This window comes from Hirundo rustica, chromosome 2 (assembly GCF_015227805.2).
Source record: "Hirundo rustica isolate bHirRus1 chromosome 2, bHirRus1.pri.v3, whole genome shotgun sequence".
In the NCBI taxonomy this organism is placed as follows: Eukaryota; Metazoa; Chordata; class Aves; order Passeriformes; family Hirundinidae; genus Hirundo; species Hirundo rustica.
This window is the reverse complement of record NC_053451.1, coordinates 25,901,053-25,972,066: the sequence shown is the minus strand read 5'-3', so window position 1 is coordinate 25,972,066 and position 71,014 is coordinate 25,901,053. Positions and strand designations below refer to the sequence as shown.

Here is a 71,014-nt window from a genome sequence, read left to right as displayed (position 1 = left end):
CCTACCCCTGTCTTGTGGGCCTGATTAACGCTCCTTATTAAAAATCGAAGAGGAAGCGTTTCCGACGGCCCTGGCAAGAGATGGCCCTTTCCCAGGAAAGGAAGGGCTCTCCTCTCCCACTCGCCAGTCCTGGTTCCCTGCGCACCCCGGCCCCCGGCGGAGCCCCTCTGCCCCGCCACGCGTGCCCCGCGTCTCGCCCCGCCGGGAGAGGCTTGGCTTTAGCCCTGCCTGGGAAAAATTCCCCCTGCCCGTGTGGTTGTCATTATTGTTGTTAACAACAACAATAATAATAGTTTATTCTTCCCAGCCGGGTCTGAGGCCCGACTGGGACTTTCCCTGGAAACTTTACGTGGAAATACTTTGCAGTCTTAATTCGGGGGAAGGCAGGATGCGATGCTCCCTCCTTCATCAGGCTCGCTCCCCACCTCGCTCGACACCCCAGCTGCACACACACACACACACACACACACACATTTGTGTCCGAGGTTATTCACTAGTTGCCTGATGTATTGTTTTATTACATGCCGGCATGTCCACGGACGCGCTCGGATTTGTATTGCTGTCTACATGACAGATGGTGCTCTGTGAGGCCGCAAGAAGATACGATTCAATTTTCTTTTGAAAGGCACGTCCGCATTTATTTATTTATTTATTTAGCCTCCCCCTCTTTTCGCGCAGGGAGGGGAGAGGAGGGAAAATTTAAAGGGATGGAAAAGTTCGGCCTCTGCTTTGGGGTTTTGTTTCTTTTTGAATCCCACGCTTAGGAAACGGAAACTCTCCAAACATTCCCATTTGATCGCTAGCAAATCGCTATCTGCACGATTAGCAGCAGGAAAGGAAAGACAGAAAAAGAAAAAAAGAAGGAATACAGAGAAAAGAGCGGAGGGGAGAGAGCCTAGCAGATACATCGGATCCCGCAGGGATTGGGGAAATAAATCTCCCCACTGGCCTTGTTATATTTGTGGAGCCTTGAGCTGTGTATTTAAAAGTATCATGTCTGTAGCCTGGATCCCATTGAGCCTTGCCGAAAGAGAAATGGTTAAGCAGAGACTGGCAGGCCAGAAAGAACAATATTAAAATTGGGGCCCTGGAAGTGGGGAAGGGGGGGGGAGGGGTCGGAGGGAATCACCATAATATTGAAACACTGCATATTAGCTTGCTTGGAGAAAAAATACAAAACAAAACAAAAATCCTGTATTGCTCTCTGGGCCTGTTTCAACACCCAAGGAAGCGCAGCGAATAACAGCAGGAGTGTATATTCGGCTGAAGCCGAAGTCAAACGCCAGAGAAGGCATGGTTAAATGACGGGGTATCGTTTATCCCTGATATTGCCCTCATTAGTACTCCCTGAAGGAGCCGCGACTCGTCCGCCCGGCTCTCCCCCCGCCCCGGTCGGGCGGTACCGGCGCCGGGGGCAGGGCGCGGGGGCCGGGATGTCCCTCATGTCCCTGCCCGCGTCCCTGCTCCCCGCCTTGCCCCTGTATCCCGAGGCCGGGACCCTGACCCGCTCTCTCTGCTTCTCTGTCTCGGGAAGGCTCCTCCGCCCCCTCCAAGATGATGCTTAGCCCGGACCAAGCTGCCGACTCCGACCACCCCTCCTCGGCGCCCTCCGACCCGGAGTCCCTTGGCGGCGCGGACGCCCAGGCGCTCAGCTGCTGCGTCTCCGACCCGGAGCCCGCCGAGGGCGGCGGCGGCGAGGGCCGGGGCGGCGGCGGCGGGGAGGGCCGCGGCGGGGGCCGGCCCGGGCTGCACCCGCCGCCGCTGAGCCGGGAGGAGAAGCGCCGGCGGCGCCGCGCCACGGCCAAGTACCGCTCGGCCCACGCCACGCGTGAGCGGATCCGCGTGGAGGCCTTCAACCTGGCCTTCGCCGAGCTGCGCAAGCTGCTGCCCACCCTGCCCCCCGACAAGAAGCTCTCCAAGATCGAGATCCTGCGTCTCGCCATCTGCTACATCTCCTATCTCAACCACGTGCTGGACGTGTAGCGCCCGACAGACGCCCGGAGCCCCGGGACCCCCAGCCCCGCCGCCCCGGGTCCGGCCGCGGCGGGCAGCGCCTTCCCCGGGGCGGGCGGCGGGGCTGGGGGTCCCCGCTGCTTGTGCTCCCCCCCGGAGGGCTCCCGACTGACCGAGAGCCCGCATTTCGAAGAGAAGTGTAAAACCGGATTGTCTCTTCAGGCTGTCAAGTGCCCCTTTATATATATCCAAAAACATCTACTTGTGACCTTAAACGTGTGACCCATGGGTGCAGTTAAAAATAACTATTTTTTATTTATGGTAGAAGGAGTTGACAATTTATTTTTTTTCAAGATTTATTTATTTTTCAGAGTGGTGGCAATTTTACTTTGGATACTTCGTGCCAATTGGTTTCTATAGTCGGGTGTTTACACTTTCTCCTGTGGAATATTATGTTTGACTTTATGAGTGTTTGTTGGGATCAATACAGTGTTCATTTTCTTTTGTTTTTAATTTATTTTTTCCCTCCAATTATATTGCACTTGTGTACCACAAACCTCCCCTCCCTCCCTGTTTATAAGTATATTTTATATATATCAAGGCATTTGCTCTTGATCTTATTTCTTTCTTTCCTTGTGTGGGATCAACAACCACTAGCACTTAACTAGGAGAGGTTTTGTTTGGTTGTTTTGTTTTTTGTTTTTTTAAACTTGTTGTTATTCTGATCTATAGTTGCGTCTGAAAAGTACTTTGCAAATCGTTTATAAGGGAAGTAGTTTCTTTGTGGGTGTATATGTGTGTGTGCGTATACATGCATGTGTGTGGGAGTGAGCGTGGGTGTGTATGTGTGTGGTATATTTTTAGGAAAGGACATTTTTTTCCTAAAAAAAAAAAGAAAAAAAAAAGAAAGAAAAGTAAATCCAGGACTGCTTTCCTTTGTGACAACCAAAAAAATTCTATAACCTGAAAATGTTTCATGTTCTTTGCTGTGAATCTCTTAAAACAAGAAGCGCATTTTAGGGACAAAAGAGAAAAAGAAAAAAACCCCCACATCTGCTATCCAAAGATTTTAGTCTTTTTCAGGGTTTTTTTGTGTGTCTATGTTGCTTTATATAATGCAATATTTTGTAGTGAAAATAGATAAATCTGGTTTCTATCTGATGCGTTTTTCATATCTCTCATGAATGGTGAGCTGTTTTGCATATAAATAAAAGTATCAAATAAAAGCTGTTTTTTCCTAATTATTTTTCCCTGTTGGTCCTTCTGTAAGACAGTCATGAGATGTCTTTATGAATAAGGATTGCAAAGGCTTCTCGAGTCGTGCATAGGAAGCTTCAACAGGTTACCTGCCTCTTCCTAGGGAGACTTGGACTGCAGTCCCTCCACCACAGCTCCCCTGCTCCAGCCGCTCTCAGCTGGCTGCCCTGCCCAAATGCAAAGGAGACACAGGACCCTTGCTGTCACTTCCTCTCAGTCCCATCATGACTGGCATCTGGTCACGTGTTCCAAAGTTCAAGCTGTACAATCCAATCTGATGCTTGCAAGCACCTGTTTTGCTGCCTCACTCTGTGAAACGTCTGGCTTTGCCACTCAAATGCATGTGTTGCGTCCCACCTGAGTGCGCTGGGTTTTCTTTCTCTTGTTTAAATTTAGCTTTGATCCCTCTCTGGCCAGGTGTTATTCTACTGAAACGAAGGAAAAATCTTGTGCCCTTTCCCTTCTTCAGAAAACCTCAACCATAATCTTCTATACAAGGCTTCATTGGCAAAACTTGCCATTTGAAACATGGAACAGATACAGACTCACTGGCAGACAGGTTATTACCCGAGTAACGTGAGACCATCTCAATTATTGAATCCTTTTCTCGTTCACCACAAGGGGTTAATTTCACCTATAATTTGAATACTGCCATTGACTCTGGTGGCTGCATCATCCATTCTTACTTGCTGAAGAGATAAAATCCTCCCCTCCACCCCATTTTTATGGCTGACACTTTGCACAGTGATTTAATTAAGTGTGGTCTTGACCAGCTGAAAAGCTCCATGCAGAAAACCTGTCAGAGAGACTGTTAATTCCATTTCCTACAAATACACGCTTGCCATCTCCCAAGGGAGCGCATACTGGTTTGGTAGCTCAATGCACAGGTTTCAAATCCTGCATTTCAGGGCTGAAATAACTCCACCAACTTTGGAGCTGGCTTCCTTTGGGACAGTTTTGGTTTTTAGTGTTTCAATATCAGGGCGCTGTGTTGAGTTGGATGTAATTGCCTGAGTGATACTATAAATCCTGCCATTCAAAAAACCTTCATGCTACCAGCATTTGGGAGGACTTATTTAATAAAAAGATAAACATTATTTCCTTCTTGACCATTGGGAATGCATGTTTTAGGGGAAGAGAGTGCTCTGCAACACCTGACTGTAAAGTATGATGGCTGCAGTCACTGGCAGTTGTAGGTGTGAACCCCACATTCCCCCTGGCCTCACTTCCCCTTCTGGGGGTCTTGCACACATGTCAGAGGCACAGGTTGAGATAATGCTCGAGTCTCAGGTTCCCAGCCATGTGATCCTGTGCCCAGGTGATGAGCTAGAAAGGCTCCTGTGTTGCGAGCAAAGACGAGTACAGCTTGGACATGTGTGGGAACAGGCTCAGGAAGTCAGAAAATCTTGTGGGCTACTCCATTCTTACCATCCCTGAGATAACAGAGTGCCTGTCTGCACTCAGACACAGAGCAGCAAGGACTTTGCTTTCGGTGGTATCCAAAGGGTCAAATCTCAAGTTTAACCTGAAAAAGAGTCAGGGCACTTGACCTGAAGAGATGTCTTTTTCTTCCCAAGTTTTATCTTATGGAAGAAATTGCTTCTTCCTACAAGTCCTGTCTCAATTCCATACGCTCACCACCTTGTTTAAATCCTGTCCCCACCGTAACATCACCCCAACTACTTCTATTTTTTCTGCTGGTACCAAGAAGGAAACTCATTCTCATCTAGCAGCTGATGAGTGTTGAAAACAGAATTGCTCCCACATTCCACACCATTTTTTTTTTTTTCTTAAAGAGCTGAGTAGTATGCACAAGCAACAAGGCCTATTAAAAAAAAAAAAAAAAAAAAAAAAAAAAAGGCTACATGGGTAAGGGCTCTGAAGTCTGGATTTATGAAGAACGAGTAAACAAATTTAACTCCATCTCATTGCAAGTCTCGATTAGATAGCAATAAAATCTAATTATATAATCAAAGTTTGCCTATGTCTATATTCCCTCGGCAATAAAGGAATGAATGACCTTGAATGACAATACTATAGGAGGAATGGGGTTGGAAGTTCTGAATGGAAGTTTGTATCACACTCAGCCATTACAACAGTGGGCAGGGAAGAGACACAGTCAATATTTCCTGATATTTTAGCTACATTCAGATACCTTTGTCACAAGTGAAGAGAAGCTCACAAACCACAAAAGAAAGCTCACTCAAAGACTGAGAAAGCAGAGCACTACCTCTGGACCTTTAGCTGACACTAAAAGAGGGACTTCAGGCCTGAACTCAATACAATATATAAAACATTTAAAACATTATATAAATTACATGAAACATTGAATGAAAACCTCCATCATTCATAGAGAGCAAGTAGTTCTAAATGGATACACCTAGAATATCCCAGTACAAGGTATATCCAATGCATGCTAACATCAGGTTATAACACCTATTAAGACACATTTTCAGGCCTCTATGGACTCACAGGGACACAGTGCAATACACACTCATATGGGATCATTAGGAAGCAGGGCAGCTAATACATTCATCTGAACCCTGGAAACAGATCCTGACCCTGATACAGCAAACGAGGACAGACAGCAAGCCAAAAGTAACTCCTCCAAATAAACATAATGGTTTTGACAGGACTGTACAGCTAAGGGGGAACTGCAACTGAGTATCACACGGTTTCCTAAGAGATTAAAAGATCTCGAGCACAGAATATTCCAAAATATAGACTTGAATTTACGCTGCTATTACATATGCACATATGAAAAGAAGGATTTCTAGGCATAGACCATCACTGCCCAGCAAAGTGTGTGGTACTTTGCATTCAGGATCACATTACTCCCCAGACACAAAGTCGTGTCTTATTGTTTGTGTTAAAAAGTGTGCTAGCCAAGGTAGGATATGACCACTGATACTTACAGCAGATAATTTCTGAGGGTCTTGGATGTGATTTGATATCTCTGCTGTATTTCTAGCAAAGGCAGTGTATGTGTGTTTGAGAGAAAGATGGGGGTGGCAAGCTGAAGAGGATGTTGTATATGAAACTCAACAAAGAAATGGATCTTTTCAATTTATAATAGCTGTGAAGAAATAGCAGAGACATTCTATCTATCTCTTCACATATCTATCCATCTAGCCATCCTGTAACCCAATTAACCCAGTTCTTTTAGGGTGAATAAATGTGTTCTAATATCAGCCATTATTTTTCTGTACTCTCAGTTTATTCTCCAGGGTGGGACAGATCAATAACCACAATAGCAACAGACCCAAAAGGAAAAGGCAATCTCCTGGCGCTTCTTATTCATTTCTTCAGAGCCGATTTCGTTTTTCCTGCCTCTTCCCCTGGTGACGGATTTTGCCTTTCCTGCCCAGAATGGCCATGTTGTTTTATCCTGGGCTCTATTTGCATGTGAGCCTCAGATTCATCTTTGGCTCCTTGCACGGTTTGGGATGAGACCCTCCTGTCCCCAGAGAGGGGGGCAGGTGTTGCTCCAGTCGAGCGAATGGAACCAAATTACAGGACCGTCTGTCGCCTCCTCTGGGAGCCGGCAGAGGGAGGGGAGGAAGGGGAGGGGAGCAGGATGCCGTATGACAGAAAAGAAAAGCAGAACATCATACTGATGCCGATAAGAGCTTGAAAACACGAGTCACCCCAACCCACAGCCCCACCCAAAACCATGCAGCAGCCACCTGAAAGAGAAATGTCAGGAGCAGAGACAGAAATAAATTGAGTCACTGGGCTGGAATAACTCAGGCTCAAAATGAAAGAGAGCTCAGATCCTGTCCACTTTCAGACACAAGTGCAGGCACAAAGTTGCTGTTTTTCTCAGCTTATGTCTGTGCTCTTTGATGCCACCTCCTCTGTCCTTTCAGAGCAAGCTCCTCTGCCCACCACTGCTCTCCAAGTCCTCACAGCCCAGCTTTCACATCAGCTCCCGCGCCCCTCCCTCCAGCTGCTCCTTCTGCCCTTCCCACAACCACCCTGCCCTTCAAGGTCCCTGAGAGTGGAACAATTGTGCAGAGGTGGTTCTGCTCCTCTGCCACCCCACCAGCCCAGGCCCTACAGTGCAGCCAGTCCTTGCTCTCACAGGGAGCTGCTTGGTGCTCCAGCTCAGGGCTGGTGTCTCACTTCTCATCCGTACAGACTTCTACTCAACTGATCTGAGGTGATGTTACACAACTTACACTTCTCAAACCTACTTATTTGCTTAAGGCATTCTTAGCAAATTAATAGAAGACCCCCAACTACACCCCCCCCCTTTTTTTTTTTTTGCTGTGTTTTTTTTTCTCCCAAACTTTTCTAGATACAGGTGCAAACACACACTGATGTATGCAGTGATTGTTCTTGGAGTGGCTGGGCACAGAGTCACTTGGAAAGCAACAGGTAATGGTTGTTCTGCTGTTCCTCACTAAAACAAGAAGACGATCAGAGAAGAAATCTGTGGAGAATTCAGAGGAGATTCAGAAGAAGGCACGAAAAAAGGTGCCATTAGGAGTGCTTAAATCAAAACAAAAGCAGCATGGAGTGAATGAATGGCAGAAGAAGCCAGGTCACATAGGTGGAGGGGCCTCATCAATCATCGATTGGGCATAACATGAAGGATTTTCCATAAGGGTGGCGGGGTGTACATATGAACCTGGGGTCTACACAAGGGCATAATGAGGAACAAAAGGCATCTGAAAAGGCAGGCAGCAGACATAGGAAAAGATGGCAGCAGGAAGTGTGAGGAAGGAGAAGAATATGAGCAGCTGGGTAGAGCTGCTGGTATGGGTGGATGGGGAGAAGCTGCTCCAGCGAAGTCAGAAGGAGCAGCTTGCTCGGGGGTTAAAAGCGAGTTCAGTCCAGGAACAGACAGGAACCAGGCAGGAAGAGAACTGGAAGAAGTTGTTAACTAGGCATTCAAAACTACTCAGGAGAGATCACCACAACTTTAGTCATGGCCGGAGGGATGGACTGGCACAGTAACATTTTTTCAGGGACCAAAAGACAAGGGGTTTGTCATATAACATCTATCCTCCAGAGAAATTCTCTGCCTCCTTGCTCAAAATGATTCTGTGCATAGAAGTGGCAGAAAGATTTGCAAACCCTAGGGCTAGAGCTCAGCACAGGCTCACAGATAAGGTAAAAACAAAGAAAGAAAGAAAAGAAATGCAGAACAGAGCAGAGCAGGAGAAAGCAGAATTCCACTCTGTGCAGTCACAGCATTCAAAGACAATTCTTTCCCACATACCAGACCCAATATTGCCAAGGTTCTTCTGACCATTTAAACAATTTCAAGATTTAAGACAGGCTTCAAGACTATCCCAGAAATGATCCCTATAGGATAGAGCCACGAAGCTGTATTGGACTTTTGTTATTCAAGATAATAAAGACAAGGACTGACCATGAAAAATTGCAGGAGGACTGTGTGAGACTGATAAAATAGCACAAGAAATTCAATCTAAATAAAGTGATAAAGTGATGCATGCAGGGAAGAACATTTCTAACTTCACATATAACTGATCAGTTCTAAGCCAAGCACAGAAGCAAGATCTTGTAGTTATGATATATTACTTCATGATAACATCAGCTTGGGTCTTTGTGTCATGGAAGAAGAAAATGAAATGTAAGATATTACTGTCATCATTGAAAGAATAGAACAGAACAGGTACAGAGCAAGGCAGAGAGCATCATTATGCCATTGCATAAAACCAGAGTAAGTCTGTATCCTGAATTCCATGTGCAGCTCTGGCTCAGTCTCCGTAAGAACAAAGTAAAAGTCCAAAAGCATTTGAGAATGGCAGCAAGGGTAATACAAAGCTTGGAATAGCTTCCATACAGCAAATGACTATGTGAAAAGGACTGAACCAGCAATGATTTTACAGAAAGCCATCATATCCCTGTTAAAAAGGGGATGTGGAGAGGGATAAGGTGTTCCCTGTCTTATCCAATATAATTTGATACCAGGAGGCGTCAAATGAAACTGTTGAATGCTGAGCTCAAAACAAACAAAAGGAGGTGTCTTGTCACACCATGTGCAGTAAAACTGTGGAACTCCTTCCTCAGGATGTTGTGAAAGCAAAAATATTATACAAGTTATACAAGGACAGGAGCTTACTGAATATGCTGAGGATTTTTAAATGTGTAGAAGTTCCTCTCAAACCTGAGTTCCTCTCAGGCTCTCCTCAAACCACAAATGGCTGAAGGGCAGCAGACCTTTAGCAGGAAGCATCATGTATATACCTCTGCTATTGTGATATTCCCCAGGCATCTGCTTTGGCTCCCATTTGCACTGGATGCTGGGATAGATGGATTTTCAGCCTGGCTCAGTCTACATCTTCATGATCTGAAGGAAATAGATCTTTGACAGATGCCAACATCTTTCCAGCCTTGGTCTCTTTGGACCTGAACACAAAAGCTGTCCACAAAAGCTGTCTGTAAGGTGAGTCCTCGGTGGGTCAACGTGACAAGATAAATGTAATCTTTTGGATAGGGAAGGAGAAGGACTTGTTCCCTGGAGCTATAAGCATAACAAATGTTTTCCTGAAAGTCAAAGGGTTGGAGTTTGATGTCAAACACATAAAGGTAAGCTTACAGCAGTTCCATGATCTCAAAGGAGTTACCTATGATTGTCACCAGAGTAACCGTCCTAAGAAGGATCCTGAAGATAATCATGGTATGGTCAAATGTAGGATGGGGCCTACCTTGAATTTGGCCCCAGTCTCCTTGTCCTGATATATTTTTCAGACTTTACTTTGACAGGACTGCCTTCTGAAGAAGTAGGTCCTATTAGTCAGGGTCATAACTTCTTATCTTGCTTGAATTGCCCCAAAAAGATCTAAGCTCTGGAGACCTAAAATAATATTGACCTAGCAAAGCGTTTGAAAGAAGAAAGGACTGCTGAGAGACTTGAAGAGTTTAGATTCAGCCATTGTGGTCATCAAAACCTAGTAAATTTTGACGTACTTTAGATTAAAGCCTCAAAAATTAGGAAGAAACAAGGAAAATGAAGGGGAAATTAAAATGATAACAAAGAGAGGAGTGGAAATAGTGGTTTATGTGAACTGTAGGAGGAATGGACAATCATCTTCTAAGCTCATCCCACTGGGGTTTTTTTGGGTGACCAAAGGTGTCTCAGACAAACAACCAGTCTCAAACCCAAGATGTAGTCATTCAGAAAATCCCAATACAGACCAGCTTAAATCTTGGGGCCAGAGGCCACCACCAGCATGAGCCAGGTCTTGCTGACCAGCTAGGAATGAAGTCTTCAAAAGTGGTTTGGGGGCACTCACCCCATTTTCTTGATGGGGACACAGAACACAAAAAGGATCCAGAGATTCAGAAATTATCTTTAAATGCTAAAGTCACTTTGCTGCATATGACTGTTCTCAAAGGCTACACTCTCTAGTTCAGGCTCTATCAGAGAAAGCACTGCTTTCAAATAAAGTGTCTTTAAAAGCTGTAGAGCAGCCCCCTTGTCTCTCCCAGTTCAGTCTTCCCCACGCAAGGCTCATCGGTGTCATAGGATTTCTAAGAGAGACCTTACAGCTTTCTTGACCCATGAAGTATCTTCCAACAATGTGCAAAGTAAATTAGCACAAAACTTTCCATTTGCCTTGGAACAGTATCCGAGATTTTAACCAATTTGAACCTTACGCTGTAAAGGTGAATTTACCTCACTTGACCTTTGCTTGAATCATTCTTAAAGCACCTCTCAGTGGCGCATTTACAGTGCATGCTTGAACTACAGACACTCATAATACCTCCTCTGTATCATTTCAAGACATCCAGGACTCTTGCTACCACACAATTTGCTTCTCAGTAGCATCCAAAAGGTGAAAGTACAACATGAGATGGGATTCAGAGTACATATTTAACAAGCTCCCAGAATACAGAATGTTATGTGGGGCCAAGGCCAGGGTCAAATCCTGTCAGTTGCACAGGGATAAGGCTGCATTGTAGAGCCAAAGGGTAGAACTCTTGTATCCTTTTTTAAACATGCAGATATTGTCAGCAGTCTCTTAAATGCCCCTAACAGAAAGAGAGGTTCAGGTGAGAGCTGACACAGGATGAACTATTGAGGCAGATCGTAGTGGGACTAATATTTTGAAATCTCAGAATCTGAAACCCAAAGGAGCATCAATCAGCGAAGTCACTCCATGAACCAAATGCATGGTGAAGCTTGCACATGGCCTTTCACACAGACTCTCTAGGGTAGGGTTAAACCAGGCTGGTGGGATGGCGCAGAGAAACCTGCATTGCTTGCTAGCATAAACAAGCTGTAATAGCATTCACTGCCCGTCTAGTCAGACAAACCGCATTTAATTACCAAGCGTCCAATTTACAGTAATCTGGATGCAGAGAGATCTGAAATAAATTGAAAGGAAATGGATTTTACATTACAATGTAGAAAGGAAAAGCACATTTAGATAAAGATGATTAGGTAGATTGGAAGAACCTTTGAAAGATAATTGTGTTCAAAACAATGGCATCTTCAGCAGGGGAATTTCTGTCATGTGGAAGTTATACTACTGTCGCACTCAGTGAAGTGTCCACACCAGATTGGCTCCTTTTTCCTTTGCATGGTATCTCCTCGAGTTTCTCCAAGAGTTGCAGCTTCTGGCTTGACTGACACCAGCAAAGCCATTTCTCTACATCTCTGAATCTCACAGCCAGTCTGGTATTTCTCTGTGTCTCACATCCTCCTGGGAGACAACATATGCTTCCCTTTTCCACCCTTTACGTGTTTAGACTGCAAATGCTCTGTCAGCAGTATAAGGACCTGACCCACACAGCAGGAGAATTTGCAACCTGCCCAGTCTCACCCTGACTGTGAAGCTGACCAGTCCCATCTAGCTTCATCCCACCATGAGAAGTATCTAAATCCTTGGCTAACACAGGTGCTCTCTCAGTGCCATGACGTGACTGAGACACTCTGGTACATGCCTCTGGAGAAACAAGACCTGCTCTTACTGATTGAGAGTAGTCACATGGGGATTTAATCACTGTTCCTAGCAGTGACATCTGAAAGGGATAAAAAAGGGAGCTGAGCAGCTTGTGTATGCCCATCTGCAGTTAGCCAGTTTGTTAAGGCATTAGATTCATCCACCAAACTAGGAGTCAGCTTTCAAATAGATCAACATCCCGGGCTGTTTTGATCCAGAGCTGTGGGTTAGCCTTGCTTCATTGCTGGCTACTGCTTTATGAGAGCAGAAACTGTCTCTAATTATGGGAGTGTGAGTAAAAGGTTGCACCCTTCAGCAAGCACTCAGAAGCAAGGAGGTTACCATCATTTTCTCCTGCAGGGACTGGTACAGCATGACCTTAGTCTCCATATGTGCCACACCACAGCTGATTGTCACAAAAGCCAGTTACTGATGTGCTTCACCATATAATGGGATCCCTGCTTGACATCCCTGCAGCACAGAGCTTGGGGAAAAAAATACCTACAAAAAGCAGAAATATCCAGTGAGCCTCTATATTAGCTGATTCAACAATGCTGAGTCGATTGTGTCTTAATGTCTCATTTGGGAGGGCAATGGCATGGCTGGCAAGCAGCAGTAAGCCTGCTTGTAGTCATGTAACATCAACTGTCTCCTTGTGATCCCACTGTCTTTGTCTGAGGCCCTTCCAGAACAGAGAGCACATCATTCCAGCTTCATTTTCATTCGTGTTGTGAGAAGCTGCTCCTTATTTCTTTACTGGATGTATTTACATGTCTTCTATAGTAGCAAGGCTAAACCCACCATTTGCAACTTTACCTCTGATCATAAGGATGCATAATAGCAACTTCGGGGTCCACGAAACACATACTACTTTTTTTAATCTTGTTTTTTTCTATATTACAGTCACCGGGGACTCTGATTCCCAGTGCTCTTGTCAGGATTTTCCTTCTTCTTCAGTTTCATACTGACCACATGACAACCTACACTGTTGAGGTATTACTCTGAACTGTAGCAGTACTAATCATCTCTCTGAATCTGGGTCTGAGTCCATCCTCAGTAAGTACTCTAGCACCCAGTCCGTACCGCAGATTGTGGAGTACAGATATTTTGGTATCAAGTATATTGGATCCAGGAAAAATTGCTTCCATGCATTTGGAACCGTCTTGCTGGCTGACAATTACCTGGTTTTGGAATGGGTCCTTTATACTTTTTCAGAATCAGCAGAATCTATGGGAGCAGATTTTGCTTCACAGTCTTGTTCACTTCAGCCTCCATAAACCCTAGGCACTGCTGGCACACAACACTTCTAATTTTAGCATCTCATGGTTACTTGCCTGCCTTCCTTTTGGGATAAAGGGAAGAACAATGGCACATTCAATGTGCTGCAACCTTGCTGCCATCCTCCTGTTTATCAGAGTTGGTACCTGCTGGGGAATTGTCTGTGTAAACAGGGGCACTGTCTAGGCCTGACATAAGCAGCATCTTCCTTCCTCAGTGTCTACAGTTTGATTACTGAAGTCATGCCCTTGATGCTCAATACAGACAAGCCTAACAACCCTTGCTCTATTTTTTGCTTCTTGTGGTTTCACACAAACTAGTATTTTTGTTCATGTTTCATTTACAGTAATCTTACTATTTCACTCATGGTGACCCTACTATTTCTGTTACTTATCCCTAGATATTTGACAAGCTTCATCAGCTTCCTTGATGCCACTGACCTTCTGATGCCAGCATGAAACTTTTTGGCTCCTCTCTTTGATTTTTTCAGTTCTTGAACACCTTTGATGTAACTCTTTGAAGATATTTTTCTTGCCTACCTGGCTGTATTAACTTCTCTACAAGGCACACCATTTCCATCATAAGAAATGGACAGTTTTGCTAGTTCATCTGGAACCTCCATCTTTTTCCGAAGTTACTCCAAGTCACCAGTCATGCTATTCATATGATCTTTCCCATATCCAAATACCACCTCTGCAGACCTAAGTATCTTAATATTACCAATCTTGCTGTTATTTTCCTAGGAAGTAGGGTAAGATATGAAACACAACCTGAATGTCAGAAGGAAAGGATGTTTCCTAGAAAGGGTGTTGAACACATTGCCAACAAACACTCCATTTTTCTAAAGCCTTTTGCCGGAAGCCTGCTGATACATCACATCCAGGGAATATATCTGAGGATAACAAAAAATATCTCTGATGGCCTGCAGTGAAAAACATTCCCCTTAGTTTATTTGTTTCACATCAGGAACTAATGGAAGAATTCTATTTATTGCATCTGTGACAGCAAATAGCTACTTCATTGACTTTTCTCCTTACTCAGTGATTCCCGGTGCTCTAAGCCCATCTGGCTACACTTTTAGCCACTGTTGACATGCAAAGGAAACTTTTCTGTGTGCGCCTCTCAGCTGTATTCCCACAGTCTGCACTTGTGGTACCCATCACCAAAGCAGTCCCCACACGGTTAGGCACATTCCAAGGACAATGCAGCTCAGGGCTGTGCTCTGTGGGGATGGATCAGGCACTGCGGTCATACATGCCAAGGATGGACTGGCAGTTCAGCTGTTAAACTCTGACAAAACTCTGTTGCCAAGTGCCAATGAGACTTAATCTGGTTTTCTTTGGAGACTCACAATCTGGCCAAACTGGGACAGTTTTTCAGGGTATGACAGAAGTCATATCCCCTACAGTGGAGCTCCTTTCAAGCCAAATTTCTAATCTCTACTCCACAGAAACTTTCGATCTTCTCAAAGAAAGGCACTGCTAGTCAATTTTAAACTACAGATACATCTGTTTCTTTTTCCCTAACCTCTTTCCAAGATTAAACCCAGCTCCCTCAACCCAAACCACCAGAGACATCCACCATGGTGGATCTCAGCCTCCAGTTACATTCGGCTGGGTTGTAAGACTCTGGGAACACACTCTTACCCAGCCTTGAAGAAAGCATTGTCAAAAACTCCTTTTTATTGTTTTCTACCAAAAGCTGTAGCAGAAAGCAAACACAAGAGCTGAAAGCAACAACCTATTGATCTGTACCTATCTGCAATGCTAAGGACCTTATTTCTGCCACATTCATTTCTCTGTCTTTTCAGTAAGCCAGCTACTACCATGAACCTTTCCTCTTTCAACCTCTGCATGCACCCACCAGCACATTAATCCGCAGAAATCACTTCTTGCGGTTGCTTGATGGATGAATTCAGCAGAGGCCTGTCCTGCAATACATCAATGGTGCACAGTTAGGCCAGGCTCAGGGGTCTGTTTTCTAATGATAGACATGAGGGCAGCCACGGTGTGCAACCTATGTGTGAGATGGATGCCCTGTGAGAAGAGGTGTAGAGGTGAGAGGGGATGTGCTGCTCATGCAAATTTTGTACATTAGATTAGCTGCCAGCAGCAATGCGTAGAAGCAGGTTGCTCCCATTTGCTAGGATTCCAAAGAAAAAGGACACAAAGGAGCAGTGCTAGATGGTCCTATGATCCCTTCACCTTGCTTAATCCCTCCCTGGAGAAGAATAACTGATGACTGCTGAAGCCAAAAAGCTCCTGTCTGAAAGGAACATACACCTGCCTCACTTGGAGTGGGAGTTGTCAAACAGGGAGGATTTCATCCCTAAGGAAACAGCTCCACCTGTGTGATTGAAATAAGATATGAGACACTTAGAAAGATTTCTAAGGCTTGCATGAGCACAAGCACTGCTTGTGCTCATTGCTCTTCCAATTTATTTATTTGTTTGCATTTCTGTTAGTGTGAACAGATCAGATTCAGCTTGTTCACTGGTTTTGATACGTCTCATTTTTTCTGGCTCCCTCTCTTTGAGACAGTACACCCTGGAGTTAGGCACCCACATACACATCAATAAACTTGCTGGATGGGTAGGGGATAATGGACACATTCAGTGGTATTTGTTGTGTGCCCCTTCTGAAAATGAGGCAAAGACAGTAACACAGCACTAGAAATCTCACTAGAAATGAATCTTTCTGAAAATCTTGGCCAAGATCAGGTCCTGTGTTTTGCAAAGCTCTCCTCTGCCTCCAGACTGATTATGTTACTTTGGTGTATTTATTACAACCTGGGTGCAATCAGTTCTCATGATGAATATCCCTTTAGCCGTCCTATACCAATTACTCATGTGCTACCTGCCCAGTGGAAAAGAACCAGTGAATCTCATTTCTTCACTTGCCAAAGATTTCCCTGCCTCCTTTTCCATCGTTAAATTTCTGGAAGCACTTTTCCTCTTTTTTTTTATTTTAGTCCTGGGTGTCCCCTGAGCTTGGTGATTGCATTTAAAACAGACACAACGACATTATGAAGCATTAAACTAATGGCATTTGAGACCATTTTTCTCCCGTAAACCATTATGACGTCCCTGGAACGGCTGGCAGAAGGCTGAACACCAGCGCCGCCATCCAGGGCTGCATCCCTCTCTGCCACTCGGTACCCGCTCTGGGATTCGAGGTGCCATCTCCTGCACTGCTCTCGCTGTAACAGCCCCCAAGAAAGCTGTTTTGATCTTCAGATGAGTTGTTTGGCACGACCATAATGACAAATACGCGAATGGGGGGTTAACCATGAATTGCAAAGTACCTATCAAATCCCCAAGGTGGAGAGGAATATATCTTCCTTCACACCCTTTTGATGTATAGTTAATTACACGAATCTGGAACTGTTACCATGTGCAAACAGAGTGAAAATTGACTTTCTAAGCCATCCCTGGCCCCTCTGCATATGTCACTCGCTCTGTCCCAGTATCATGCTCTGTCTGTACACACACAAATATATAATCAGTAGGGGTTTAGACCCTTTTTTTGATAATCCAGCATTATAAAATGTTAGAGGGAAAGAACGGAATGTAGCATCCTTCAGGCCTGATGCAGCTTTTCTAAAAAAGAAGAAAAAAAATCCTTATTTTATATTGGTTGTTCTTTCTCTTGCCTGAATAAAAGCTTTAGCACAGCTTGAAAGGGTTGCATGTGCTGAAATGTAGCCCAAGGATATGTGTTATTATCCATCCCCTCTTGACCAGCAGGGTCTCAGCTCTCTCTCCCTTTCAGCCTTTTGTTTGAACAGATGGGATTGGGGAACGAAGGGAAAGAAAGGCAGTCTGTTCTCATTAACGCTCCCAGTACACAAACACAAACCTGAGCACAGGGGACCTACAGAACAGGACTGCTTCCACTCCACACATATCCACTGAGACCATATGTACCCGCACACAAAGGCAGACAGAAGACCCACGTCGAGCCAGCTACAAGGCATTTACCAAAGATGACTCCTCACCAACTATTTACAAATGATTTTTTTTTAATAGAAGTCCTTATAGGTCATTCTTTTTTTTTTTTTTTTTTTTCCCCAGCCACCCAATTTAAAAAATAACCTTCACTGATGTGGTGTTGAGGTTGTTTTAAAAGAAAGATTGTCATTAAATCAGCCTAACACCTGAGCTGGGAGCATTTGTTTTGTCTTGGTCTGATGTGAGCTAAGTAAAGAGGTTTCAGGCTGAACTTGCCAGACTAAGGACAAGGTTCGTGTAGCTCAACTCAGTCTCCTGGCACAGGCCAAGGCTGCCTCATCTGGAAAAGGTGTTCAAAAACCTGCTGTCCTCCGTGATGGACTACCTGTCCATTGAAAATATCTTATGAACACTGTGGCCAGGGTGGGCTGTAACACTTCAAAGCTGGGTTCTTCCATCTCCGTCATGGCTTTTGCATATTTTTGTATATTTACAGATAGATCACCTGGAAAGCCCACTTAAATAAATATTTGATGCTTTTTTTTGAATTGGGCATAGTCATTGGCCTCAGTGATCTCCTGTCACAGTGAATGCCTCCATGGGCAGTATGTGAGGAAATGTGTCCATCCAGCAAAGCTTGACTCCTCACTTTGGAAAAAGGCAAGCAGCTCCAAGCTCTGCAGCCTGGTGGCTCACCACCCCACGGCAGCCGAGCAGAGATCAATGCCCACAGCCCAAAACAAACCCAAAGCCACTTGAAACAGCAAATATGGGGAGGTGATGTAGCTTCGTCAGCACCCCAGTGCACGCCACACATCCATCACACACAGATGGCTACCGCAGTGTGGCTGACATGTGGCAACTCATTAAGCTGCTGCACTGCAGCCACACACTGGCCTCAGACCATGCTTGGAACGGCAGCAGAAGGGTCCCTTTCTGAGCATGGCAGGCTCCTCCAGATAAAGAGTTTCTTCTGCTCCTCTTTCTGGGTGGTGACCATCTCTGCAGTGTGGAAAGCATTTCTGGGCAACTCAGGTCTCCCTGCCTCTTCCTTCCTCTGCAGGTCAGCTCTGGCTCAGCTTGTGTTCACCTGTCCTCCCCAGCATTAAATGTGTCAGGCCTGAAAGGAAGATGTGCCGGACGTCTGCAGCTACTTAACAAGGGCCTCACAGATCAGGAGCATGACAGACACCGAGGTGGCCCTGAAACAAGCACTGGTGAAATGAGTAGTCAGGAGCCAATTCCCCGAATAGTGTCTTTGGTTAAAGGCCCCGACTGATCTTTGTAGTCGATCACGTTTCCCAAGGAGCCTCGCTACACCTTAAAGAGTAGCATATTATTACTTTAGGTGTCTGGTAGCAAAGTGAAGCTAGAGAATGGCTTTCCTCCAGCTGCAGTAGGCTGCAGTGAGATGTGGCAGGCTCTTTCCTCTAGTGTAAGAAGGAAACACTCGTGTATTATGTCCAGCATCAGGTAGATCTATATTTTATTACAGCCCCGGGCATTTGACATGTACTCTCAAGAAAAGAGAGCTGTCATTTTTTCCCCAGGTATTGTGAGCATAGGGAATGCAGAGCAGAAAATGAAGTGGTTTTCCCCGCAGGGCTGTTTGCAGAAGATCACAGGGGAGCCAAGGCAGAGGAGCATTAGTACCTCTGCTCGCAGGCTCTCACACAGTCTCTGGGCATGCAGAGGCAGGTTTCCATAGCCGCACACCTCCTTTGAACACCACGGCACATGCATGTGCTCTGCAGGTTACTGCCAGCAGAAGAGCGGTTGGCAAGGCACCCCCTGCTAGCTTTTTTCCATGAACAGGTGCCCAGTTTCCATAAATAACAGCAGCCGGAGGCAGAGCCCAAATGCAGCCCCCTGTTACCCAACCACAGACTGGCACAGAGCAAGCTAAAGGCTTGCAGGCAGTGGGTCCAGGTTGCACATGAGCTGCACCATGAAGGTGGAGGCCCTGCACCGAGCCCCATGGTGCAACTGCTCTCAGCTGTGCTGTGATGGCTTGTGTCCTGCAGCAGCATCACATCAGCATGGTGCAGAGCACAACTAATGAACCTGGAGGGGCCCACACCAGCAGCAAGCAGGTGTGACACAGCTCTGCTCAGTGATGACAGCAACAAATAGCATGGCAAAAGGAGCCATGGCCAGGACACATCACTTGGAGCAAAGCAATGTTCAGGAGAAACCCCTAGATCTCTGCAGCACCCCTCCCAGTGCTCCCAGCCCAGGACTGGACTTTGCATCAGCTTTAATTGCACTTTAGGCAAGCAATGGTTAGCAGGAGAGACCAAACCACCAAGCACCGTTTTCAGCAGACTGTAAGAACAATATTTTTATCTGGAGACTGACACATTGCCCATTAGCATGTCTACATGGCATCATTTATCGAAAATTGATTCTATTCCTAAAATCCCAGTTAACCAACTAAGGAACACAGGGCCCCAAACTCGTCAAAGCAAAACGCTTGAAGTTTGGGCTTGGCAAGCATGACACAGTTCAGCAGCTTGCACTCTTCTTAGCAAGGAGTGTCAATGCTTTCACCCAGACCACTACAACAACAAACCCACACCCCAAACTTAACAGAAGGGTCAGCTGAAGTCTAGGAGTATCGAGGTTCCATAGTTTTCCTCTGTCTCTTCAGCAGAGGCAATTTTAAAAATGCAACTCTTGTGTTCAGTCCATACCAGAGAAGCAGCCTGGAATTTGAAATTACACGTCTAGAAAAAACACTTTGCAAAGAAGTGAGTTTCAGATCCATGAAAACATTTTGCTTCACCTTAAATAACACCTAAGCAAGAAGCTGCTTGGAAATGAATTATTAATACAGAACATTTCAATAACTTGGGGGTGTTCCACCTTTAAATTACCTATGAGGGCACAAGTGCCTATGTACAATAAAAAGGGGCTCAGAGTGACACTATAAAATCAGCAAATGTCTCGGGCTGTGAATTATCCAGCTTCATCCAGGCTGTCACGGAAAGATTGATCAAACTCCTCTCTGTGGATATTTCCAAAATGTGCCAAAGCCAGAAAGATAGGCCTGACAGTGATCCTCCTCCTGGTAGCTATACCTTTTCCCTGCACAGCTGCTGCTAGTCCTGCTTGGAAACAGGATGCTGACAGACAGCTCTTTGCTCCAATAGAGTTGTCACAACATTGCACGTGATGTTTTGCTCCACCATGTACAAGAGAGTCTCTTTCAGACCATCTGTGCCTCAGAGCACAGGACAGCACTGCACTACCTGAGCCTGCAGTGCCTCAGGAGAGATCAGCAAGCCTTGTGCCACCAGGCAAACCACTGCTTGCGCTCTATCCTCTGATGCTTGCATCAGTTCTCAGCAGCTGCATGCACCCTGCTGTTCCCCAAGCTCTCATATTGTCCCAGATTCCTGGAATAGGACACAGAAAAAAGGCCAGGGTGCCACCACCAATGGGACTCAGGGGTTCAAATCCCAAATGCCACCAAGACCCATGACTAATGCTACCAGGAGCAGTCCTTGGGCCTGTATGATCTGTCAGTGAAGATGTGCCTGTTTATACCCTGCTGAAAAGGACCAGGGGATTACAAGTGGAGGCCAAGGAGGGTGTTATCATTGCAAATAATGCTATCCACATTCTAGACTGCATCAGGAGGAAGGGGGCCAGCAGATTGACAGAAATTATCCTAATCTGCTCCTAAGTGTTGGTGAGACTGTGCCTAGATCTTCTGTTCTGTTTGGACCTTCCAGGTTCCAGAAGGATGTTGAAAAACCTGGAAGAATCAATTGAGATGCTATGGGGCCTGGAGCACATAACCTATGAGAAAAGGTTTTAGGAGATGGGCATGTACTCTGGTGAAGAGAAGCTACCAGGCAATGTAAGAGCAGCCTACACTTTTTTCAAAGGGAGCCCAGAGATGATGAAGCCAAACTCTCCTACAGTCCTAGTCACCCACAAGGTGTGGAGACAGTGCAGAGAGGCTGAAGGGAGAGCGCAGCGTGACAGTTCCTAAAAACAGGAGGAACCATTCAGGGGGTAGAGCTGCTGCAGCCAGAATGCAACTGCCCTCCCTCTAAAGTTTTCCTGGGATCAATAACCAGAGGTCTCAGGTCAAGTCAAGGGTCAAGTGTTTTCATTGAGCTTCAGAAGTTGTGGTAACTCCTCTGCGCAACACACACAGCTCCAGCTTTGCAGAGGTGTTTTTAAACTGGTTCTGGCTCTAGGACTTTTTGCATTATATCCCTCCATCTCCCCACATAATTCCTCTCCAAGTGAATGTGGAACATGACCATCCTAATTCATCTATGGTGTTTAGACTTGGATCACAGCTAATACAAAGGGGCTGGAGACAGCAAGTAAAACACCATCTGTTCATTAGCTTTGAAAATTGCCTAAGTCCAAAGCCAAAACTTCACTTCCTGTGAACTCTGTTAGAACTGCAGATATGGATGGAGATCTGAATCTTGTGTCTGGCCGATCCAAATGCTCCTAAGTGGCAAGTGGTGGGGGAGGATGGGCTGGCTGCTGGACTGCAACTGCTGGCTGCTGTCAGCTCCCAGTACTTCAACGCTGCCTGGCCTGACACTCTCTCTGTTCCCAGTGAAATAGCTGGAGCTGGGATGCTCAGCTGGAACAGATCTTTAGCTTTGCCGATTGGACTGGTTTCTACCTGACAGCTCACTCTTGCTCCCCGTTACACACATATCCAAGGCACCCACTGACACATACTGAGGTGCCAAACTGTGAGAGGAAAGGGAAACTGGGGTGGGTAAGGAGGCCCACTTGAAGATGGGCACCACTTTGCTCCTTGCTGCAGGACCCAGCTCCATGTCATCAGTAGTCACAAGAATTCAGCTCCCCACCAGCTCCCCATCAGCTACACGTTCATATTCAAGCCCTGTGTCTGAATGTGATTTATGGCCCTCAAGAAAAATTAGGTCCTTTGGTCCCTGACAGTGGGTGCACAGGGAGGACAGCAGATAGAACAAGCCACCCCTCCTGCAATCCAAAATAAAATCAGAGGGATTGGCAGTGGCAAAACTGGCAGGAGGAGCAGTGGCCCCTCTGTGCTGTCTGGACTATTTCCCAGAAGGGACAGCAAGGCCTGTGTAATCAGGCTCAGCTGGTAATCAGACAAAGTCCAAACTAGCATAAAGACTAAATTATCCCTTAGTCCTTCCAGCTCGGGGGAAAGGATATTGATAGGGGAGGCGAGGATGGCTGCTGGACTGCAGCTGCCAGCAGCAGCCCATGCAGACAGAGAAATATCTCTCTGTCTATATATATACCTAACCTGCCCCTCGCCCCATTGTCATTTAAATAGCCGGCGCCTGGCGTGCAAAGGGCACATGCAAATCCCAGCGCCCTGCTCAGCCGCGCACCAGCATCGCTGCGGGCACCCCGCGGCCCTCGGGGGGAAATAACACCATCTGTGCCCGCCAGCGCTCGCCGAGCGCTGCCTGGAGACCCCGCCGCTCCTCGCTGCGCCGTGTGCCCCGACCTGCCCCTTTCTCCGGTGTACAAAGAGGGAGGCTGCTGATGCCAGGCTGTCTGAATTGGTGTGAAAAGGGGCCCCAGCAGACAAGGCTAAACCTGAGCCCAACTGGCCGTGTAGCTTTGTTCCCATCGGTGCCGGAACAACGTATTAAAAAGCATCCCACCGTGGGGAAAGTGGGGGTGTGCCTTGGGGCTGGACTCAGCCTCGGGAGAAGGGTTTATCACACTCCTAAAACGCAGCAGACCCATCTTTACCTGTTCAAAAATCGCAGCTGTCGAAGTAACATGACCATTTTAAATTCGTAAGAATTAACTTACATTAAAATAGACTTTTATGTGTGTATTTGTTTGGGAAGGGGTGAGCTTTTTTACATTTTGGTTTCTGACCCTTTAAAACCCTGCCATAGGTCCTGGTTCAAGTTGCACTCTGTAACTTTAGGGGCCAGGCAGAGCCTCAGAATTTAAAAGTGGAAAGCCAAGACCTGAATTTCACTCTAGCAGTTACCTCCAAAGTCCTGTGACTCCTCACCGCTCCTTCTCACATTGCAGACAGTCTGTCAGCTGAGCAAGCACTGTCCATGGACACTCTGGAGCCCAGACCTCTGTACAGGTCCTGGTTAAAATACAGAATTTCATCATATGTAATGCTGGAAGGGATTCTGTAGATCACCTGGTGCAACCTCCCCACTCAAGCAGGGTGTGGAGCACACTGGACAGGATCATGCCCAGAAAGTTCTTGGATATTTCCATGGAAGGAGACTCCACATCCTCTCTGAGCAATCTGTCCCAGTGCTCAGTAGCCTGTACGGTAAAGAAGTTCTTCCTCATGTTCAGGCAGAGCGTCCTGTGTTCCAATTTCTGCCTGTTGCCCTTTGTCCTACTGCTGGACACCACCGACAGAAGTTTGGCTCCATCCTCTTGGCATCCTCCCTTCTCATATTCGAATACATCAATAAGGTTCTCTCTGTCTTCTCTTCTTGTGGCTGAACAGGTGCTGTTCCCTTAACCATTCTTTACAAGGCAGATGCTCCGAGTCCCTTAATCATCTAATCAACTTTCCACTGGACCTGCTCCAGGAGGTCCGTGTCTCTCTTGTCCTAAGGAGCCCGGAACTGGACAAAGCACTTCAGATGCAGCCTCGCCAGGGCTGAGCAGAGGGATTAGGACCACCCCCTCGACCTGCTGGCATTGCTCTTCCTAAAGCACCCCAGAATACTGCTGGACTTCTTGGCCGTAAGTGCACACTGCTGGCACCATCAGCGAAACACGGCGACGGCGCTTCTAGAACCGGGCCCGCACTCTGAGGGGGGCTGCCTAGGGGTCAGGAGGCACTGAGCGGGCGAGGCAGGCCACGGCACGGCACATGCGGCATCAGGCGCGAGTTGCCCAGCTGTGCCATGTCCCTCGGGCTGTCCCCGGTCCCTCGGGCTGTCCCCGGTCCCTCGGGCTGTCCCCGTGCCCGTCCCCCGTCCCCCCCTTCCGGGACTCCCCTCACGCCCCGCGCGTGCTGCCGGGACGAGGCGGGCGCGGCGCGCGGCGCCACACGCGGGGCGGCAGCGCCACCTGGCGGCGGGCCGTGAGGCGGCGGCGGCGGGCAGGGAACGCGGAGGAGGAGAGGGAAAGCGGGGACTGGCTGCGCGCAGGGGTCTAAAGCGGGAGAAAAGCCGAGGGTCTCAAAAACATGAGGGAAACAGGAGAAGTTCCAGGTGCCCCATCTCTCAGAGTGCTCAGAGCCAGGCTGGATGGGGCACTGAGCAACCTGGTCTAGTGGAAGGCGTTCCTGCCCCATGGCAGGGGGTTTGGAACCAGATGGTCTTTAAGGTCCTTTCCAACCCAAACTACTCTACGACTCTGTGATTCTATTAAATGCCTCTTCCCACCATCAGCTTCAGCAGCAGTTTTCAGCCATCCCAAGGAGGGAGACGAGGTCTCCAAGGTTTTTCTAAACTTCCACCATATCATCCTACAGTTTGTGCTTTTCAGATCTCTCTGTGGTTCTTCATGACAGATTTCATGCTATTGAATGCCAAACATTTCCACTTTGATTTTCAAACAGAGATGCTTTAGCAGAGAAGCTTTTCTCTCTTCTGTGACTGCAGGCAAAAGCTCGAGCAGAGGCAGACTGAAGCTGCCACGCTGGGGAAGTATCATGAGCAAGATGCTTCTCAAATCCCTAGAACTAGATGATCTCTAAGGTCCCTTCTAACCCAAAACATTCTGTGATTCTATGGTTGTAGGTCACGATCACCTCCTTTGCCTGTGCCGGAGGAGATGGAAAGAAGCATCAGTCCCTGTCTCGGCCATGCCAGGCACACCACCGTATGTGGGATACAGGGGGCTATATCCCACCACCAAGGAGACTCAACAGCCACCAGCTCAGTCTGAAGACCAGATCATCCTGCAGTACCTGCTCTCAGTCTTCTGACAGCTCCTAGCTAAAGCAAAGTCACTTTTTGAGCTTCAGAGTTTGGCTCTTAATTTAAACCTCAGCATGTGGATGCTGGGTCTGCAAGGGACAGCCTTGATCAGCTATAAAAAGGCTGATCTCTCAGAGACTTTGATAATTAAAAATTATTAATGTGTAATAAAAATTGCTGATGGTTTGTGAGAAACAGCTGATTGCTGGCTGTATACTTCTGCCCAGCCCAGCCTCCCCATCACAAATCAGCCACCAACAGAAAAGAGAGCAGAATCCCATTACATTAATTGCATCATATCATTTAAGAAGCTCTATCTAGCTAAATCTTGAAGGACCTTCAGGAGTTGGGCTCTGATCCAGGAAAACAATGACCCACATACTTAACTTGTAGTGCAAGGGCAGACCTAATGGGATGCAAAATTAAGCACAGGCCTAAGTGTTTTCGTTGGGTTCAGGGCCATACAGACTAGCACTTCAGAGAAGGTCAACATCTCACAGCCTGTCAGTGTCAGTGGGGAGATAGATGGAGTGCTGCTTCCTAATTTTACTTATGCTAATAAATTCCCCACCTGTGTACAGTAATTTACAGGCCAAAAGAAAAGGCCAAGCTACTGTCACTGGATAGCTATAAGACAGCAGCTGGTCATAGTGTTGGTTCACTAGAGTTTAATAAGTGAAATCTCTCAGGGCTGGATAACTCTGGGCAGGTTTGGCCGCTTCTGAGTATTAGGCTCCCCAGGTTTCCTTCCAAATGTTTCCAGTAAATGTGTGTATCTGTGTGTGTGTGCACATGTTAGGGCCTGATCCTCAAGCAGTGGTCTCTCAGTGCTCATCGGAGACGTAGTTTAGGTACAGGAAGGGAATTTTTAAAATATTGCAGTTCAAACATCAAGACATACTTTCACCCCAAACCATTCTGTCAAATTAAAACACACTTTTTAAAAGTCCTTTATGTTTCAGGATCTGTTCTTTCTGCCACTGGAGAGTTTTAGCCTTTTTTTTTTTTTTTTTTTCAATTAGCACCTCAATTAATGTAATTGAAAGCCTGCCTGAGATGATTTCTAGGTAATCTTCCCCTTTTCAGCATGTGAAGTTATTTGGGTTGACACTGTCAGGATAAATGATGCTGTTCAGCCACATAGTTCTGTATATGATCACAACACATGGAAGTCAAAAGGAATAACTTAAGTCTTAAATACTCAGGGTCTTCATCAGATTTGAAAAAATTTAAATGCATCAGTGAATCAGGCCCTGTTCTGATTCATTTAGCTGCCTAAATCTCTCCTCTCTGGGTCTGATCTGGACAAATAGCAATCAGAACAAACTCTAGGAGCAGAAAAAAAAAAATCCCAGTTTCACATCTTCACAGGACTAGCCTTAAGTATTTAATTAGCTGTTTAAACCCCAAAAATCTGCTACTTGCAAATGAAATAATGATCCTGAAATGACTGCAGCTTGAAATTGGTCTTTAAAAGGGGATTGTGTACTTAAATCTGCAGGCTTTATCTATGGCAAGATAGTAATATAAGTAGTCCAGAAAACACCACTTTATGGTGTGGCGCATATTTGTGTCTTTGTCAAAACATCCCAGAGAGCATAATGAAAGCTCTGTAATCCTCCCGGAAATCTTTCCCTCTATACTGGATTGAAATGGAAAGAAAGAGAAAAAGATAGGGAAAACAAAACGAAACAAAACAGCAACAAGAAAATTACATTGACCAAGGATGAATGGGTATCAGTTATATTTACTAAAATAAAGCTATCTTGGTTTCTGCCACTGGCCAGTAAGAACTGAGCACAAACTGCTGTGCTGGATCATTTTAGATCCCCTTTTTACATGTGACATTTTCCTGACTGCACTAACTACTCCAGCTCAAATTACTGCATCCCTGCCCTGTATATCCCCACCTGCTAATCCAGGGAGCTTTGTAGGAGCTTAGTTGCCGCCGTCAGCGTGCGGGTGCTGCACACAGCTGTGACGTGCGGCTCCTGAGAGGCGGAAGAGCCGAGCTGGCGGTGCTGGTTCCTCACCCCACGCACGTGCTCTGAGAGGATGAAGAGCACCATCAGCGTACAGCCTGACTTCTAAAACCTGTCACGTCCTCCAAGCTGACTTTTGTCTCCTGCCCATCAAAATATCCCTCAGTCAGGGATCATCGATGTTCACTAGGACCACGGCACCCAGCAAGGGACCTGTTGGGAACAATGTCATGGCTTGCTGCCAAGCCGTGAGGAATGTCTGAATGTTGGCCTCAGGCTGGCATCTGGCGGTCTGATCTTCTCTTTGGTACAATTCCATTTGGAGCGTACCATGTGGTACAGCTGGCAGCTCTAAGAGTCAGTCTGAAGCCATCCTTGATGAACCCAGAGAAGGAGGGACCAATGGAGCCATGCCTTAGTTTTTTTGTGATCCTCCTTACTCGCAGTACCTACTAAAATGCACCTGAAGAAGAAAACACGTCACATGCCTGCAGACAGCCTGCCTCCCATAGGGATGTAGTGGTTCCCACTTCCCCTGGTGTACTAGAGAAAGCCATACACCTACTTCCTAGAGTTTACACTGGAAACCAGGCACTGTATCTCCTGTGCACCCTCCTTCCTCCTGCTCTTTGCTCTGGGAGGATAAAGTCCCAGGGGTGTTCACCTCCTTTGCTGCTGAGGAAACAGGCCTTTTCCTCTAGTGGTGCAGATGAGGCTCTGAAACTCACCGTTCTGCCATGCCCCTCACCCAGCCACCCCCAGGTCCCCTCTGCCAGGGGGTGCGAGGCCCCTTGGCAGGCGGGGATGGAAACAGGAGCACAGGCTGTGGAATGACTCCCCGCTCCCAGGGGAGAGCTGAGCTCTGCAAGCTGACACGCTGCGCCAGGGCCGAGCGTTGGAAATATGAGTGAACCCAGCAGCCCTTTATGGAAGCCATGGGCCAGGCTGCAGCTCAGGGGTGCTGCCAGGTGGCACTTAACTAGGAACCTCAGGTTAGAAAGAAAAGCCAGACCATGCTTTGGCATAAAACCTTGCTAGCCCCAGGCTTGGAGAGACACAGCTACTGCTTTTTCCCCCAGGAAAGCATCGGCTACATGTTTTGGGGGTGTTGGGCTTTTCTTTCTTTCTTTCTCAGCACAGAGCTGGTGCAGGAGGCTGCTGCTGAGGTATCTTCCTTCTAGCAGGGCTCCTCTGAGCATCCACCCAGGTGGAGTGTCTTCTTCCCAGCCTCTGCTTCCCAGCCTCCCACAGCAGACACAGCCAAAGGGCCAGTGCCCTACCCCAGGATGAAGAGACTCTTCACCGAGGCAAGCCAATGTTTCTTCAGGAGTGGGTGGCAATTTCTAAGGCCATTTCAAGCACTTGAATTGTGGGTAGTGGCTGATTTTCAGTACGGCAGAGATATTTTTTCAATAAGGCAGAGGTTTTTTACAAGGGTATGCAGTGATAGGACAAGGGATAGTGGCTTTGAACTGAAGGAGATTAGGTGTAAATTATATATTAGAAAGAAATTCTTTACTCTGAGGGTGGTGAGATACTGGAGCAGGTTGCCCAGAGAAGTTCCAGGTGCCCCATCTCTCGAAGTGCTCAGGGCCAGGCTGGATGGGGCACTGAGCAACCTGGTCTAGTGGAAGGCGTTCCTGCCCCATGGCTGAGGGTTTGGAACCAAATGGTCTTTAATGTCCTTTCCAACCCAAACTACTCCATGACTCTGATTCTATGACATGCTTCTTCCCACCATCAGTTTCAGCAGCAGTTTTCAGCAATCCCAAGGAGGGAGACGAGGTCTCCAAGTTTTTTTTTAAACTTCCACCATATCATCCTACAGTTTGTGCTTTTCAGATCCTTCTGTAGCTTTTCATGGCAGGTTTCATGCTATGACCCTAACATTTCCACTTTGATTTTCAAACAGAGATGCTTTAGCAGAGAAGCTTTTCTCTCTTCTGTGACTGCAGGCAAAAGCTCGAGCAGAGGCACCCTGAAGCTGACAAAGAAAGATGTCACAAGCAAGACACAAGACACTTTTCAGATCTCCATATTTCTAGGGTGACTTAATGATCCAAGGGAAGGGGATGCTTGAGTCATTACTTCTGAATTCTTGGGAACACTGTGTAACTGTACCCCAGCTACATACCAATATCCACGGTGGGTTTGCTGCCAGTAGGACTTATTCACATAGAAGAATTTGATTTGCCTGGCACCAGGGAAAAAAAACCACACACACACAAAACAAACAAACAAACAAACAAACAAACAAAAACCCCACACCAAAACCCAAACCAAACCAAAAACCATGCCCAGAGCATGCATAATGGAAGACATCTGGACTGGAAACTTATTCACCCCAGAAATGCAAGTGCCTGATGAATTAACTTTTTAGAGAGACTTGGGTCCATCCCAGACAGTATAAAACTCAGTAAGGGGAGAAGAAGAAGAGGGTAAAAATGGAGCAGAAATTCAAGAGCAGCAAATCCTCTCTGTCTCCTTACAAAATTAAGGAGTGCGCTAAGCTTGTCTGGCTCATCATTCAAAAGGAATGAGGTTCCTGGTGGCACAGTGAGCTCACCCCAGCACTTCCCAGCCCATCAGCTGTGCCCCAACAGGCATCACTGTCCAGGCAGGGGAGGAGGAGGGTTCTGAGGGGCAGCACAAGAGGCCAGGAGCAGAGGAGAGCTGAGCAGCCACTCCACTGAAACAGGTGTAAATCTGCTGGGAGCAGCTCTGTCAGCAGCAGCAGGCGCCACGCCACTAAATTAAACACCCCTCCAATCATCAAGATGTCATTAAATATGCTGCTGCTCTCATGGCTAGGAGAAACCTGAGGTGCAGGTGTCACCCCAGACCTATCCCCCCCTAAATGGGTGTGCTCCATGTGGGATCCTTCTTTTAGAGTCTGGCCCTGAAGAGCTGGGTGGAAGCAGTGCCAGTGGCTAATGCATGCGTGCGTGGGTGCATGCAGACAGACACGTGGACACATGCTCGGACATACCGATCATGGCCGAGGCTGGGCAAGAGTCCAGTGATCCCATCTCCTCCAAGAAAAAGGCAGGGGACTGATGGAAATGGTGGGCCTGGATGTGCCTTAAGGTTTTTCAGAAGGGAACATGCTGCATCAGATCATGTTGTTTATTTCTTTTACTTTATTTATAATGATTAAATTATTATGATATCATTTGTAATTGCTGTGGTCCCTGGGTCAGAGCTCACTCTGCACCATTCACACCCCAGTTCTTGGGGCACCATCTTTGGGCCAAAGTTTCACACTGGCTCACGGCTTGGCTGTGGATCACTGGGCTTTCACAGTGATCTCAGCACCTCTCACAGGAACATGGCTGGCCTGGTTTCTGAGCCAGCTCTCCTGAAAACATGGTCAACAGCAGTGGCATCTCCTTCTCCAGCTCTCCATGGTGCCAAAACCTTCAGGAGCCCAGACCTGCCCCAGGCTTCCTGCCTGCCTAAAGCATGAATCCCTATGAGTCTGATGTCTATCAGATCATCCCTGGACCCTGCTGGCACAGTTCACATGGAAAATTGAGGCACGGAAAGGTTTTTCCAAAGCCCCGTGGGAAGCCTGTGACTGTGGAAAACTTGGAACATCCATCTCCTCCCCACAGCCACTTCCTGTCCCTTGTGAAGCACCTACCCACATCTTTCCCCTCGAGGGGAGATAATGCCACTGTCCCAGGGGCAACTACTTTAGCTCATCAGTCGTGGTATCTCGGCAGAAGAAAGCGGCATTAAACAGGGCAGGTGGCAGTGAAATGGTGTGGTGGCTTTTCTGAAGTAGGGTGCATTAGAGGTGTCTGGGGGGAAAAAATGACCTCGCAGCCGTCAGATTAAAATTGCTGTGCAGGGGTCTGCACTGACACCAGCATGTTTTAGGAGTTTATATATCAAACAAAGGTTGAAGTTTCCAGCACCAGATGCGTGCCAGACCCCTTCTTGCTCCTAGGTCCTGCAGAAGAGAATATGGACAGCAGCCCACTGCAGGCAGCACTGTGGCCAGGGCTCTGTTTGTTCCACATGACTGGAGTAGTTCTGAGTCACAGCTGGAGGGCCCCGACTCATTGTGATTACCAGCAAAGCAAAGATTTTACTAACCAGCCTATGGCTGTCACATGTACAAAATTTTCCCATCCCGCTGCTACATGTAGGAAGCCCTCCAGGGAGCCTCCTCCACCTTTTCCAGGGTGAGTTGCATGTGGACAAATACAACTCTGCTCCCACAGGCTGGCAGAACTACCAGCCCATCTGGGAGGGGTAGGCAAGTCACTGCCTCCGTGTCCTGTGGCAAACTCTCTGCCACCTTTTCCAGCCCACCTGATGGGTTCCCCAACCACCACAACAGGTTGCCCTCAGGTGTCCCTTGTCAGACCTCTGCCTGAAGCAGCTGCCTTGTCTCCTTCCAGAATTTCTCTAAACGCTTTCCATTTTCAATTAATTTCTTTCTCTTTCCCTCCCATTTCGATACATGCCAATGGGCACGTTTCCATTTGGCCACAGCGATGTCTTAGTTAAATCCTTTCTTGCTGCGTGGGGATTATTAGCTCATTAAGAGGTAACTATCCCAGTCCTTCTGGGACAGTCCCAGTTTTGACCTTCTAAATTACTTTTTGACATGTACAAGTCACAGGTGCCAGATGAGGTCCCAAAGGCAGAGAGGTGCAATGATCCCCCTAAGGTGGCACAGAGCAACTTTGCTCTGGGGGACACAATGCCTGAAAAACATAAGATTTTTTTGAAATGCCTATGTGTCTGAGAATGGGTTAGGACACCTGGATTATCTTCTTGACCTTCCCTTTACAACTTCTATATAATGTCGTAGAAGCGCTTTTGTCTGTCCTGTATTTGTTTTTCCTCGTCAAAGCCAGTGTCTTGTGGGTCAGAAAGGGTTTATAGCATCTTCTTACCACACCACAGGTCTCAAGACAATGCAGACAAAGTATTGCCAGGCACTACAAAGATCTCTGGCAGTTTGTAACAGGTGAAAGAGGAAGGCAGTGCCAACGATACAGCTCCTCTGCCTTGTACCTGCCTGCCATCGCTGGCATGACTGCATTGGGGTACAGGCAATGTAAAGCACCATGAAGGACTTACATCACCTTTCAGGGCTGAAGGGTAGGGAGAGAGAACTAGGTGAGGTTTTTTTACATTGCAGAGCTTTTCTCAGGATGACAGTGTGCCCCTTGGTCTCTTTAGGAAGGTTCAGTGTGTCTGAGGCTCCCAACCTGGTCATAGCAGTACGCTGCAAGCTGTTACCCACTGTGACCTTGCTTGGCTAGCTGGTGGCAAAAGGCATATTTTCTGAATACGCCTATCTTGCAAAACATACAAGGTCTTAGAAGCTTGAAAAGAGATTAGCTAAAGCAGAACCCTAAATCCTGAAGCCCTGGGAAAAAAGGGTTCACTGAAGCATTTGGATCAGCTGTGGCTGGGGACATCTTTAACTGTGTGAGATAGAAAGGACAGTGAAGGTGAGAACAGCAGCATGGAGTGCGGCTGCAGGGGGTAGGAGGGAGGAACAGCAAGCATATATCCCAAACTTATAATGCAAGTAGGAAAAAAAAAAATCAAGAGAGAGGAGATTTTTATTTATCCTATGTCCCCACCCTGCATTTCTGCAAGCCTGAATTGAAGGGATGAGGCTGTTTTTGAGCTCTGTCACTGACTACCTATCCTCACAGAAGTGGAATAAATAAAGTAAAATCCTACTTCAATGAATGTCAGGGGTGGTTTTGCAACCTGAATCCCTAGAGCTAGGATTTTGCTTGATGGATGAACCCAGAAAGCCAACAGTAGTGAATAAACCAACAGTGTTTCCTCTTAATTATGTCTTTCTTTGTCTCAGGTTTTGGGCCAGTCCTGAAGGCTGTTTGAACACCATGGGCACCTGTCAGGGTGGACAGGCAGTGAGCCCCACCAGCTCATTCCTCAGAAAGCTTTCAGGGAAACACTTCTGGTATAGTTAGCTGGGGGAAAGCATCGTACTGGTTTCTTGAGGCAGGACTAAGAGATGCAGCAAGAGAATGCATGAAGGAGTCAATGGTTAAGTAATCAGAGCTGGGGGGTTGAAGCTTGCAGTCAGCTTATATCAGAGACTAACAGATGCCAGCTTTGCCAGGAAATGAGATATCTGAGCTGAAAGGCAAGTGTCCCAGGATTTAGTTCAGACCATATCATTCCCTCGTGTGACACTGCCCACAGAAACACATGTGTTGAAACCACAGGCAGTTGAATGGGATCAGGAAGACGCTAGACTATGCAGGAAGCTAGCACAAAGCATTTGGAGTGAAAAGAGGAGTGCAAAATCTGGATTTTCACAGAGAAGCCTCTGAAATTTCTTTGCTCCTCTCATCCTTCCCTCCCATGGGGAACTGCTGTTGCTCCTACCCTATGAAAGAGGATCTGACACACAGAGAAAACTTATGTCGGTATCCTGTTGAAATGGGCCTTCAACAAAACTCAGGTTCCCCAAATGCATTGGGTATGCACGCTGTACTTTTCTTGACAGTGAGCCTGGCCCAAAATTTCAAATTTAAAATATTATTTGAGAGTGGACGGACAAGCTTTGAAATTCCAAGAAGTTTTGCTTCTGGGATTGAGATGAGCACATTTCAGCTTGCTGCTGTTAGCACCAAGAGAGATGATGAAGAGAAAGGCACAATACTTATGGCCTTTGTCAGGTTGTGGGAACATCTGCTTCAGTCCCATCTCTGCTATTCCCCAGGGAAAAAACAATGCAGCTCTGCCCAGATTCAAGTATTTAACTGCTGTTCTGAACATCCCAAAACACGTGAGTCCAGAATTTCAGATCTGTATTGGCAGGACTGCAAGGAGAACATCTGCTTTGACTAAAGGTTATTGGAATTAGGAATTTCAGGTGATTGAGACAGTTGTTCTGACTTTGAGGAATTCACCGTTACCTCTGACTTGGTGAACAAGGCATCTTGAATTTCATATAGATGCAGCTAGAGGCTCACAGAAAATATCCACTAGATTTAGCCCGAGCAGCCCCACTGAGGTTCTGGGTGGAGACATAAAGAAGTGGACTATGACTAGTGACCACAACACCTGCTGGAAGAATTCCCCTTCCCTTGCAGAGTTGAAGCCTAACAGTGATAAATATTTGCTACTTATGCCACAAGTAGATAAATGAGATTCATGTGAGGCTAACAAAGCAACAATTTTTGTGAATAGGAAGCATTTTTGTTCCTTTTCTGATACAAAAAAAAAAAGAGGACAAAAGGAAATTTTGATTATGTCTATTTTTAGGCAGATTAAAGTTATTCAGACTAGAGAAAAAGTGCATCAAAAATAGCTTGAGCAATATCAAAGTGGAGCAACTGCTGAGGATCTACAAGAATAAAGGAGGTCAGGAGCCTAATAAGCCAATTTTTGAAGCAGCTGTGAACATTTCATTTTCACACCCTGTCTAATGTGCTCCTGATTTTAAAACACATTGTGACGCCAGCGAAGCCTGCTCCTGCACCCCAGATCCATGGGGGTCCTTCAAAGGGAAGCAACCAGCCTAATGTATGCCTAATCATCCCACAAACTTGGTTTTGTGTTTTACATCCTAAACACACACCATAAACCTAACCAGCCATTGCCACCCTCTGTGACACAAGCCTTGTGTCTCCCACTAAAAGCAATCAGACTTATTCAGATTTACCTCTCCCTCTAAAAATGACTGCCTCGAAGAAGTGTATTTTGGAGGCTGTCTTGCTTTGGCTTTTACCCAGATTCCTTAGGCTTTGTCATTAGGACTTTAATTTGCCAGCAAACGTTGAACTTCTGAAAAGCCTTTGGGAATAAGACAGACTTGGAAACTGTTACCCAGAGGGCTGCAGTCAGTATGTTGTGGGCTGTTCAGGTGGGAAGTGAAAGCTGACACAGAAGTGAAAGGATGTGTACTCCTGTCACCCAGATGTGTTTAATCTGCCCAGGAAAGTGCTCCAGTCCCATCCCTGGGGGTATTTAAAAGACATGTAGATGTGAAGCTTAGGGACAGGGTTTAGTGGTGGACTTGGCAGTGTTTGATTAATGGCTGGACTCAATGATCTTAAGAGTCTTTTGCAACCTAAATGAGATTCTGTGATTCTGTAATTGCTAAGTAAGCTCACCTTTTGCCCCAAATGTTGAAATAATCCCAGACACAAAATTAAATGGAAACAACTGCATTAAGAAGGGATATTGTCTCTTCCCTGGTGTGGATGGAGCAAAGCTGTGATGGAGCAGCATGCAAGGAAAGGACCTGATAAGGCCACTTGTCTGCACATCACTTTGGCAGGGGGAAGGGAGCCGTGCCCCCTGTCAAGCTCTTCTCTGCCAGCCCCTCAGCAGGCCTTTTCCAGTGGATCCCTGCCAGCCCCAGGGCTGGCCTGTGACCAGCTGGCCTGCCTCCACCTGCCTGTTGCTGCCAGTCATGGGTCAGAGGTGGCACCGTGGTCAGAGGAGGGGAGGGGCTGAGGGACTGTGCCTCTGAACCGCTCTCCCCCAGCAGCGCTGTGCAGGTGATACAGCGAAGTGGCAGCTGGTGCTCAGCTCCCACGGAAGGAGGAACTGGCCACCATCCCTGGGACATGAAGAATATGCAGGACAGCTTGCTGGGAAATGCAAGAGGGCTGTGTGAAAAACTTGCTCCAGTCCAAGAGGCAGGTGCCAGAAAGGGCAGCTGGAGGTGATGGTGCCATCTGACCATCCTCTCAAGGAGAGCCCTGCCTCCTGCCCCAAGGCACTGGCTGGGGCACATGCCTCCCACCCATCAGCCCCCTTAGCACGATAAGGTTTAACCATTCACCATCACCAGTGATGTGTGAGGCTTGGGAACTGCTGTGAAAATGGGAGGCTGCAACATGAGCTTCCCTCTGCTTTTGGATTACAGGTCCAAGGGCCAGCAATTCTCCTGCTGCCCCACAAGCTGAGAATGTGCTTCAAGAAAGCACCTTGAATGTCAGCTGGCAGCTTCAAATGGTGCTCCGAGCCAGAGAAAGAAATCCCAGGAGTGTTCACCTCCTTTGCTGCTGAGGAAACAGGACTTTTCCTCTAGTGGTACAGATGAGGCTCAGAAACTGTTTAACCTGAGATCTGTTATCAAAAGCCTAATCACTGTGATGCCCAAAGGGATGTAAAGAGAGATACCCTTATTATAAAATGCTGTAAATACCTTCTATTTTTGTCAATTCCTAGTAGGACAGCCTGTGCCTTGGTTCCCTGTACGGGTGAAGTGCGTCCCTTCTCAAACCCTGCCTGCATATTCCCAAGGACTGACATCTTCCACTCCCTCCCTCTTGCCCACTCCTTCTCTCTCAGATGATGCAGAGTGCCAGCAAGTCCCTCAATGGTGTCATATCTGTCCTTTTTATTCATTGCAGGGTTTATTTTTAGCCTGAAACAACTGCTTCCTAAAAATGGAGTTCCTAATGACACGGGAGCTGGACACAGCTATGTAAGGTATCCAGGGCTTGGCCTGACAGCTTCTCCTGTCTGTCTCTCTCTTTGTTGTGAGTACAGGACAGCAAAGTTTGCTGCTCCCCACCAGCCTTGCAGTGTTTGGGCTCAACATTAGGAAAGCAGCAAAGACAAACTTAGAGAAACTAAGACAATCTTAGTTCAAACTTCACCTGGAGTCTTTGGTCTCCCTCTCTTCTCAAATTAAGAAAGAGGGGGACATTTACCCACCCTTTGCTGCACTCCAAGGGTGCCCCTATGAAGGCAATTTGCTGGATCCTGGCAGGTTTTTACCTGCTTTTCTGCTGCAAGGCAGAAGAGGGACTGAACTTCCCTACTTACGATGGGAAAGACCGAGTGATCGACCTGAACGAGAAGAATTACAAGCAGGCACTGAAGAAGTATGACATGCTCTGCCTGCTCTTCCATGAGCCTGTGAGCTCTGACAAGGTCTCCCAGAAGCAGTTCCAGATGACAGAGCTGGTCCTGGAGGTAAGTGCCGCTGCATGTCCCAGTCGGGGTCAGTACCACAGCAGTGCTCAGAGTCGTGGAGAGCAGCCACAAGAGAGGACAGTCAAACGGTCTCGTGCGGGGAGGTTGGGCATCACAAAGTTTGTTTAGTTGGATTGCAGTTAGCCCTTGCCTGAATTCTGCAAATCCCAGGGAAAAGCCTATATTGTGCTCTTCTCAGTTTGCTGGGAAATAGTTTTTCTGGGTTGTCTGTCGGAAACTCAGGCAATTGCAAGTAACCTTGGGAACCTCAGAAACATGAACTCAGCTCAGCCGAGCTTTCCCAAATCTCAGCACCTGAGTCCGTAGCTTGAAATTTTTTGATCCTTTCTCATTCTGTGCAAGCCAGTATCCCACTTGTACTCTGGACTGAGTCCCATTTTTCATCCAACAAGGAGCAGTCAGCCAAGAAACCTTATCAAGCTGTGCAGCAAACGGGTGTCCTAGCTCCCCATCTCAAAAGCTCCCTGTTGGTGCAGCATTAAATCCCTCTTTGTTTTTCTGCCACTTGGTTGCCTGCTTGGAATCAGTCTGTAGCTGCTTGTTAATGCAACCGTTCACTTCTGTGCTGGAAAAAGAGTGTTGTTAATTCTTGTGTGAACGAATGATTCATTAATCTTCAGTAAAATAAATCATGGTAAAATGACTATGTAGATTCATAGCACTCTTTCTTGTAGTGTAGCTGTAATCTAGGGAATCATACAGCTGCAAGCCTCAATTGTTAGGTGCATGTTTCTTACCAGGACCTAGCAAATATTCCCTCTTAACTAAAAGACATATTTGAAAAGAAAGTGAATTCAGAATTGAAGAAGAAGCACTTCAGCTTTATTTATCAGATCCAAAGAGCAAATGCATTGCAACCCTGAGGGGGTAGGAAATGTGAACAAGAAAATATGCTTGCTGAGGGCTAGGACCCAAAAAAAGTCCACTGTCAAGTTCAAGGTCTGCTGACCTCCTCAGCAAGCCTGATGACTGCCAGAAAGAAAGATCAAAAAAACTAACCAGATTTTACTCACCTGTCAGGCAATGGTTACTTTCTGCAGGGGAGTGATCGAATAGCATTTGGCAAAGAAAAGAAAAAATAATGCTTGAACTCCAGCTGAAATGAGTATTGTCGGTAGTATAATCACGTTGTTGTTTAATAGGATAGCTATTTTGTGCTTGATAGGTGCGAAACAGTTACTAGATATATATTTATAGAAGCCTGACAGAAGCATGTCCCATCCCTGGAAATGTTCAAGGCCATATTGTATGGAGTACTGGCAACCTGGCACAGTGGAAGGTGTCCCTGCCCATGGCAGTGGCTTAGAACTAGATTTCTTTAAGATCTCTTCCAACCAGACAATTCTACGTTTCCATGACTCTATGGTTTGATGTCTGCCATCAGTTTGAGTCCTCATGACACCACTACCCATGCTAACAATGACCCATATCAAGGGTGCAACAGCTGCAATATAATCTGGCTTTAAGTTTTATTTTCCAGGATTGGACTCAGCCGTGAGTCCATTAAGTTAGGATTCTGGGGATTTATTTGGTTTCCAATTGCTCTCTGCTATGGACTTCTGATGTGACCTTGGGCAAGAGACTGAGGGTTAGACCTGCAGCAGACTTTACGTAATAGCAGCGCTCCGGTCCCCAAGTGCTCAGCTTCCAGCTAACTGTGCCACTCATCAACTGACACTTGTGCCTTTGACCTCAAAATTTCCAAAGCACTTGCAGTGCTGATTCAGTGTGTGTATCACAGTTTCAGGATAGTCCTTCCCCTGGACTGGGAACTGCAGCAGCAGCAATCTGACAGCCCAAGCGCAAGAGAAATCTGCAGACTTGAGCACTTCTTTGCTTCTGTCACCAAGAGGGAATCAGAGGGGGAAAGGGTCTCAGAATGCAACAGAGAAGATATGTTCATACCGCATAGGACACAGGCCAGCATGGTGCTACTGTTCCCAATCTCTGTACTAACTCACAAAAGGAGTGGGCAAGCCAGGTTGTAATCTGCTCCTTCTTGTGAGAGCATTCAACTCCCTCAGTTCAGGCCATATTTTGTTGTGCCATAGGGGATCGCTTAATTTTCCCTGTCAGAACTCATTCAGCTGCCGGACTTCACTGCATGTTCACCAGCACAGGGAGAAGAAAAGAAATGTCTGCAGTGGCTCCTTTAGCGAGATGTGGAGCTGTTTGCCTGTGAGATGAACTGCCCGGGATCTGTATTCCTAGAAGCAGTCAGCAGCTGAACCCAGCTCTCTGGTAATTTGGGCAAGTCTTACAGTAGTGAGCTGCTCTGTAGGCACAGGGGTAGTGACAGGGCTCTCCTTCCAGCCAAACCTGAAAAAAAGTTCACTCAGGAAGGCTTTACATATCTAATTTCAGTAGAGGGATCAGGACTTTGAGTGCTGAAAGTCCTTTACACCTGAAATTAGGTATCTAAGAGGTAAATACTCCAGCCCTCACTATTCCCTGCCAGCTGGCTTGGGAGGTTCCCAGCACAGGGTGGTGCCTGTGATAAGATGGTCCTTTCTAGAGCACTTCATGTTTTTCCCTTACTTTACTGACAGTTTTCCTGCTGTTTCACACTGAGACATGCTGCTTTCACAGCCTGGCAATACATTGTCTTTAGCCCCCTTCCATACAATGTCATCAGTCTCTGTCCTTAGGAATAAAAGTGAGCTTCCATCCAACACACAGGCAGGTGTGGAGCAAAGCAAAGGTCTGAGCTGGTGCTTAAGGCTTGTTCTATCAGATTGTCTCATGGACATGTGTGGGTGAGTGCATGGGCTTAATGAATTTATGTCCAGAAAACCTCCAAATAGTCCACTCTTTCTGCTTCTGTCACACGGGCCTTATAAGGAATGTACAATTCCAAAGATCAAAGACATAAAGAATTACCTTAGGCATCAGAGAAAAGAGCAAGAGAGATCCACCACGGCTCCTTGAAATATGTAGCTCATCAGTAACAAGCTCTGACTGGGGCCTCTCCCAGGAGTGAAGAACGCTCTCTCTTAACTGGGTCCTTTGAAATTCCACGGAGGTTGAGCTCATTTGGCAACATTTCCTTCTTTCAGGGCACCTCAGCCTTTTCCCTTCCAAGGCTCTGCTCTTCGCAAGACTTGCAATGGCTTCATTATGTTTGGGATCAGTGACTCTGGAGAATTTGGTTGAAAAGGGCCAATAGCTAGAAAACTTATTAGGGAAGCCAGCTGATAGACAGGGGAGAGAGAAGAGAATCACAAGGCTCTCATTTACTTAGGAAATCAAACTGACAACCTGATAGCACATAAGTAAAGTTAATCACTTATTTAAGGACTTTACTAAACAATAACTATGTACAGCAGACCAAGAAGTGATAAGAAAGATTTCCTTCCCAAGGAAAAAGAGTAGCATTTAGGACTGACTGACACTGTTGAAAGCTGAGGGTGTACACCCACTATCACCAGAAGAGGGATGGTGTCATCAAGCTGATATTGCACTTGGCACAGCACAGGGGGTGTTCAGCTCCCTGCATCCAGGTGTACTGGATCAACACATTCCTACACAGCCCAGGGTCACTTTCATTTTAGAAGGGGAATGAAAGTGGTGATCATTATGAAATGGACCTAACAGCTCTTACGACCTACACTGCTGGGTGCCACCTGGTGACAGCAGGGTCCAGGGACAACTGAACCTCTCTGGGAGCAAAAGCAGTTTCTTTGGACCATTGTTTGCTCATGCCAACAGCTCCAGTGTGGCAGTGCCAGCCCCTCAGGTCCAGATTGGAAAGATGAGGGCGGTTGGTTTGGCCTGTCAGGAAAAACAGCCAGAGGAATGACTGGAGATGTCTATTGCTTTCTGGCTAGGATGGGAAAGAGTTGGGGAAGACAACCCAGGAGAGAAATACCAGGAGCACAGGCTGTTCTGCAGCTCAGGTTAAAGGGTTCCTTTCATTTGTGCGCCTTCCTCCTCTGACTCCACTCTGCACCACCGGGTGCTGGAAAGTACCTGCACCTTGAGCAGGGAAAACCCTCCCTACAGGGCAATGAAGAGTTTGACCCAGAGCTACAGTAGCCATTTCTACACCATTTCTGCTGGTGATGTTTGCGAGAACTCTGCAGTCTCCATGAGGTGGGCACAGTGAGGAAGATGAAACAGCCAAGCAACTACAATAATTGTTAAACAGACAAGTAAAAGAAAAAGCTGCTTGTCCTAAATGGTCTCAGCTTTAATGAGGAAGGGTTAAGAGGGGAAAAGATCAAAGCAGTGAAGCTGAGAAATACCTGTTCTGCTTCTCCTCTCTATCTCCTCTACCATATTTCACCCTGTCTGACACCATCACTTCTAAGACCTTCTCCCTTCTCCTCTCTGAATCTCCTAAATAGGGAGTTTGGCCTTCCAGTGGGCCAGCCCCTGCGAATCATGTAGCAAGGATAAATGAGCATTGGTGTTAGGGACTTTCCTTTTGCACTTGAGAAGCCCTCTTCAGCAGCTGAGGTGTTCTCACTATCACAGCAGGCTGCCTGCAATGCACTCTGGTGTCCTCTTTCTGCTGAAACTCCCTCCGTCCCAACTCCCCTGCCATTCATCCCTTGCCATCTGTGTGCACGTGTAATATCTTTAAAAAGAGAGGCTCATCAAGCCCAGATATTTTAATTCCTTCAATGCAACAGTGCCCCTGGACTGAAAGTTTGTGGAGAACTGCCCTAGCACAAATCAGTCGGATAAGAGGAAAGAGAAGAGAGCTGTGGTACTTCCCTCTCCAGATGAGACCTAGGATGAGTCCAGCCTCCAGCAATAAATGGCAGAACAAAGTGAAACTCCTGTACATATCTGGCCAGTTCTGTAACACATGGAAACACAGCCAGCATCTCCCTGTGGCGTGAAAGAGAAAGAAGGATTTTGAGTCCAATAAAAGACCAGGATTAAACTGCGTGTAAGCTCCACCTTCTAATTAATTTATTTCCAAGTGCTGAAACTACTGCAGCTTTCAGATGAGGATAGAAAAAGTAGTACAAGATCAGCTGGTTTGGAGGTAGTTTCACTCATACGTTCTTGAACTCTCTTGAGAGCAGATGTTCCCATAAGCGTTCAGAGCCAAGTAATACATAGCAAAAGGTCTCTCTCTGCTTCTGATGTACCACAAAATAAAGTTTTACCAGTTTAGGTCTGTATACTTTATACCAAAAATCCATAGGAACCAGGAGATGAGATTCTACTTTATCCCCATCTCTAGGTATACAAATATAAGATCTTAAAAATATATAAAATATCAGTAAAAATAGAAATACAAACCCAAGCCCTTTCTTTAAGCACCCTTTTCTGTTTGTTTCTCAAACTCCGATTTCAGGCATTTTCTTTGAAAATGGCCGTGTTTATGGGACAGTGCCTCAACAGAATTTAGTGCCGAGGTATGAGTATAAATATGGATGTAGAAGACATGTTCCGTTAGTGTCACAGAAATTCTCAGTTCTCTGGGTCCCTACGGAACGAGTCCTCAAGATGAGGGATGTGGGACATCTGGCTGGATAGGTACACGCAGAATCTTACAGTGCAAAACCTGTAATAAAAGAGGTGTTTTGGCTTCTGTGACTACAAAAGAAGTGGCTTCCCCTCCAGATAAGTTAATGTAAAAATAAGGAAAGGAGGAAGGAAAAGCAAAGGAAAAGGTGTGCGTTGATTACTTCCCCTTTGAGGCCATGTAAGTAGGTCTCAACTCATCAAAAGCCAGCAGAGTACTGGTTTTTAGCAGTAGCACCCAGGGGGATTTCACTCACTGATATGCCAGTCACAAAAACAGGTTACAGAAAACTCCCAGTTTCACAGATGAGCACATTGACATCTAGGGACAACTGTGCGCCTTGATCTTTCTGCATAAGTGTGGCAAAAATCATTTCCAAGGCTGAATTACCTATTATTGCCATGTTCCTGTCTTTGAAGTCCCTCTGTCAGTTCCAAGTAGTGACTTTGGACTGGCTGCATGAGCAGCATCTCTCCCAGGACCCCACTTTTCACAGCCATGACTGTGCTTTGAAAGGCACCTTTCTTATCTGCTAAGTTATCACTGGGGAGAGGATTGTACTGACAGGAGTTCTTCTGACATGAGCTGAAACCAGCTGTAATCCCAGGATCTGAAGAATGCAAATATCTCCTGGAGACATGGCAGACCCCTGTGAGCTTGGGTTTGCTTTGCTGGCAGAGCACAAGGCCAAGTTGCTCGGATTTTGTGGCCTTTCTTGGCCCTGAAGCGTGGAGCTCTTATCACAGTCCAGTTATTGCAGACAATCTCTGTCAGTGTGATAGAAACATGGAATAATTTAGATTGGAAAACACCTCTAAGATCATTGAATCTAACCATTAACCAAGCACAGCCCATCACTAAACCATATCTCTGAGTGCCACATCTATATGTCTTATAAATACTTCCATGGATGGTGACTCCACCACTTCCCAGAGCAGACACCCCAGGGCTTGACCACCCTTTCAGTGAAGGGATTTGCTCTAATATCCAATCTAAACGTCCCTTGGTGCACCTTGAGGCCATTTCTAAGCAAGACCTTGAGCTGCATGGAGGCTCAGAAATTTCTGAGTCACTCCTCCCTTCAGAAATGCAATTGAGGAAAAGTGTGGAAAAGCCCATTCTCTTTGGTCTTGCCATCCCACCATGCTAGTCAGGTTCCCCTAAAAGCGCCAGCAAGGGCTCCCAGTGTCTTTGTGCTGGGCTGGTTCTCAGGGGGCAGGGTCTCACTTTTGTGTAATGAGATGCCTTTCACACAAATGCAGAATGGTTTGGATTTGAAGGGACCTTAGAGATTACCTAGTTCCAACCCTCCTGCCGTGGGCAGCGACACCTTCCACTAGATGAGATGTGACTTCCTCTTCAGGGTGGGTCGTCACTCCGGGTTGCTCAAAAGCCCCTGCAGCCCAGCCTTGAACCCTTCCAGGGATGGGGCATCCACATTTTCTCTGGGCAACCCGTTCCAGTGTCTCACCAGGAGACACAAAATGGAGAATGTTTTTCATGGCCTTTTCCTGAGCGAGGGACCCAAGAAGGGCTAGCTCGAGCCCACACTCACCTACTCAGTGGACGTGTGCGGTGTTCATAGTTACTATTTCAAGTTCTCTGCCCTGGACCCTGACATTTCCCAGGAGCTGACCAGAGGCTGGGGCAGCTGTTGCTCTGTGAGGCAGACTGGGTAGGGGTGGCCATACCATGCTCGCCCACCCTGACCTTACTTCAGAGCCTGGTCTGCCAGTGCCCTTCATCTAAAACCAAACTAATCAAAGCCCATGACTGCCCTTCCTTCGTGCCTGAGCTTCATTTGTGGGAAGAATAGAAAGGGGATATGATAATTCTTTTTTAAACACCCGGGAGGGAGAAGAGCTATTTAAGCGCAAAGCCTAAGGACAAATGGGCTATGAATAATACAAGTCTGGAACTACAAAGTCTCTAATCATCAGAGGAGGAAGGGGAGAACAGTCTAGTGAGTTTTAAATGGACACTGACTGCTTTGTGACAGAGATTGAATGACACGATTCTGAGCCTTGATAACCAAAGATGTCCTTTTGCAGCCTCTGTCCCTAAATAACAGGCAAACAGGCACAAAATCCATGGCCTAGGAAAGAAGTGACTTAGCAAGGTCCAAGTTCTCCCTTTTTTTTTTTTTTTTCCCCTTTGCACATTGGGATTTACCTACATACATGAGGAAAAAAAAACCAAAAAAACCCTTGCCCGAGGAAATAGAGGGAGAAGCAACCAAGAACGCAATTCCCAAGGAGTCGCTCTTCCCCTCCCCGGCACCCCGGAGGGTCAGCGCTCCCTCCCGAGCAGTGCTGATGGTGCTCATTCCTGCGTGCTCTCTGACACAGCTCCGGTGAAGGCCAGCTGCTGTACATGATATGTTCCTTTTCTGGGAACCCTGTCTGGTCCTGGCAGGAGACACTGCCATCAGCTAGCAGACCTCTGCCACCTCGAACCCGGCACAAGAAGGGCTGTGTATATTTAAAGCTTTCCTCGGTTCTTATTTCTCTCTGCTCACTCCTTGGGGAAAAGGTCTTTCTTGTCTCAAGGACCACTCTGTTCCCCCATGGCCCTGCCTCGCTGATCCTTCCTGTGGATGCAGAATGGGAGCTCCCAGCTCTCGCCTGCAGCATCCTGGACTCTCTGGGATTTCAGAGGTGCTGGCTTACACTCCCTTGGGTCAGAAACTGGAGAAATCTGGCTTGTTCCTGAGAGCCAGAGGCATAGGAATGACATGGCCATGTGTAAATGAACAGGCTTAATACCAAACATGCCTCCCTCCTCCAGCACCCACTAAAATCACTCAGCTTCCTGCCCTGCATGGGCTTCACAGCAACATCCAGCCTTCAATTTTGAAGCAGCTTTTCTGAGGCCAGAAAGAGAACCAAGAAGTGAGAGCCTCGCTTTTGTCGAGGACAGCCCCCAAACGACACCATCAGTCTCTCTTTTGGAAAGTGCATCTTGGCAGCGTGGCCTCTGCCCGTTCCCAGACCCCTGGGGCAGCACACCCACACACAGACACACGCACCCACGTCCCTGTCCGCCCTTGACATGCAAGTTGCACAGCTGAGCTGTCAAAACATCTGCGACGTCGTGCCAGCAGGGACCGGCTGGGAGCGGTGGCAGGTGGCCCCTGCACCCATGGGTGCTCGGTGGCACGGGCACCAGCCCCGGTTAGCTCACGGCCGGGGAGGCTGTGCTTTGGCTTGCAGCTGGCTAAAATTAGGGATGCCAGGAGCAGATAAAAATACAGCCCTAGCTATGTGAAACCTTTAGAGAGGCAGCCAAAGAGCACGCTGCCGTATGTCTGACCCCGCCGAGCGGCTGCGCAACAATTAAAGCTCCAGGGCAGCGTTTTTGAAGCAGTACCTGTGAAAGCCAGCTCTGAGGGACTGACCTTTGCATTTTCCATATTTGGGGACTTGCCTTTTAGTCCAAGGAGCAGTGATCCCTAAGAGGGAAGGTTCAGCCTCTCCAAGCAGCTCAGGTGGGGGAAAAGTGTAGTAAGGTGGGACCAACATATTCTCCTTCAGTCCCCACTGCCAGCAAAGTGACTTTCCTAGTGGCAGCTGCTCAGCAGGCTTCTGGCCCTGCTCTTTGGTCACCACAGTGCTTCAGGACAGCCTGAATTATGGAAAAGCCTAAGACATTACCAGTGTGGTATGTAAGGAGGTGCTAGTGGGGACAGCACAGCATTAGGAAAGAGAAATAAACAGCCTCTGTTCTCCAAGAAACTGCCCGGTGTCTCAAACAGAGTAGCCAGCCAGAGCGTGTAGGCAGGAGTCCTGCCTGAGGATTCAAAACTTCTGGGGGAATACATTAAAAACTTGCCATTTCCTCTTGCTGTTTCTGAAAATAAAGACCTAACATTTTGGGATATACAATCATCATCATTTCATCAACCAGGTTATGACCATCAGCATCAACTGCAGCATTAAAGAGAGTAGGAGAGAGGTGTAGATTGCTTGAGGGACTTTTCCTCACCATCTCCTCTTGCTCTTCTCCCTGCATTGCTGGAGTTTTGTTCTTCCTCCACTGCTAAATAGCAAAACCAAATGCCCCCAGCCCCCTTCTGCCCAGCCTGAGCGGCTGGGAAAGATGAGCCTTACTGTCTGTGGGAGCTCTGGGCAGGTGCTAGAGAAGTGGGAAGAAAATCCAGGCCAGAATGCCATAATGTCACTTCACAATGAAAATCGACCATGCTGAGACAGCCACCCCTCCCACTCCCATTTTTAGCCTTCTCTGAGGGATCTTTTTTCTGCCATTTAGCAGCAAAACTGACACCAAATGCAAGGTTTGGCGCAATCAGTGCTGCCTGCAGCTGGAATAGGAGTATGACAGTGACATTACTGCTGCTGTATAACCTAGGATTTCAGAATGACCCTATGGGACTTCTCAAACCTCCCAAAACTTCCCAGCATCACACCTAGGCTCAGATAGGTATATAGCGGGTGTGAAGCTGAGATGTTGGGCAAGGAGCTGTTGCCTATCCATATCCATTATTCTGAGAGCCTGCAACCACTGACACTATTCATTCAGGATGAGAGGGTTCTTGCTTACTTGGTAGTACTCAAACATCACTTTGGGCTGGACCTCACACATCCCAGAGGGCCATTCACCCCCTCGTGCTCACCCAAATTCAAGCATGGTTGTTACCTGAGGGATATGGGAGAAAGGAGGAATGCTGCCCAACTTACACCTCCTTTTCCCAGGGCTGCACAGGGCACAACTTGGGATCCTATGGGTAGAAAGTATGCTTTGCAAAGACTCGGTGTACATGAGAATAAGTTCTGCAAAATGTGCATGGGACATGAACTTACAACCTACTGGGCTCCTTGCTCATGCTCTCAGCCAGCTCTGACAGCCCAAAGCTCCTGCTCTACCTCAGGGACTGCCTGGTCTGTTATGTCGAGTTCTTCCAGGGCAGTTTCTACCCTCCATGTCTCCATGCAGCTGTTGAAGCTAAATTACATGCTATAGAGGCTGACACAAAGGCAAGGGCTCTGGCTGGCCAAGACTTCAAGCAATATGAATTTAAAGGCAGGAGGAGGAGGAGGGGCTGTGCTCTTAGATTACAGATGCCTCTGTCCCAAGGTCCTGAGCCAAGAGGATTGTCAAGATTAGAAACATTATCTGCATTCAAATCCCACTAGCATTATGGAATCAGAAAATACTGTAAGGGGATATATAAATGCTTGATACTGTAATGAGTAGGGAGCAATTAGCCAAACCGCTGTGCCTCTGGCATACTCCATAATTTTGCTGCCTTTTGGGGTTCAAACATAGATGTGGGAATATATCGTCACCTGTGCACGGGTTAAACTCATCTGCTGCAGTGAAAAGCAGGGAAAGCAAGGCCAGAAGCAATCCCAGCCCCTGCATAGCTTGCACTTGCAAAAGCCACCACAAACATCCCGCAAATTCTCCTGCCCCCAGGCTCTGCCACGGTGGGAATGGCTCCTGAAAGTCTCATGTTGCACAAAGGCCTCCCTGTTGTGAGAGCCTGCTGTGGAGAGGAGCTCAGGCTGTCCTGTTCTCCTCGCTGTCCCTTTGGCATGATGGCCCCCGCAGAGGAGGCAGGCTGCCCACTGAGCCCCCAGCTCTGCCCCCTCAGGCACGCTCACACGCCATACACAGGCACTCTCCTGCATGCCCAAACTGCTGCAGGTCTCTGGGGATGAGCCTCTTCAGAGGAGCACCTCCCAACACTCACACCCACCGTACATACACCTCCAGGAGACAGTCTTGTGAGACACGGTCACACAAACCCTGCCACACAAACAGGGACACCTCCAGCATTACTGGAACCATTTTTGACTACCGTGCATTCCCACAGTCTCACACAAAGAGGCTTTCATCACATCACCCAGGTTCTCTTGACACTTTTACTCTTTTCCAGCAAGTTCCATGCTCACAGCTACAGAGCTGCACCCACACCCCTCCAAAGAGCTACCTTGTGTGCTGCATGCTGACACACATGGCTGGTCGATGCCTCCCCTCTTGAACACATCCAGCCACTTGTCTGCAGCAGATGTCGCAGCTTTTCTGCGTATTTCTGACCTTCAAACAACCACAAGAAACCCTGACCTTCTCCTGTGTGCTGGAGTCAGGAACTACTGGGCTTAAACTGCCCTGACTTTGTCTGGCACGTGGCTGACATAACTGTAAGTAACTAAATCAAAGTATGGATGGACTGGACATGACTGAACGAGTCTTCTTCTCTTGGCCATTCTGTGTTTTCCTCTGGAAAGCAGCCAGAGTCTCAAGTGGTGATTTCCAGGAACCTCTTGCTGGTGTACACAACCACCAGCAAGCCGGGATGTGCTGACAACATCCCAGAAATCTGATGATCCTATAGGCTCCATCCTTTTGTCCAGTCAGGGCAGATCCCCATAATGGGAAACAGAAAATCTCTTCTCTTACCACTGCTCACTCACAGATGTCCAAAGAGCTCACGAGAGGCATCCACCTCTCATTGCAAATATGGGCCACCAGCTGCTCTGAGGTGGCCTGAGCCACCAGATGTGACACCAAACCAGAGCAGTGCCTTATCCACCTAATCAATGGACGTGCAAATGCAAACCCGTGCTCTGCCCCTTTCAGGCAGTGTCCATCGTAAGCACAAGCCCTGAACGTCCAGCCTTTCCTTCATTTCAAAGCACTGGCAAAGAGCAAGGAAAGAACATTGGCACCCCCATTTCCCGTGCAGCACAGGCACCCCTTTTGCCTCCCGTGGTGGCATTTGCCCCTAGAGACGACAGGGCAGGCGGCTGCAGGAGGATCAAAGCTGCAGCAACGCCGTGTGGTTGGTGGAGTCTATGTCCTCCTGGAGAGTTTTGGGAAAGGCCTGAGGGTGTGTAATTGGTGGAAGGGAGAAAACAACTACATTCTCCATCTCTTCCTTTTGCTCAAGCAAGGTCCCTGAGCCCCGTTCAGGGGGGTGCCTGCCACCATCCCCCGGAATCTCAGGGGCAGGCTGTGTGCTGACAGCACAGGGAGCTGCCTGGCCCCATGACGCCCCGCTGCACGGGCGAGGTGGCTGCCCCACCACTTTTCCTGCCCAGTGCCTCTAATTACTGCTCACTCTCACAGAGGCCTGGCACAGGCAGAAGCTATTTATAGCAGGGGAGCCAAGGGGCCACGTGGCCACGGTGGCAGCGCTGCTGGGTGACATTCAAACTGGCTTTGAGTCTGGGGGAGGGAGCCAAAATGAGCCGGGGCAGGGGGGGAGCTTCCTCATAAATCAACCCACCGTCTCTCCGGCCATGGCTTTCTTCTGCCCCCCTCCAGCCTCTTGCTGCCAAGCACTGACAGCTGTGCCCTAATAGGGACATTCCTGCCCCAGAGGCTCCTGACCCCTCATCTCCACCGTCCCCCTGCCATCCGGCAGGGCTGGGAGGAGGAAGAACTGCAAGAAGACCATCAGCATCAGAGGCATTTGTGCAGCAGGAAGGGAGAGGGAGGAGGAGGAGGAGGCTCTTACAGCTGCATTCTCAGAGCATCACTACTTCCTTGTAGGGTCTCCAGTACGCTTGTGGCGGGGCTGTCAGTCATCCGGTGCATAAGTGGATCCATTTACCAGGGACGCTGCATCTCTAGGAGCCAATCTAGAATTCACAGGGTCTCACCCAGGGTCGCTCTCACCCACAGGGCCCTTGCAGAGCGTCTCTCCTTTCCTCACATATCTATTTTCACAAAACAGGCAGGAACTTGATATCTTCAAGAGGCCCCCTCATCAAAGATGGTGGGAACAGGGCGCGGTGGTTTTGCAAAGCTGTGAGGAGGTGAACATGAGCATGGCTGGGCTTAGATGAGTTTCTTTAGTAAAAACAGGGGACCGGGATCTGGGGGCTTACCGAAGCCTGGACAGGAGGCATGGCTTCAAACACTTCAAGGGAAAAGGAGCCTGCTTTGGCCACCCCATCACACACAGAAAGAAAACACGATGCTGCAGAGTCCTTCACTCGCTGCTGCCTGGCACCAGGCACTTCCAGAGTTAAAATGTCTGTGGTGCCCACATCACACTCCCCTGCATGAGGCCACCAAGGCACCACAGAGGAAAGTCGTTTTGCTTTGTGCTGGTGGTACAGGACTTTCTTCCAGCCATCCCCCTGCTTTGGTGTCCCCAGTGCACTCAGGAGCCCTCTCCCGAAGCCAGTGTCAAACAGCAGTGAACAGCTCACAGAAGTGCCAGCAAACTCCCTGCTGCAACACAGTGGGAAGGAACCCAACCCTTGTGACCCCTGGGTTATCTCAGCAGAGAGGCAGCATGTGACACATGCCACCCATTGGTGCTGTTCAACAGCAGAATATGGGTCACTTGTGTCTGTCATGCCGTGCTAGCAGGGCATGATGCCCTTTAGCTACCCTCTGGTGTTAGCACTCCTAATGCTGGGCTCTCTGCTTTCTCCCACAGCTGGCAGCACAGGTCCTGGAGCCCAGGAGCATTGGCTTTGGGATGGTGGACTCCAAGAAGGATGCCAAGCTTGCCAAAAAGTTAGGTGAGTCCCAAGTCTGACACCTCTGGAACATCCCGTCTCTGGGAGTGATGTCCAATAGGCAGCCCCATAGAGGGCAGCCAAATCCTTGTTACCAGGATGAGGAGGATGATGGTGGCACTTGCACTCTGACCACCTGCCCACCCCAGCAGGGGCAGAATCAGGGGTGGGGGTGAGAGATACAAGCCAAGAACCTTCCAGAAAAAGTGTCTGTCCATCTAAACAAACCAAACCAAGCAAAAAGAAAGGCAAATTGTGCTGTAATGATGGCAGGGTGTAAGTTCACGGCTTTCACGGAGTAGTAAATAGGTGCCATGGAGTAACTTCCTGCTCTTCCTACACCGAGACAGGACCAACACAGCAGTGCAGAACCAGAACATATGGGGAAAACACTTTAGTCCCCCCAAATATCCTCAGCCCCATGGCACAGTGACCCCTGTCAACTGGGGCAGATACAGCTTTGCAAAGCATTGGCAGTCAGGTGCCAATCGTCCTGGCTTGTTCCCCAGAGTGAAAGAGGAAATCTGCTCTGAAGTGCCAGGCTGCTTCCTGCATTGCCCACCCCTGGACACAGCTGCCCTCCAGGAGCTGGCGGTCCCTTCACATTTCAGCCCACAAAGCGACACCGCAATACCGTGTCACATTAATACAGCAGCACACAAACACACCATAAACCTAAGGTTTAAGCATACTGGGCTGTAATTTTCTTTCCTAAATTAGAGGCTGTGGGTGCTAAGGGGAGCTAAACGGAAGACAAGAGCTTCTGCCTCTCCAAGAAGTCGCAAGCTACCAACCACCTTGGCCAGCGGTGCCCTGCCAACCTACATTGCAGGAGGCCGGTGCTGTTGATTTTGGAGCCTCCAACAAGGTTTTGTGGCACTCAGTCCTCAGTCCAGTGATAGAGCATAGAAATCTGTCACCCTGTGGTCTGTGGTATCTCTGTCACTGGTTTCTAACCCTTTTGCCAAGGCCAGCTAAGCCTCAGACAGTTTGAAGCTCACTTTTCAGGTCACTGGTGACGCTCACATAGTTCAGCCTTCTCTGGACAGTAAGCACAACCCGAATCAAAATCCATTTTCCATATAGTGACAGGTTGTTAAAATCTGAGCTGTCAGTTAGAGCCCAGTATTTACTGCAAGGTAGACAGCCAAGCTAAAACAAGTTCCTGGTGCAGAATTTTTCCAGCTGAGACCAAACTGTGACCTGCATGAAAAGTTCAACATTTGGGAAGAATTTAGCATCAGTTGTAGCTGAAGCCTGTTCCCTGTGTCATGAAACATCAGTCAGGGATTACTTAGGTTGTTTCCAACTAGGCCAACACAGCAAACTGGCAATTGCATTTCCCCAGGAAGAATTGCTGGGATAACAAGCAAGACACTCTGCACACAACACGCTTTTAACAACATGTTAACCACTTATTGTTTCCTCTTTTCTTCTTCTCTCAGGCTTGCTTGAAGAGGGAAGTCTCTATGTTTTTAAGGACGAGCGGTTGGTTGAATTTGATGGAGAACTGTCTGCGGATGTCTTGGTGGAATTCCTCTTGGATGTAAGCACAGATAAGCTCAGAGCTAGATGAAACCCCTCAGAGAAGACCTTGCAAACACTTAGTTTGCTAAAAAAACAAGTGTACCGTTGTTTGAATTTTCATCCCTCTTTGCTATTTACTGGTAGAGATGGCATTTGGCATCTTCCCCAATATCTGTCTGACCATGAGTTCCCAGGAATGGTGGTACCCTTTTATGCCACTAAACACTTTATATCTTAGAGACAATCTCCTCTCTTTCCTATTTACAGAGTAATTGAATAGAAGTCAGCTGCAATCCATATGACTGACTGCTGCTCACCCACCTCAGCTAGCAAACACTTTGCCATTAGCAAAATCTTTCACTCTTTTTCTTTCTTGTTTTTTCTTTAAAAAAAGATCTATTTTCAGAAAAAAAAAAAGATTATTGAAGAACTAGGATTCTCATTGAGCAACTAAAAAGAGCTCAGTGCATTGAAAAAGGCTAATGTTGCAAGCTAATTGCCCATTTCTAGACACAAGCAACATAGCATCTCTTCAGTGAATTTGCCAAACTGCACTGCCATGAGTGAGAGGAGATCAGGGTCCTAGAACTAAATGGTTTTGGGTCATTTTGTGCATGGGCACAATGATGTTCTCACCTTCGTGCCTAAATGCAGAAGTGATGCTGAATCCCAGATCTACATGCTGCACTTCTCTTTATTTACATTTTCTTCCTAGGAGAGACAACAGACCAAACCCATGGTCTTTGCTTTGTAAATGAAAACATTTTGCAGTGGCTTGGCTTTCCTTTGAAGTGAGGCTTTCTTTGTAATTGGCCATGCAGATAAGGGAGGTAAGGAGAGCAGCAGAGCTGGCAGGGTTTGTTTCCCAGGGTGGCAGGTTGCCTACATGGTCACCTGTGGTTCAGGACTGCTGGTGAGGCATGGCCAGGGAATTAAAACAGATCCCTAGGACTTCAGCTCTCCCATGATAACGTCTGTGTGCTTTAGGTGTTGTGACCAAAACACATGCAAGTGGCTTCAGGGACAGAAATGGGCATCTGTCCCATAAGGGCCACAGAGAGGGCAGAGCTTTGCCATGACCCTGCAGCAGTGGGGTCCCAGGGGTCCCACTATGGGAGCAGGAAACTGCACATGCTGCTGTGGGCACAGCAGAGGCACAGCCTCACACCAGAGCATCGCGCTCAAGGATGCTGTAAGGCACTTCATGGGGTTTGGCTTGCTATGGTGTGTGGTGTGTCCCTGAAAAATCACGTTCTGTGAAAAAAAGGAAAGAGAGCAAGAATTTCTGGTTTTGCGTTTTCCACTCAGGAAGGAAAATAGCTGGCAAAGCAAGGAAATAAAATCAGACAAGTCTGATCTGAAAAGTAAAAGAAACCCAAAGGTTCTCCTCTGTAGGCAGTGGCTTCCCTGCTTCTTTTTTTTCCTTCTAGAGAAAACACATCTGATTTAGACCACTATTGCTGGGCAAAATAATCAGACCGAACTTTTTCACCAGTAGTAACTAGTTAAGAAAAGAGAAACGAAGTTTAGATCAATGACAGTCTAAAGTGCCAGACAGGTCTTCCAACTTCCTCATTAACATTGTGATGTGTGTAGGACCAAAGAATAGGTTTAAACTACTTTGCATACGAGGAGGATCAGCCAGGAAAATTCACATCCAGACTTTCAGCTGCTCCAAACCACTGTCTGGCCACCCTCTAGTGAGCTAGTTTTAATGTTTTTCAAAAGCAAGATCTTTGCAATGACCTCTTCCAGCAAATGACACTTGGAAAAAAAGTCTGTATAGATTTAGATACACAGGTCTCATTCACAGATATTCACAATGATAGTACCAGCTGCTTTCAACTGCTCTTCTTTCTTCTTGGCCTCCTTAAAGCCGGCTGCAATTGCTACTCCTTATCCCTCATCACAGTAGGTCCCTCAGCACTCATTTGGGTCACCCAGTCCTCTCTCAGCCTCCCTCTCGATGCTTCCACCTCCGCAGTGAGCCTGCTAACATCTCCCTCTCAAGGTGACCTGCTTCTCCCGGCTCCCCGCGCTGAGGCGGAGAGCACTAAGCGAGGTTTCCTACGGCAGAGAAATCGGGTGACCTCTTTCTCCCCTGCTGAGGCTGCTCGTGCCACCCCCTGCCAGGCATAGGTTGGTGCTGCAAATCACTGCATTTTACCGCGTGCATTTGTCATGGCAGCTGCTGGAAGACCCCGTCGAGGTCATAAACAGCAAGCTGGAGCTGCAGGCCTTTGACCAGATCGACGACGAGATCAAACTCATCGGCTACTTCAAGGGAGAGGACTCAGAGCGTAAGATAAGCGCGTTCCTCGTGGCCCTTGGAGCCTGCCCGGGAGCTGCAGGGGCCGGGCACGGGCTGTTCTGCACGGACATGAAGGGTGTTGTGGGGTTTGGCAGCCTGTGGCACAGCAAATCGCTGGGGGATGAGTGCATTTGCAGGCAGGTTCCTGCTGGCGCAGTCCTACACCAACGCGTGACCCTGCTGCAAGGCGTCTGCCGGCAAGAGAAGAGGGCCATAGTCCAGGGGCTCCTGCAGTGAAGGGAGTTTACCTCACCCAAAATTCAGCTGAGGTCACAGTGACACTGAGGGAGCGACTAAAAGGAGCGCAGTGCCCCTTCCTGTGAGCAGGGAGCCCAAAGGGTCAGCGAGGGAAGGGGGTGGGGAAGGGAAAGGAGGACGCACATTAAATACTGCCGTGGCAAGCATACAGCAGCAGCAAGCAGGGCCCTTTGGGGCAGCCTGGCAGAGGCACTGACCCGTTCCTCCTTGCTGACACCCAAGATTGGGAAGAGGCCGGTCCCATGCCCTGAGGGATGTGTAACTCAGGGACCATTCTGGGCAAATCCAACCTTCACAAGCCCAGAACAATCCTCACACGAGAATTTCCCTGTCAAGCCCTGCAGTCTCCTCTGCCAGCCCCAAGTGCTCTCGCTGCTATCGGGGCGGCGCTGGCAGTGTGCCCCCCACCCCAGCGTGTCCTTAGCAGAAAGACAGGCATTCCTCTGTAAACAAACCACTTAGCACCAGGCCTGCAATGCAACAGCCCACCCACCTCTCCATCTTTCTCAAACTGGGCTGCAGGGCAGCTTGAGCAGGGCTCTGTGACCCTAACACTGTTCAGTGATAACAACCTGGAAGAAAGGTGGGAAACGCTTGTTGTAAAATCCCCTGCCAGGCTGAGACCCTCTTTCCTGAACCCTGAGGTTCAGGAGGACCTGGTAGCAGTTACAGTAAAAACCTTTCTGGTTCCCACCCCATCCTCCTGCAGTGGGAAAAGCACACCCCATCACACTTGGTGACTGTTTAGGGAATGGCAGCAATCCTTAATGCTGGGGCAACTCCGTGTATTTCCTGGGCTGAACGACCCCTGGACCTGCTTCACAGAGCTGCTGATTTCATCCCCAGTTAAGTGTGGCATGCTGGCTCTGCAGCTTTCCTGAGCACTGTGGGTCTGCACAGCACGTTGCTGCACACGAAATCACCCTTCTTTGTGAGCTCCAGAAGGGTGGAAGAAACATTGGGCATCACCTGATGGAGTTTGCAGTAATTTGTATTTGTCCTTCCCCAATACTTTCTGGGCTGATCAGACTGTGGCCAGCTGTCTGTGGAACAGCTTCATTCCCCTTGTCTCCTTCCAGATTTCAAGGCATTTGAAGAAGCTGCTGAACAATTCCAGCCCTATGTCAAGTTCTTTGCCACCTTTGACAAAGGGGTAAGCATCCACACATCTTCATGGTAGCTCACATATGCCACCACCTGTTTTCTGAGAGCCCAGGATATTCCCAGATTTATTGTCTGGTTTCAGCTTCTCATTTTCAGCGTTCCTGGATTCTGTGGTGTTGGTGTCTGCATTGATATTCTGGCCCTGTTACAAGATAAAAGGCCATTTTGGCAGCATGGAGACAGGTCCTGATGTGGGTTTGGAACCCAGCCCCTCGGCTGTAGCTTTGCTCTGCCTCACTGCTTGACACCAGTAGCATAGGGGGCATCAGGGGGGGTTTAAACAAGGAAAGATCCATTCTATTTTGTGGGCCACCCCTAGGAGTGCATGCTCTGAGACAGAGAGGCAGCACCTTGATCTCAGCTCTGCTCCACTCAGCTCTGCCCAGAGCAGACTCTGGGCAGGTAAAGAGCCACATCAGGCTCTCTCACCTGTGACTTCTGCACTGCAACAGGTTGCCAAGAAGCTTGGCCTAAAGATGAATGAGGTGGACTTCTATGAACCCTTTATGGATGAGCCTGTTCACATCCCTGATAAGCCTTACTCAGAAGAGGAGCTGGTTGATTTTGTGAGAGAGCACAGAAGGTATGTAGCACACAGGATGCTCCTGGACGAGGGAAGTGGGTTAAGGTGTCTGTCATTGTGACCTCGCCTCTCTAGGGCATCGCTCTCCAAAGAAATTAGGGTGATGACCACTTTTGATGATTTTCTGACCCAGGTTTGAAATTGCTGAGATACAAGTATCTGCGCAGCAGTCACAGATCACCTCAATGGAGCTGTGATAGTGCAGTTTCCCTCCTCCCTGGTTAGTCCTCTCTCAAAAAGCAGTGAGGCTAGATGGCAGTGGAGAGTGAAATCCTTGCCCTAATTGCCCATGCTTTTAATTTAGGTCTCATCAGATGATGACCCTCTCCAAAGCCTCTCAATCCAAATCCTGTCCAATCCCCTCCTCCCCAATACCAGCTTTACTCATGGGTGTATCCCTCTCCTGATGTCAGATATTTCTGAAGGCAGTTTCTGAGCTCAGACCAAGCCCAGAGGAGTCATGAGGGACTAAGAGGCTCCTGCTGACCACAGGCACAGAGGAGAAGCCACAGCTGTTAAGGCTGTGTTGAACCCCATGTGGGAACAATGCTGAGCACCTGCGGTATTTGATCAACCCAGCAGGAGCTGTGGATGCTCATCCTTTCTGCAATCAGGTTTATTGCACAGTTGTTTAGGGACTCAGCTACAAAAATAGTCTAGAAGGCACAACTTCCCAGAGGTGCTGTATTTTTATACCCTTAGAAACACCCCCAGGAGAGTGGCACAGGCTGTCTGCTGCTCCTACAACTGCATTTCTCAGCAGACAATCAAGGGACCAGATGAGTTTTAGGAAAGCAGGGCCATGTGTATAGAGCGGGGATCTCAAACCAGGCTCAGCTGGAGATCTGTGTTCACATAGACAGATCTCCAAAATCTGAGACTCACCAGAAATAGTTCTCTGCTTTTTCTGAAATATGAAGGGCTCTTCTATCTTCCATGTACCCACAATTCACTTTGCTGACCTTCTAGGCTTCTTGGCCTTAGTCCCTTCCACTTTCTTTTCCTCAAGCTCCTTCTGTCAAGCAACATCATCAGAAGGCTGATTAAACACAGCCATCTAAACCCTATCCCAATAAGGCAAATTCTTCACCAGCATGAAACTGCACTGGAATTCCCCAAAGTCTTAGATATTTCAAGATATTTTGTGGTGCTTGGTAGAAGCAAGGGGGTGAGCCATGTATTTTGCAAGTACCAAAGCCCAGAAAATAATTAAAAGGAGTCCATAAAACCACATATCTGAAATCCCAAACCTGCCAAGGTGCTGCCATGGCAGGGGAAGATGCCTGGAGTGACAGCGATATGTTCCCAGTAGCTCATGCTGAGCTTCTCAGAGCAGAAGTGCTTCATCCTCCCTTGCCACCAGTAAAGGACCCAAAGCCACAGGCTGGAATTAGTCAGACACGGAGATGATCTGTAGATTAAAATGAAGCAACCTCAGCAGTTGCTATGTGCTGGTTCCCTGCAGACAGCTCAGCAGGGTATTTCCTGCAGGAAGGTATAGAGAGCCAGCAGCTCTCTCCCTCACACACAGCAGACTTGCTCTCTTCACAGACATGGACTATTCCTCCTCGGACATGCAAAGCCCCGCTGCCATCTCTCCATCCCACAGAAGGAGCCCCACCACATCACTGGGATAAGTTATCCCGGTGATCAGCCGTACCCAGACTCTTTGGCATGCCTTAAACAGCCCTTCCAAAACCAGCTTTCCCACTGCTGTGCCCAGGCAGGGCTCGCTACCGCTTCCTCCAGCCCTGCACAGAAACTGGGATTTGCTGAGCTTTCATCGCACAGCCTCCCAGCTCAGGCTTCCCTGTGCAGCTGCAGGCTGTGGTGGGAAAGTTCATCCTCTCCACAGAAGGTCAGGAAGCCGGTGCTCAGCACCCTGGGGTGACTCGTCCATGGCTGCACAGATGGGTGTCCATCTGGGCACGGTGGTCACTGCCGCCCCAAGGTCTCTGCCCAGATTCCGCTCTCAGTCGCACAAATGCAAATTACACGGGGCGGTCCTCTGGGTTGATGCCTCTTTCATATGCAAAGTGCCGGGGTTGGAACCCTCGCACCTCTGCAATTGTGGTGTAGTGACACGGGGGCTGAATTCTGCTCTCTCTTATTTACCCAAACCCTGCTTGCCTTACTCCTCCCATGCAGGGAGGTATCCAGAGTCAGCGCAGCAATCAGTACACGTGGGAGTTTCCTTTCTCCAAGAGCTTCCCCCAGAGAACAGCTAGGGAAAGTGTCTTAAAAGCCAAGTACAAGTATGCCTAAATGCATAATATGCATTCACCTGATTTAATCTCTGGTTTTGGATTATCAGCAATGAAAGGACTTGCTGGCGCAAAAATTGTATCCCTGATATCGTGTTTAGAGGCTATTTCTTAAATTTCTATAGTTGTCTTTACCTTATTTCTGTTTTGATGCTGAATGTACCAAATTGTAATGAGATCAGCAGCTAAGATATGCATTGTATCAAAAGACCATTCTTATTTGTTTAGTTTATACCTGCTACTTAATAATTTCTCTGGGCACTTATTAACTCTTGTCTTAAGAGGAACAATGATTAATACTTCAGGTAATCCGTGGGGAGAGAGTCACAGAATACCCTGAGTTGGAAGGGACCCACAAGGATCACCAAGTCCAGCTCTTAAGCGAATGACCTGTGCAGGAATCAAATCTTCAGCCTTGATGTTATTAGAACCTTGGCCATGTTCTAAGCTATTCACATTTTATTTACCACTCCCAATTTTTCAGAATACCAGCCAAAACCCTCTTCAGTCACCACTCTCACAAAATAAAGAATTCTTATCTATTTAAACTTCATCAAATAGAGGTCATTCCATACCTTCATCACCATTCCCACGTTTCCAAGTGCCTTTTTCAGTTGTCCATATCATTCCTGGGATGGGATGACCAGAACTACACATAACTTCACTGTAGAGGCTCACAGTGTATCTGTCCACAGCCATAATGATACGTTTCACTCCTGGGCCATTTCCCAACTGCTTGCAACCTTCTTCTGGCCTGTTTCCTTTGGAGCTGACTCTTTCCCAATTTGTGACACCTGGGCCCCTTTCCTGAGAGGCAATAATTAATTACAACTCATTTAGAACCAATTGCTGCACCTGTACAATCAGGGTTGGTTTTCTGCAAGTATGTTTCTTGTTACGTGTCTGTCTATCATGCAGACACTCAAGTCTCAGGAGATCCTCTGTACCAACTAATAGTCAGGCCTTTGCTGGTGTCCAGAGAATTGGATATGATAATCAAATGCTGCCATGTTCCTATTTCCCATCTTTTTCAGATTATGTGAGGATATGTTATGCATATGATCGTGCCGAAGGATATGCTATGAATCTTAATTGGGTAATTTCCTCTGTCATGAAAACTGGCCATTCATTTCCCTGATATTCAATGTTATTAATCCACAGGAGATTCCCCTCCTCTGATCTAACTGGAACTCAGCTCGGTGGCTCCTCAGGTCCGTTAGGAACCTCTAAAAAAATGTTCCCTTGTTTCCATTGCTCTGTTTGTGAGGCAGACTGAAGCGACAGGTTACACATCTCACTTATTCCACCTGGTTCTGGCAACATGCTGCCACTCCTACCAATCTGTCCTAAAACCTCATCGACTGACACTTCTCTTCCTAGAGAAGCAGCAGGTCCTAGGTCACCCCAGGAGACCTGGGAGGTCCTCCCCAAGCAGCTGATACCACAGCAAGCAGTGCAAAGGATGATTTGTGTTTGCCTTCTATGGCTTTGTGTTCCTTGGGTGCCCCTCTAACACCCCAGTCAACTCTCAGCCTGCCAGGCTCTCTGAGAGGCTTCCTGCTACAGATGTGTCCGAAAATATTTGCTATGAATCTTCTTTCCTTTATGGACTACTTCTCAAAAAAAAAAATTTTTTTGCTTTGACCAGTGTTAGGTTTTAAATTTTCTTGTCAGCGGTTGTTAGGATCCAAATTTACTTCCCAGAGTTTATTCTGTCTTCTTTGCTCCAGCAGAGGTGGGAAGGATTTCTGTACTGAAGTTATGCCCAGGTGAAACCAGGAGAAAGGGGAGATAGAGCCCATTAGGCACGTCCCAGGGACTCCAAAAGAAAGTGAATGTTGTCTCATGCTCTCAGCACAGGCAAAGCAGTCTGCCATGTGTGGGACTAATTCATCAGCACATCCCAGCACAGAGAGGTGGTGTCTCATCTTCCCAAGCAGAAACAGTGGCTGCAGTGACTCCAACGGGGCCACGGGCAGGGTTTTAGCACCACAAATAAAGGCATAAATTGACCTACAGTGCCCCCACTCTTGCATTCAAAATGTGGTAGCTGACTCCAGCCACCAGCCAAGCGTGCCACGGTGACCTTTCCCGTGATGCTGACAGTGTCACGTGTGGCAGTGCTGCATATGTCCTCAAAGAGTGCTTCTGTCTTCCTTTCAGGGCCACCTTGAGGAAGCTGCGCCCGGAGGACATGTTTGAGACGTGGGTAAGCACGTGTGGTGGGAACCATTGCGTCCCCTGCCAGCTTCCAACAAGGAACTGCTGCTCAGGAGCTCTAGCCTCTGGCCGGGCAAAACGTTGCCTTTCCTTCCTTGCAAAGCTGCTCTCTGTCTCCTGGGGAAAGGGGCGAGCCCTGGCTGCGATGCCTTGTGCCTCAGGTAAAGCAGGGTGCTCAAATGCTCTGCGCAGCGGCGACGGAGAGCTGGGCTGGCTCCTGCTGCCTTCGCAGAAGGAAGAGGGAAAGCGAAGCAGTGTGCCAGGCAGGTGTGGGTTATCCCACCTAAGGGTGCTCCATCTCAGCTGAGGGACATCAGTGCTGCCAGTGGGGAGATTTCTGTGGCCTGCTCACTGGGCGAGCTCTGGTGATCGTGTAGACGTCTCGTGGAAATTCCCAGAATTCCCATTTGGGTTCAAAGGGACCTTAAAGATCATCTGGTTCCACTAAGGCAGGTAGATCAAAGCCCCGTCCAGCCTGACCCTGCACACTTCCAGGGACTGGGGCATCCACAACATCTCTGGACAACCTGTTCTAGTGCCTCACTCCCCCCACAGTAAAGAATTGCTTCCTAACATCCAGTCTAAATCTACCTCTTGCAGTTTAAAGCCGTTCTCCCCCATCCTGTCACTGCATGTCCTTGTAAAAGTACCAGAGCAATTGTACAATTCAAAATGGAAGTGAAGGCAGGCAGTACAGCTAATTATGCAGATTTGAAAGCAGATCATGCATTGACTACACTTCTCACAGTGCAAGCAAGATGCAAATCAGCAAGTGTGAAGAACTAACCCGAATTTTGGCCCCTATCACACACAGAGGACTCTCATGGTCTGCAGGGGTGGGGAAGAGGAGAAGGGTGAAAATGAAAGAAAAATTGTGTATAACAAATTATCCCCTCACTGGGAGTGAATACGGTGTTAAAAGCTAGTCAGGGGCTCTCAAGTGCCAGATGAATGCTGAAAAACAAAGCTGAACAGGTGCTTTACAGACAATAAGGAAGATGCAGTCATTCTTCCAAAAGGCTCAACACATTTACAGCAGCATTCAAATATCCCCTTCTTGGCTGTGTAAACGCTGCGGGACTCCAAAGTGACAAAAACCTTGGGAGTCTTTAATACAGCAAAGCAAGAGGTAATAAAACTGAACCAAGAGTTATGAGTCACTTAGGCAAAGCAGCTTTTCATTTTGTTTTGAAATGCGGATTCCGTGTAGAGCACAGCTTCCAAGATCCACCAAAACCCCTCCAAGGTTTTTAATGGAGCTTCAGTGAGACCCAAATTTCATGTGCAGTGGTTTCACTTTCATATTGACCATACTCTAAAACAGCCTCACGAGAAGTGTGAATTCCCAGCGGTGGGATGCTTGCTCAACCAGCAGCCTGGGAACACAGAGCTTGCCTCTGCTATCAGCAGTGGGCTCATAACTACAGAACACAAGGGGCTGGATTCTGATCTCACTGCAAGTTCACAGCACCCTCACTGCCTTCACTGGAGTTAGTCCAGTTTCGTTTGCTGCCTCGTCAGCCAGAATAGAGCTGCATTATATAGGTATATACATGTAATTATATATGGCATATAGATATATACTTTCTATTTTGCTGTTGACAATGCTGCTGGAAAATGTGAAGAAAAAACAACGGTGTAAATGATGCTGGCTGTAAGTGGTCTGGATCTCAACTAAATCTGCCTGGAATGTCCCGGTGAAAAGGGACGTATTCCCTGAAGACTGTCCACAAAGGCTGAGCATCCGCTATTGTTTTTAAAGATAATGTTTTCCACTTAATCTTTCAGGGGCCTTTTTCCCTTTCAGTATTTGATGGTGGCTTTGTCACCTCTAGGCTCAGAAGGGAAAAGAAATTAGCATTTAGATGGGAATTTTTTTCTTGCATTAAAACCAATTGAAATGGAAACTGGGACCGACAACGGGTGAGGAAGGCGAAACCGATACATGGGATAATTCGGAGATGACATTCATAGCAGGCAGATGATGAACTGGCCAGCAGATCCATTGGCCTTTGCCAATATCATTCCTCATGTGTTTCATGGAGAAAAGCAATCCACCAGGCTGTAATTTTTGTACTCCGCTCACTGGAGCCCTGAAATGAGCCCCCACTCAATTTCCCTCACTGCTCGTGGAGACCCTCACCTAAAGCAGGGACCCTTCACCTCCAAAAAGAGGCCCAAATGAGGCACCTTGCCTCTCATATGCTGAGGCAATTGTGAGCCCCAAAGGAGCATGTTTTGGGGCTGAGCATGGTGGCAGATATTTTTTTCCTTGCAAACCACCCCCTGGGAGCTGAAAATTTATGAGGGTTGGTGGCCTCTGGCATGAAGGGGGAGCCTCAATTCTCGTGCTAGAGAGCCCTTGACCTTTTCTGCAGAGAAGCTTTTGCCTCACATGGTCAGAAGCTCCCTTGCCATTGGTGCCCCACCTCATTTTTATCAGAAGAGTTTCAGCAGCACTACCCAAACTACCCCCTTCAGCACTAAATACCTTTTTTCGTCAGCCTCACCTCAGCTCCCATTTCCGGTTTCTCAGTGGGGCTCTAGTCGAATCTCCCTTTGTAACTGTCCTTTTTGAAGGCATCCCCCTGCTCCTCATCTCCAGGAACCACCCAGACTCTGTCCTCCCTCCGTGGCCCATCAGTAACTGTTGTGTTGTTTCCAGGAGGATGACATGGAGGGTATCCACATTGTAGCCTTTGCTGAAGAAGATGACCCAGGTAGGAGGCCATTTTCTTCCTTGTGCGACTCTCCATCCTTCAACAAAGCGTATTTTCAAGTGCTTTGACTGTGCAGCCCAGCACTCTGGCCAGGATGGGGACCCGGGATGCTTCTGGGTGTTTATGCTAGCAGGTGTGCTAGCCGGGACTCAGATTTTGGATAGAAATGGATGATTGCCTGGGAAAGACAAAAAAAAAAAAAAAAAAGCCATTCTCTCCACCCCGGTACCAGGATTCGCTCCCGAGCTCTGCATCCATTTTGCTGCGTGGCTCTGGGAGAGAGCTGAGGGCTGGGTGTGGGATGGGGCATGCAGGAAACCCGAAGCCACCAACTCCTGGAAAGCCGTGGCCTCGGTGCTTCTCAGAGCCATCAGCAAATCGGAGAGCTTTGGCCTCTTGGGGGCTCAGTTCCTCCCTCACCGCAAGAAAATAGCGACATTGTTCCGCTCCACGGAAGGATTATGGGGCTTAATTCATGTGTAACTAATTTCAATACCCGAGGAGGATGCTTGAAATTAAAAGCCTTATTATCAAAAGAAGGCGCTGGGAGACAGCATTTTAATGAGAACTATAAACAACTCCTGTGTGCATAGGGGAGCCAGGGAAGCTGGAAACCCCCCAAGCGAAAAGCGCCTGTGCGTTTGCAGGAGAGTTGCCGTGGTTCATATATCATTTCAGATGGTTTCGAGTTCCTGGAAATCCTGAAGCAGGTTGCCAGGGACAACACCGATAATCCTGACCTGAGCATTGTCTGGATTGACCCTGACGACTTTCCTCTGGTGAGTGGCAGAGGCTCTTCGCCTTTCTTGGCTTAATTCATGGACGGGATGGGCACGGGGGGGGGGGGTGTGGGGGGTGTGCATGTGCGCACATGCGTGCAGGAATTGCTCCAGGGAATCTGGGACAGGGAAGGGTGGGAAACGGGACCACAGGCCATCCCCTTTGGAATCTGCTTGTTTGGGTCTGCCTCCCAAGGAGGAATTGTCTTGGGAACACCCCCGGAGTGGGCGCTTCCCTCTGCCACGCGTGGCAGCCCAAGCTTGCGTCCAGCCTCTGCTGTCTCCCGTGCACACCCGGCTGCACATCCTCGCTCCCCAGCCCAGCTGACCGACCCAGTGCGACGGGGCCCTGCAAACACCCCTGTCTGAGCCTCGTGTCTCACTCCTGCAGCTCATCACTTACTGGGAGAAGACCTTCAAGATCGACCTGTTCAGACCACAGATCGGGGTGGTGAACGTCACGGACGTGAGTAGCGCGTGCCCAGAAAATTCAGCGATCCCAAAAGCAGGGCGCTGGAAAGGTTGGGTCCTGAGGTACACTGGAATCAGTGGGATTTCCACTGTTAAGTGCAGGTAGAGCTGGCTTTTCCCCTTGGGAAGAAAAATATGAAGGATTCACCAGGAGTTTGTAGCACCCGCTGCACGGTTTCTAACACCTCCAAGGCTGAGCTTGAGGGCTTTAGTCTGAGCGTTTTTCTGCTGCCAAAGCACACACAAACCACGTCTGCTGAGGACAGCACCAACATCCGTGGCCTGTGATTCAGGGCTTTACCCAGTTTTGGTTTTAAGGTCTTGTATTTACACCCCGACTCGCAGCACGCACCTTTGTCCATTCCCTGCTCCAACAGCTTGGTGGCTTTGTGGAGAAAAATGTGCGTAGGGGGAAAAGAAAACCATGCTTAGGGGAGGAGAAGAGGAGAAAACGGAGGCTGTTTTCTTCTACAGAAGCAAAAGAGCACAGCTTGAGTGTAGGAGGGAAAGATTGTCCCCAACAGATGACAGGGAGAAACTGTACAGCTTGAAAATAGCTAAATAAATACACAGCTCTAACAAAAGTACAGCATAAACTGGTAATCAAGGCATCCTGCTGTGGTAAGGGGGGTGCACTGGCGTTCATCCAGGCTCTTATCCCCTTCAGCCGCTGCTGTGCAGGTAGTGCTGGAAGGATTTGGGTGGGAAGAGGAGACCTGCCTGCCCCACACCTGGTGGCAGTGAAGGTTTCCACACCATCCCACAGGCAGCAGCTGCAGAGGGAGACCTGCAGAGGCAGGTGCTACTTTGGCACAGCTGAGGGAGCAGCAGTACCCTCAGCAGGCACAGCTACGCTATTGGGACAACTTTCTAGCAGCCACTGTTTTCACTGTGGTTGCCTTCAAGCCAGAAAGCCATGGGACTGATCTCGTGTTGCCCACACACTGTGAGCTTTTAAGGCAGGTGGGAGAGGGACCCATCTGACCCTCAGCAGCAGAGATCTCAGGAGAGCTGCTGTGTGCAGTGTAACATGCTTCACAGCCCTGACACAGAGAGAAACCTTTTTTTCCTCTTTCTGATAATGACAAACGAGATGATCAGAGAGCCCGTAATGCAGCGTGCTCCTGCCTGGCTTACCTATTACCTTAGCTTATTTTTAATGTTTAAGTGCTGAGTGTCAGTTTTGACATCTTTAAAATGAACCTGTGTGGGTATGTAAGTGTCTCTAGAAGCAGAAATCTCTCCGCTGCAGAAGTGTTTGTAAATTGGTGCTTAATTTCATGTTTGAAATTTGAGTCATAAGTGAATCCGATGTTTCATCAGAAGAGAGCAACGAGGGACTTAAAATTGGGACAGGTGTGTGGGGCTGGCGGCTGGTTTGGCTCAACACTGACCTTGCTTCCAGCCTCCACATCCTCTCTCCTGCATCACCCCAGAAAAAAGAGGGGCAGCAAGGGTTGTGCAACTGGGTGGTTGTGCCTGCTGTTATAACAGATGCTGCAAGGCTGTAGCATGGGAGGTGTGGTGGGGAAGGCGAAGCGGTGGTGTCATGAAGAAAGCAGAGCCCCTGGATCTTGCCCATGGCACCGAGAAGGTTGAGAGGCTGTTTTGGGAGTCATGGAGTAGTTTCAGCCCTGGCTGCGTGTGAGCTTTTTGCCTGCAATAGAGCAGTACTCCACCAGACCACAGAGCAGACACCTGGAGAGTGAAGAGCCAGTGAGCTGACGCTTCTTAACAAAATTGTTAAGGGAGAGACCAAAGGAAAAAGGGGGCAAAATAGCACCTATCACCTGAGATCATGAGAGAAATGAATGGACAAGCCAGAAAGAGAGCCCAAGTCTCCCAGTCTTATGCCCTTAATACAATATCTCCCTTCATTATATTTACTGTGACTGGTCACGCTTAAGTCATGTAAAAGCTACTTTAAACAGCAATCAATGGAAATTCATGGAAGTTGGATTGTCAGCGGCATGAGAATCATATAGAAAGCAGAATTAGGTGAGAACATATGCCTTATTATTCAGCAGCCACTCAGAGACCTGTAAAAACTCATGCACTATCTGGCTTTGATATAGTAAATGTTTCAGGTTGCTGATTACAGTATTTGCAGGTTTTATTTCATTCCTTTTAAGCCCTTTTTTTATTTCTCGAGAGAGATTTAAGGAAGTTCTAGGTTGGCGGGTGATATCTAAAGCAAACATTCAGCTCATTTTGTTATTGCAGTGTTACATCACTGCATTCAGCCCAGTTACACAGGTACAAAGTGGGACTTACACAACAGAGTGAAAATAAACACTGCTGTTGGCTTCAGTGGACATAACCCTCATGACCCCATCGCTCCTGTAAAAACCTGCCAATGCAAACACCAGAGCTCCCAGCAGCCCCACCTGGCTCATCACATTGTGGTGACTGTGGCTCAGGACCAGGGCCATGATGCCCTGCAAAATATCACTGCTTTATTTGCACAGCACCTTCTCAAGGTGAAATGGAGCCACTCCTCTTCCCATTATTTAAAAGTGTCACTTTTTTGCCGCACGAACAGTCCTGAGGCTGGGGACGTGAACGTTTGAGTGAAGCAAGAGCTGCGTGCCTCTCCAGGGTTCTTTTTTATTACAGTTTTGGTGATTTAGGAGGAAAACATTGCATGGGAGACACAGCTTTCCTTGAGCTGAAATTGGTCTGGCTTTTTAGCAAGCTATAAATCAGAGAGAATTAAGTACCACAGACAGGGAAAGGAGTTCGATGCATTGGCAAAGGCTAGTAGTTATCTTCTGATATGTGAAGATACTTCTGCAACATCAAATGCCAAATGAGATACCCTCACAGCACCTCAGCAAAATAGGAGGCTGCTCCTGTTTTATGGAGGGGAGACAGTGAACAGAAAGGAGCTTATCCAGGCATTTACTCAAGGAACCTATGGCAAAGCAGGGAGGAAAACTTTCATTTCTAGACCTCAGAGACCAAATAAGCTTGCTATCCCTGGGTAACAGTCACAAATTTGCCATTGTCTTCTTAATGAATTTTCCCATCCCCTTTGGTTTATGGAAGTAACGACAGCCAGAGGGAAAGAGCAGGGGCACCTGCAGCCCAGGCATTGGTGTTTCTCACCACCCTTCAGCTGAGATGCATGCTGTGCCACCTCAGCCATGCCTGGGAGCATGGCTGAGATGATCTGAGGGAAGAGTCTTCCAAGAGCAGGAACCATTATCACACATGGAGAGTCCAGAACAAGGTCCTGAGGCAAAAGTGACTGTAAAAGAGGCTGGGGAGAAAGGGTGCTGGCAGGGGGTTGTGAAGACCCCAAGGAAGAGGCCCCAGAAGGGCTCTGGATGGAAGGAGGGAAGCACTGCGATGGCCTGCAAACTGGGGCGATGCAGTGGGTGCTGGCAGAGGTCTCTCTGGTGTCTCTTTACGTGGACTTGGAGTCTACAGAACTGTCCAGGTAGAGTGAGGAATGCGTCAGGTGGGCAATGCTCCTGCTCACAGCTACAGGCAGCGGGCACACAGCGCCACACACCCCTGTAAACCTGCTGACCAGCCCCACTGCCCCTGGTCCGACACAGCAGCACTCCAGGGGGAAGTGGGGATCCCAGTGCATGGGCTCTGTCCACAGGCTGCAGAACGAGGGAGCCACTGCCCTGCGTCCCACCCTCACCCCCCAACAGCCGCGTGCCCCTCCCCTCCCCTGTGTCCCTGAGGGCAGCTAACCCCTGGTCACCTGTCCCCACAGGCTGACAGCGTCTGGATGGACATCAGAGATGATGACGACCTGCCCACAGCCGAGGAGCTGGAGGACTGGATAGAGGACGTGCTTTCTGGGAAGATAAATACCGAAGACGATGACGACGACGAGGACGATGACGACGACGATGACGACGACGATGATGACGACGACGATGACGATGACGACGACGATGATGACGACGACGATGACTAACTGTGACTCTGTGCAGTTTGACTTGTGGGGCCCCAGAGCCCTGGCCCTGCGGCAGGTCCCTCCATCGGAAGACCTGTGTTTGAGCATCAGCAAGCACCGCTGCTCCTCCTTCCCCCGGCCCCGCTCCCCCTGCCCTCGCCCTTGCCGGGACCCCCTTGCCTGATTCCCAGCGGTGCTGAGCCACCGGGACTGCCCCTGCGGAGGGCAGCGCCTGCAGGCACCCAGCACCGCTGCCAATCATGCCTCCTCAGCAAGGACAGTAGGAATCTGCAGGGAATCTGCCCCGAGTGTCCCAGGGCAGGAGAAAAGTGCCTGCCTGCTTGCTGCCAGAGGGACGCAGGGAGCCGGTTTGTATATTCTGTGTTCATCAGCCCAGCACTTAACATCCAAAGACCAAATCTCACTTCAAGACGTAGGGAAAACCCTAACTGTAAAGTTTAGCCCTTTTATTAAACACAATGCCCTTTGCAGCTACTCTGCCAAGACCACTCAATCCTGCAAGTTCTGCTGCGGGAGTCTGTAGCTACTCCCTAACGTGCTAAGAGCCAGAAAAATGCTTTGGGAGGGGAGGGAGGTTTTAGGGATGCTATTAAAGTTTTCAGTGATTCCACGTAACGACAGGATATTCTTGTCTGGCAGTGCAATGCAAAACTAAACACCGGGTCCCCTGTCTGAACCCCTTGGAAGCTCAGGCCACTGCTGGAGTCACTGCAGGTGGACTGACATGAGACACAAATCTTATGAGTTCCTGGACTGCTGGATGGGCTGGCCCAGCTCTGAGCCCAGTGTGAGTCCAAACCACCGAGCCTGAAGATCACGGCACTGAGCCAAGCCAATGGAAACATCCCGAGGGGCCCACCCAGAAGCATTCCTATTCCCCTTCCAGCTTTTGCTGACTCTTCACCCAAAGCCCATATTGCATCTTTTCCCATGATCAGGAGGCTGGGAGGGAACACGTCTATCCAGATAGCGGATGAGGTGCGTTGGGGTGTGAGCAGCAGAGGGAGTCGAGCTGTTTGGCTTTTGAGTATTTAGTTGCACAGTTACTCCCTGCTTAGATACCCAGATATCCCACATGAGAAGCCTCTTCTGGCTGCAGGCTGAGAAGGAGCTCAGAGTACCAGTCTGCAGCCAAGGGGATCGCTCGGTCCTGGCGAGTGCAGCACCATCCGCGTGCAGGTCGCTGTGGCAGCATGAGGTGTCCCTGCTTTCCCATGCTGGCAGATTTCAGTTGTCTCAGCTTTTTATGTTTGGCAATAGTGCAAGGAACAGAGAGTTTGGAGATGGTTTTATCTTTATAAATACATTTATAAAGATGTTCTCCAGCTGTTCAGAGTTGCTAGCATAGGTAGTGTACACATCTCCTCTCTTGCTAGAAACAAAAAACCATTGTTCTGACCATCCTTACACTGGCTTAGGACAGAGATACATGATGTGAGGCGAAATAACAGTGCGAGGGACAGAAAAATCAGAGTTACACAAATGTGAATCAGCCTGACAAGAAACAAGGTTTACACACTATATGTTTCCTTTATCAGACGAACTGCAAAGCAAGATTTTACAGATTTTTTTTCCCCCAGCCTGTTGATCAATTTC

At 48.0% G+C, this 71,014-nt stretch overlaps 2 protein-coding genes across 3 annotated transcripts in view; both read left to right on the top strand.

Moving 5' to 3' along the window:
• Positions 1-3,137, top strand: part of NHLH2 (nescient helix-loop-helix 2) — a 4,044-nt gene extending 907 nt beyond the window's left edge. For both annotated transcript variants that reach the window (XM_040056120.2, XM_058419401.1), the window contains one exon: positions 1,535-3,137. In XM_040056120.2, coding sequence (XP_039912054.1) covers positions 1,555-1,983 — 429 coding nt within the window. In that variant the 5' untranslated portion in view covers positions 1,535-1,554 and the 3' untranslated portion in view covers positions 1,984-3,137. The remainder of the gene's footprint in view (positions 1-1,534) is intronic.
• A 33,586-nt stretch (positions 3,138-36,723) lies between these two features.
• On the top strand, positions 36,724-70,041 carry CASQ2 (calsequestrin 2). The gene is made up of 11 exons (XM_040054576.2): positions 36,724-37,183; positions 51,103-51,187; positions 52,630-52,730; positions 54,900-55,011; positions 56,360-56,433; positions 56,897-57,027; positions 61,455-61,500; positions 64,177-64,231; positions 64,910-65,010; positions 65,402-65,476; positions 69,212-70,041. The coding sequence occupies exons 1-11, from the start codon at positions 36,950-36,952 to the stop codon at positions 69,416-69,418; spliced, it is 1,221 nt and encodes a 406-aa protein (XP_039910510.1). The 5' UTR covers positions 36,724-36,949; the 3' UTR covers positions 69,419-70,041.
• The last annotated feature ends 973 nt before the right edge of the window (positions 70,042-71,014 follow it).

Coding starts and splice junctions, on each gene's coding strand:
- CASQ2 (XM_040054576.2), top strand. CDS start 36,950: ATGAAGGCAATTTGCTGGATCCTGGCAGGTTTTTACCTGCTTTTCTGC. Junction 55,012..56,359: donor CAAGGGAGAGGACTCAGAGC/GTAAGATAAGCG, acceptor GTCTCCTTCCAG/ATTTCAAGGCATTTGAAGAA. Junction 56,434..56,896: donor TTGCCACCTTTGACAAAGGG/GTAAGCATCCAC, acceptor GCACTGCAACAG/GTTGCCAAGAAGCTTGGCCT.